At 45.5% G+C, this 59,638-nt stretch overlaps 2 protein-coding genes and 1 long non-coding RNA gene across 3 annotated transcripts; 1 reads left to right on the forward strand and 2 right to left on the reverse strand.

The window, feature by feature from the left end:
- Positions 1–15,237: 15,237 nt before the first annotated feature.
- MEMO1 (mediator of cell motility 1) lies at positions 15,238–41,014 on the reverse strand. The gene is made up of 9 exons (XM_084513512.1): positions 40,660–41,014; positions 30,523–30,604; positions 28,476–28,544; positions 26,451–26,563; positions 25,001–25,112; positions 23,943–24,085; positions 22,682–22,758; positions 17,254–17,358; positions 15,238–15,942 (listed from the first exon to the last, which is right to left on the reverse strand). The coding sequence occupies exons 1-9, from the start codon at positions 40,718–40,720 to the stop codon at positions 15,811–15,813; spliced, it is 894 nt and encodes a 297-aa protein (XP_084369638.1). The 5' UTR covers positions 40,721–41,014; the 3' UTR covers positions 15,238–15,810.
- A 547-nt stretch (positions 41,015–41,561) lies between these two features.
- On the forward strand, positions 41,562–49,395 carry LOC311433865. Its single transcript, XR_014691008.1, has 3 exons — positions 41,562–42,946; positions 43,670–43,756; positions 47,588–49,395. It is a non-coding gene; the product is annotated as an uncharacterized lncRNA (long non-coding RNA).
- DPY30 (dpy-30 histone methyltransferase complex regulatory subunit) lies at positions 47,245–51,098 on the reverse strand. The gene is made up of 4 exons (XM_084513529.1): positions 50,930–51,098; positions 50,785–50,832; positions 49,552–49,694; positions 47,245–47,536 (listed from the first exon to the last, which is right to left on the reverse strand). Exons 1-4 carry the CDS (start codon positions 50,963–50,965, stop codon positions 47,464–47,466), a joined length of 300 nt encoding a protein of 99 aa, XP_084369655.1. The 5' UTR covers positions 50,966–51,098; the 3' UTR covers positions 47,245–47,463.
- Positions 51,099–59,638: the final 8,540 nt, after the last annotated feature.

The raw sequence follows: 59,638 nt of genomic DNA on the forward strand, positions 1-59,638 counted from the left end.
ATTTATTCACTCGAGCTGTAGGAAGCTCCTTGCCCTAAAGAAAGGACAACACAGTGCACACGGAAAATTGACTGCTAACTTCGTTGCTGTGGCCTTTTGCCTGTCTTGCTTGCTCCTTTTACTGCTTGATATCACACCAGCCAGGGGAGATGGTCTGGGCTGCCTCTGGAGAGGGGGCACAGCATGACACGGAGCAGTGCCCGTGCCGTGCTGTGTGACGCTGGCCCAGCCACCCGCCAGCTGAGGCTGTTGGCTCCAGGAGGGCCCCAGACACCCGAGGCCCTGGCCCAGCTCCCTTTTGGGCCCAGCTGGGGCTGGGAGTGCTGCTGACAACAAGACTTTAAAGCCAGGACCGGGGCTCGGCCCCAGCTGGGGTTCCCGGCATAGCGGGTGCCACGTCCTTCGGCCTGCCACTTGTGCCCGTGACCGGCACACAGCGAGGCAGGGCAGGTTTGTGGGGACGGGGCTCGGCACCCAGCGGGGAGCAGCCTCTTGCACACTTCTGCAGTTCCCAGAGAAAGGCTTTGGTCTCTGCAGCTGGTAATTTTATTGCAAAGATAGAAAACATCACACTTACCGGCTTTGCCAAAAGAACTTGAAAACAACTTCAAAGGAGGACATGGATCCCCGCCCCACGCTCAGAGGGCAAAACTTCCCTTTACAGGGAGTTAAACCAGACCTATTGCATTGGGGGGGGCACATCTTCTCAGACATTTGTTGCTCAGACAAACTCCTCCGTAACACTTTAGATATTAAATGTGACTTTGTGCTGACAACGGCTGCGCTTGTGTTCAAGCCTCAGAGTTGGTTTCTGTGGCTGAAAGCTTGAGCTTTATGCTGTTAGTCACAGCGTAAGACACTTCCAGTTCAATTTCACACAGATGTAGCAGCAAACAGCAAGGTACAAGACCTACCTTCCTGTTTAAAGCACTCCTCGTGGTAGAGTGAGCTTTGCTTACCAGAGAATTGGTTGTTCTCTCATTCTTTGTCGTGAATTGAGCATCAAGCCCTGTGTTGCCAGCCTGGCAGAGCTTGCTGCCCCTGGGAAAGCATCTCTTTCCATAGGGACACCACAGGGAACGCCAGGTGCTGCAGCACAAATACTAATGTGTGGCAGCATCTCCACAGCAGGTCCAATGCAGCCACACCTGGGGGGTTCAATGCAAAATGGACCTCAGGGTCTTAATTTCTAAAATGTTCAGATGGTGAGGCACACACTAACTGATAGCACGCACAGATCTTGTTCCAGAGCAGTCCTGTTCACAGCATTGCCAACTGCACACGTCCAAAAATCACAAATCAGGCTCTCCCTTTATACAAAGGGACTGGTTTTATAGTAACGGGATTAAGAAAGAAAATAACAGTGACCTTTTGCATTGCTTGAACCCTTTAATCAAAACCAAGTTACAATTTCCAACTTCTCGCTAGCTCCTGACAGCTAGAAATTGAACTATTGCTTTTAATCAAGCCTGGGGTTGCCCTGTGCTCCCTAGGCTGTGGGCGCCGGGGCTCTCGGAGCCCTCTGGTACCATGATAGCTGCAGAGAAGCTCCTCGTGTCCACAGAGCACACCTGCGGCACCAGAATAGCAGCTCTGTGTATGGATTTCATTCTCAGTAGCTATGGGATGAGCTTGTCTTCTCTTTGCAGCCCTTTAGAGCTGATATTTCCAGCGGTAAGAACTGTAAGCCAGCTTCTATATCAGTGTGTGGTGATCAAACACAACCAGCTGCGTATTTACATGGAGATGCTGAGCTCAGCACAGCTGCCTCGGTGAGGCAAAGTGCCTGTAGTTTTTACCATAAAGGCGGCAGATGAAGGCACAATAAAGGCTGTGATACATAAATACACGTGGCCAGCCTTCATGCTCACTCCTGAAGCCACGGGGCCTTGTCTGCGCCTGGTTTCTATCAGGGCAGTTTTATTCCACGGCAGCGGCTCACAGCATGTGCCTCAGGGCCAGGAGGCACCTCCCTGGGGCAGAGGCCAAGTGCAGCTCTGCAAAGCACAAAAAGGCCAGGTAGGAGGATGCGAGACTCAGAAGGCCGTTGAGGTTCTGGTCTGTGTTCCCGAATTTATTTTCACTTTTTAGCCAAAGACTCGCGTGCGATGCATAAGCAGACCTGCCCTCCGTGCCCCAAGGACAGCCGCTCATCCCTCAGCCACACAGCCAGGCTCTTTCTTGCTGATTCTCTCTGATGTGGGTTTGAACATCCTCCAGCTGAGAAAGGCTTAAAACCCTTGTGTCTCATTTCCTGAGCACATGTTCGAACCACTAACTTAAAATTGAGCCATTAACCCCGATGGCAGCCTAACTCTGCTGTGCCAAGCATACAGCACCCAGCTGCGAGTCCCAAACTCCACCTCAGTAGCCTTGCGACTGCAAGCTGAGCAGCAGCCTCGTGGCCCTGCAACTCACCAAGGGCTTCAGAGAAAATCGTGCAGGCAGGGACTGGTGGGACAGTGACCTGACGGCTTTCCCTCAACGCCCGCCGCACAGGGAGGCTTCACGCTGAGTGTGGTAGCCCCCAGCTATTACCTCAGTCTGGTAGAAAATAGACTTAGAGCGCTTAAAATGAAATAAAATGTGTTCTCCAGACTTTAAAACAGCCCTGTGAATTTCAACAGAGACTGTGCTTCTGCTGTCAGGTGCTCCATGATTAAAGTGCCACCAGAAAACACACTTAATAAAATTATCCCCTTTAAAATAATCCTATCACATAGCAAGAGCCTGATTAGTTTCCTTTTTAATAAAGTACCTAAGACTTCTCCATATGGATTTAAGAGGCTAACCCAACTTGGAAGTGTCCAAAAAGAAAACACTTTTTATGTGAAGCTGTCTTGTCCAAGAATTTAATTTTAGCCCCGTGTTTTTGTAGAAGATTTACCATTGCTGAGAAAACCTTGTGCATTGTCACTATAAATATAGATCTGCATGCTGCAGGAATACCGAATAGCCTGTTCTGATCTTCAGGACAAAATAATATTTTTACTTCAGCACGAAACAGTGCTCAATCTTCATCCCCTTTGTGGTTCCAGATAAGACAGTCTGGCCCACTGCAGACAGAAAAAGCTTTTTCTGAACTGACATGGAACAATGTTTTCTTATTCCAGTACAAATTTAAAAACCATATTCCTTTTCAGGGTGAGTGTTTTATCATGCCGAAAGAGGAAAAAATAACAGATAAACATTTATTTTGTCATAGACAAGGAGTTGCTTAGAGCTGTCCTTAATTTTCTAGACATGAGATCACTTCCAAACGAGACTTCAGGTCCCCAAAGTGATGCAGCAGCCCAGCCAAGTACCCCAAAATCCGAGGGGATTCATCACATCATCCCACAAGCCAGCGTGGGACTGGGATCCTCATGCTGGTGCCCAGCTCAGCTTCCCTCACTGCTACCCCAGGTGATGCCCTTGGCACCCCAAGCTGCTGGGGGGCTGGCAAGAGCTTCAGCCCCTTACATCAGGCTGGATGAACGTAAAACTGTGTGTCTGGGCAGGTATCAGTGGTGGAGGTCCCCGCTGACCCCTCAGGTGTTGTGCTAGGAGCCCTCCCACCAGGGATGCCCGTCCTCCTGCCCGCCACCGAGGCTGATGCCCTCCGTCAGCACGAGCCCAGCCTCTGCCATCTGCCCGTGAGGGATTCTGTGCTTTGTTCATTTTTTTTTTCATTTTTTCCCTCTTTTTTTTTTTTTTTTTTTATTTGTTTCCCATAGAAATATTTCACAACTATGGATGGAGGAAAATGGCTCAGGCCGGCAGCTCTGTCTGCAAGCTCTCTCCCACTTCTTGGCAGAGGAATTTATTGGTGGTGCTCTGGCACCATCGTGCACTCCCAGGCTGAAAAGATTAGTTGTTTTAGTTGTTTCTAATTAATATAGAATTTTAAATAAGTTTTCCACATAAATTAGACTCTTGAACTCTTCAGTAGTGCCAGATGGACAGAGTCATCTGTCAGAGATTAACAGTCATTAAAGGACCACTTAGTATTAAAACGAAATAACAGTTCTGTAGAATTCCAAGAAAATTTTTGCTTTGTACATGGGCTGAACTAAACAATTGCATGGGAAACTGCTCTTGTTTTCAAAGATCAGCATTTATGACTGCTTGTATAATGCTTTGCTGCTCTCGAAACAAGGGGTGGTTGCATGATTAACCCATTTTTACCGCTCAGGGACATTTCTGAGGGCCGCTCGTCTGGGATGACGCTGCAAATGCTGCACTAAATGTGGAGAGTGAGAGACAGCACAGCTGGCACGCATCCATGGCAAGTGACAAGCAAATTGGGATTGTTGCAGGAACGGGTTAAGCCCTGCATAAAGTGCCTTTCCCTCTGACTTCAGAAGACAGCCCTGTATAGGGTCAGCAATGGCATTGCTCAGCTGATTGCTCAGCCTGCTTACCTGCAGGCTCCCCCCAGAGCCATCAGCACACAAGAAACCCCCAATAGCACAGGAATACAAAATGTAAGCTCCCAGCTCTCCAGAGGCTCAGCCTGCCCTTTGGGTACCGGCAGCACAGGGTGGGAGCCTCACAGCAGGAGCTCGCTGGGGCATGAGGCGCAGAGATTCGTGCAGTTTCGGGGCTCGGGTTGTACCTGACAGCCACTGGAGATGGGGCTTGCTGGGCCAGGGGGCCCTTCGCCTTCCCGTGTTTCTGTCACTTAAATCACTTAAAGATGCCACCAAGGACAGTGCTTAATAGATTCTTTTCTGTTTCCACTGGAAGAGTCAGGTGTGGCCAGACAGGTGACAGGACTGCCACCAAAAGATGTTAGGGTGCTAGAAAGAAGAGGAAGTTATCTCAGTTTACCTGAAGGGACCATCTATGTAAACCAAAAGTTTCAAACTGGTTGTGCTAAGCACAGGTCACTGTAGGTATTTCCACCACTGACAGAGGCCAGCTCAGAGCAGGCTGAGGCTGAGAATTTGGGAAGGGCGACCAAGGTCGCGCAGCACTGAGCGGGGCAGATGTAGTGCCTGGCTTTATGAAGGGGGGACAGATGAGCAAGACAACCAGAGATCAGTTGGCTTAGCTTCAGCACACAGAAAAGCACTGGAAGAACAAACCTGATGACAAGAAAGATGCCAAGCTGATGAGTGATGGCAAACACAGATTAATGAGGAACAAAATGAAACCCATTTCAGGTTTCTCCTGCCAGAGGATAAAAGTGGAAGCTGTCATTCGACATGAGCAACAGATGTGCTCTGACTGCAGGAAAGCTCTGGTATTTCCTCACATGGCGTGCCTGCAAGGGGAAGTGACTGAACCGAGGGGACACTGCTGTAAGGTGCGTTCAGAGCCAGTCAGAAAGCTAGTCCAAATAGCCAGGAAACCTGTGGTCAGACTGGCAGTGTGCATCAAGCACAGATCTCACTGTCTTCATTAATGCTTTCGACACTGAGAGTCAACACTGGGGTACGATAATTAATTTTGCAGGTGATGACTAGGGTGGAAGGACTAGCTGTCCCAGGGGACAGCTGAGGCTTTCAAAACAACCTTACCAAACTGGAGAAACTATCTAAAAACAGCAGGTGGTTTGACAAGGACAGGAGAAAGTGCAAGTCTGTCAAGGGCTTCTGGATGAACAGACACTTGACAAGGCAACACCTGGCTGCACAGCTTTTCTGCTGAACACGGGTGTTAACCTGTGCCACAGCACCTCGATACTGTGGGGAGGGCAAGCATCACGCGGGGTGGCACCACGCAGCGGTGAGATGTGCGAGACCACGAGGTGATGCTCCCCCCTTTCGCACCAGTCTGGCCTCAGCAGAAATACCACGCCACTGGGGATGCTGCGCTTCAGGGAAGCACTGGCAGCCTGGAGGAACGCAGCAAGCGCAACAAGTCACAGTGCAGGAAAGGAGGGAGAGAATTAGGGCTGCTCCTGGAAGGAAAAGGAAACTGAGTAGAGGTACAATAAAGGGTTTTGTATTAAAAAAGGGTCAGTGCAAAGGAGGTAAGTGTCTTGAACCAGCCTGCTGGGTCAGGAAGACAATACACAGGATTAAGTTGCAGAGTGGAGATCCCAACTCAGTTCCCTTCCAGGAAGGGCAGAAAAGCCCCGACAGGACCATGCCAGGGACTGCAAATCACCGTGCCAGAGGCTTTCTGTGGACACATGAGAGAAAGGTCTGCCAAGGGTAATTCAAGTGTGCGCACTCTGAACCAGAGGTGGCATGGAGGACGTCCTGACTGTCACACTGTGTGACACTGCCATCTCTCCAAATGCCTGCAAGCCAAAAAAAAAAAAGACCTTGGTAGCTGTGGTGTAGCTCACTGATGTTTCTGTGTTGCTCGACTTCTAAGGGAAGTCGAGTACCACTGCTTTTAATGAGGAAACTGAGGCACGCATCCCTGCTTGGGTGAAAGCTTGGTGTTCGACCAAGCACAGAAGTGGGCAAGAAGGCCGGTGTGCTCTCCTCCAGACTGTGCACCCCCACCAACAGGGATCTGGGGGAGCAGACACCCAGCTGGAATCTGCTTTTTGATGAAATCAAGATTAGTCTCGGATTTGTATCTATGTTATGTTGCTCAGGGAAATCATTAGGAAAAACATTGTGTTTCATTTATATCACAGTTTAGAAGAATTTTAATCCCTTCTGTGAACCATATGTGTAAGAGAAACCTGAAGGTTTCATTACACTTCATTTATCTGTTAAATCCATGCACATCCTCCCATCTCCGAGGGGGTCCTTTCTCCCCTGTAAATTTCTTTTTAGAGTCACACGCTGCAGGAGGTGATGTATTTGTCTGTTAGGCCGAAAGGAAAAGGGCAGTTGAAACAATAGACTTAATCCTTCTGATCTGATGGGAGAGCTGAAGAAGCTTCAACCTCTTTTGAAAAATCCCAGGAGGGCAGGGGCTGAGAGCTGTTCCTAAACCATCCTTACAAAGCATTGCGAAATCCCTTGGTGAAAAATACCCCAGAGCAGTGACTACGTAACTACCCAGCTGTGCTGTACCAGCAGTGGTGCAGCCAGCAGATGAAGGGCTGCAGTTATTCCTCATCTCACCTGGGCCCTGTGTCCCCTTTTTATCCCCCACATTCAAGAGGGACACTAAAAAACTGGGGCACACCAAGATGGTGATGGGGTTGGAGACCTTGTCATGTGAAGAAAGGCTGAAGGAACCAGGGTCAGGCCAGTCTTTCGGTATTTGAAATGTGTTGGTGGAGATGAAGATGGCACTTCCTTCACAGTGGGACGGGTGAGGTTGTGTCAGCCCAAATTTTGTTACTGGCTAGAAGAAAAAGTTCTCCACCGTGACACCAACCAAAGATTTGGATATGTTGCCCAAAGACACAGCAGAATTTCCCTTGGTGGAAATCTGCCAGGTGTGGTGTGACGAGGTCTCGGATGGCCAAGCGTCCAGCCCCGCTGCCAGGACACGCTGACCCAGCTGCTCTCTCTCGCCCTGACCAGCCTGGGCTTTGCCCCAGATTTTGCTTTTCTCAGCACAATCCCAATTTGCTGGAGACCTTTGCCAGGCTGGCTGTTGCCCCATGTCACCTCTGCTCCTACAGAGATGCAGCCGTGTGATAGCACCAACAGGGCCTGAGCCTCCCTCCGCCTGGAGGCAGGGCGGCGCCCGGGGCCAGGCGGCAGCGGTGTGCGTGTGGAAAGGGCCAGGGAGGGCACAAGGCACCAGGTCTGGGGGGGGCGGCCTCTCACCAGCAAAAAGAGCAACTCGGCCACGGAAAGGGAAGAACAGGGATTTCGAAACGTCTTCACTGACCCAATGCTGCTCCAGCTGAAGTCAGCTGGAAAAAACGCGGACACGGTCTTTCTTTCTTCTCTTCCAGGCCTAGTTTTTAGTCCCTCACCTTCTGACTTCATTTTGGAGCACTGCTTGGTTATAAAATGAGCTGGATCCAGCCTGAGATCTCTCTCTCAGATAAGATGAGTTCAGCAGCTAAAAGAACCTCTAGTAATGGAAAAGCTCAAAGCTTATCTGTCAAGAAAATGGAACCTAGCAATGTGATTAAAAAAAAAAAAAAAAAAAAAAAAAAGGCAACAACAACAAAATAATAATCTTGTAAAATCTACTGGCAGATGGGATAAATGAAACTCCTGCCTGGGGTCAGATGGCATGGACATTTGTCTCCAGCCACAGTCAGAGCACCTCATCCCTGTCCCCAGCTCTGTGCAGCTGGGTGGAGCTGTCAGCAGCCCACCCACACGATCTGCGACTGGCACAGTTCAGGGCTTGGGCTCAGACTGATGAAACCCATCACACCTCTGCCACTGCCTCGTGCGGTGACAAGATGGCTTCCCTAACCACTTGCCCATACCGCCTCTTGCGCTGGAGCTCACAGGAAGCCTCTGTGTTTCCTCATCAAACCCATAGGGTGAGGGCTGCTCCAACCTTTAGCAAACTCCCACCTGGCCCCTAACTGAAGAGCAGTCTTCTGAAACACCAGACAAACCACAGCAGTTGTGCATGACTCCCTAAACGCACGAGGGGCCATGGCCAGACACCCAGCCAGAGGTGCACCATCGCTACACTTTGTACGATTATTTATGAGCTTTGTCAATTAAAATATTTGTATGTCATGGATGCAGCTGCCATATGTTTAGTGTGGATTGGGACAGAGGTAACTCAGTAGGTAAAGATCTCAAATGGCATTTTATTCCCTCTTATTTATTATTATTTTTTTCAATACAGCATTGTAAAAGGACAGCTTGAAGATGGGCTTTTAGATGTAGCCAGAAAGTTCAGGATAAACTAGAAAATGAAACACTGATATTTTACAAATAATAAACTGCTACTGACTAGCAAGGACAAAAAATACTGCAAACTTCTGTCAGGACATATATTGCACATTTCTCCACCAAAAGCCTCTACTCTTCCCCAGACAGACGGAAGCCCAGAGAAGCACGACACTGACACCTAGTGTTAGCCAGTGCCCCCTCCCCCAAGTAAAATTTAATGCAATTTAGTATTTGTTAACTGTCTTCCAAGAAAGGTGCAGGGCACTCAACCTTCCCTTTGTGGTCAGCATCAGTTAGATCACTGAAGTGCTCAACCATAGGCCAAGAGCTATTATTTTTTTGCTATTATTTTTTTGAGATTTCTCCCACACTCTTGCATTAAACAAACAGCAGAAGTAAGGCTGTTATTCTGCTTGTCAAAACGGACTGCTTCCTTCCAGCTGGGTCTCTGCGAGGTGATGGCGGGGCAATTTCTTGCATGCACCTGGAACTGCCAATTCCTATAACACTCCTCAGAGGTAGAAATGGTGCCATGAGCATTTCCTTACGCTGAGCCACCGCAGGCACAGGGCAGTGCCTCGGGCACAGCCCACCAGGAGGCATGGGGGCAGGCAGTCCACAGGCCAGAGGGGCGGTGGGGGCCAGGAGAGGCCATGGCAGCAGCAACCTCCCATGTTGTGCCCAAGGGCTGTGCTGTGATGGGAGCAGCCCTGGGCCCCGTAGGGCTTTAACAAGACGCTGCCTGCAGAACAGGCTTTGGTTAAGACTTGTGCTGAAGGTCACACAGCGAGCAACGGCAGGATTTTGAAAGCCTTGCTGACACCTTCACTTAGCAGAGAAGGCCTGGGCCTGGCCAGTGGAGCACCCGCCCACGTCCCATGCTCCTGGGGCACGGCCTCCCCCCCAGCCTTGTCTAGGCCCTCCTCAGGAGGCGAGCACGGTTGGAGTCATGCCTACCCACAGCAGAAAACTGCTTACGTGTCTTTTTGATTTACATGTATACATACACACATTCTCTAAGTGAACACAAAAATACCCTTTAAGTTTCCATAAAGTACATTTGTGTCTGCTGCAATCCATGTTATCCACTTTACTGGAATAATTTTTCTATACAACCCCAGCATTTTGGACAGCGGCTTGGCAATGCATGAGACACACACAGGTGGTGTGGTGTGTTGCTCTGTCCCCGCTGTAACTTTCCTGATGGACAAATGTTAAACACTGCCAGCACTAGGTGCTCATATGCAATAACCAAGGTCATTTATTCCAGGACGGGGTGAAAGCAGTACTGTCAGCTCTCAGCCCCACAAACCAAGAAGTTTTTTTCCAGTGCAGAAAGCATCATTTCTCCTTGAATGTATCGTGATACCAGCTGGCATTTCCCAGCCATCCATTCCCCAGCCATCCAATCCTTACTGACAGGATTGTCTCCTTCCATCATGATCATGAAGGGAAAAAAAAAAATAAGTGTAGCTTTAAAAAGGACACAGGAACTCAGCAATTCACCCCAGCTGAGCTTAGAGGCTCACTGTCCAAACCTTTGTAACAATTTCTGGAGATAAATGGAAAGTAATTGAGTCAGCAGTTGAGCATCAGCCAACACATCCCAGGGCCTGCCCCCAGGGATGTGCCCCACAGATCAGCAGGAAAAAAAAAAAAAAAAAATCTGAACTTTTTACCCAAGCAGAGACTTGATGCAAGAGCACTGTTTTGTCATTGCTTTACAATTTGCCACAGAGAAGATCTGAAAAGTTAAAATAGGAACTCTCCCACCCTTAATATTAACACTGTTATATTTCTCTTTTCATTTGGGTCTTTGCCATATGCAGAGCAGATACTGTACCAGCAAAGTCTGAAGTTGCAGTGCTGGCATTGCTGACGGATTTGTGACCCTGGGTTGTTTTTGCAGGGGGACTTAAATACAGAAAGTGAGATTGGGATATTAATTTGTTTGAAAAGAGTAATTATGCAATTTTGCTTTCACAAGCTTTGGAAAGCATATATGGAACTGTTTGTTGGGAGTACGTATTTACCACCAATGGCAATGGCTGAAACGGTTATTTTCATCTCAAATCTACCACACACAGCCACCATCAACTTAGAAACTTGGGTGTTGCGGGGTGATGCCCATCAGTCACCTTTGCACAAAGGCCCAGGCACCTTTACCTACCTGTAATTTGAAGGTATCCATGTAAGATTCTCACCTTTGAGCTTCAATTTGTTGAATCCAATGCTGCCTCACTTCGAAGCAGCAGTGACAGACTGCCCACCACTGCAGCAGTGGGGACAATCTTGTAGCACGCCAGCTGCTGCACAGGACAGTGAACCAGCTGACATTAATAACAAGCTGCAACCATTTTCTTCCCACCAAAGCCTGTTCTCCTCATCTTTCTCTGCTCTCCTCAAAAAGATCAAAGTCTCTAAAAAAAGCAAGCAAGCTAGCTGATAATTGCATCTAAATTTAGCAGTATCACCACCGTATCATTTTCATTCCTGAGGTAGAACTAACAGGAGAGGGATCTCAAACCTTGCATCAGGGAGCACTCAGACTGAACAGGCACCCAGAAATGACAGGAAGAAGCAAATACTAAGTTCACAGCTCATGCTTGAATAAGATAACCCCAAATGGCACCAGGCATCTGGAAGCTGTCTGCAGTATGCAAAGACAAATTGTTCCCAGAATTGGATAAAATCAAATAAGGAAAAAAAAAATAAAAATAAAAAAGACACCAAAACCCCACAACCTTGAAAGAAAAAAGTTCTAAAGAGTTAGAATACAGGTAACAGATTTTGCATGACACTTTGCAGTACAAAAAGACTACAGCCAGCTCATCACTGCAGACCAATTCAAAGCCACAAGGTTTTGCAACCATCTATTGACCAGTGCCGGGTCCTGCACCTGGGGTGCAACAACCTCAAGCAGAACTACAGGCTGGGAGATGAGTGGTTGGAGAGCTGCCAGGCAGAGAAGGACCTGGGAGTGATGGTGGATAGTCGGCTGAATATGAGCCAGCAGTGTGCTCAGGTGGCCAAGAAGACCAACGGCATCCTGGCTTGTATCAGGAACAGTGTGACCAGCAGGGCTAGGGAGGTGATCGTCCCCCTGTACTCGGCTCTGGTGAGGCCACACCTCGAGTACTGTGTTCGGTTTTGGGCCCCTCGCTACAAGAAGGACATCGAGGTGCTTGAGTGAGTCCAGAGAAGGGCAACAAAGCTGGTGAGGGGTCTGGAGAACAAGTCCTACGAGGAGCGGCTGAGGGAGCTGGGCTTGTTCAGCCTGGAGAAGAGGAGGCTCAGGGGCAACCTTATCGCTCTCTACAGGTACCTCAAGGGAGGCTGTAGCGAGGTGGGGGTTGGTCTGTTCTCCCGCGTGCCTGGTGACAGGACGAGGGGGAATGGGCTGAAGTTGCGCCAGGGGAGTTTTAGGTTGGATGTTAGGAAGAACTTCTTCACTGAAAGGGTTGTGAGGCATTGGAACAGGCTGCCCAGGGAAGCGGTTCAGTCACCATCCCTGGATGTCTTTAAAATACATTTATATGTAGAGCTTAGGGATATGGTTTAGTGGGCATTGTTAGCGTTAGGTCAGAGGTTGGACTCGGTGATCTTGGAGGTCTCTTCCAACCTAGACATGTGACTATCTGGCTGCACTGCACACCCAAACCCAAAAGACCTCCCCTCTTTGAGGTGCACTGAACTGGTCACTGAAATTCAGTGTTTCATCACAAAGGAGATCGTCTCATCAGCTAGATTCAGGTTCAACTTCAAAAAGTTTCTCACAGAGGTAGGAAGGCAAAAGGTCACTAGACAAGCAACTTCAGCTATTTCACCATGAACATATTAGTTTAGGCAATTTTTTGAAAGCAGATCAGATGCTGGTTAGCACACTGAATTCAGCCCAGGCAACTAACACCTGCAAATTATAACGGGATGCCATTTGAAAGCACAGCTTCCTTTCACGCAGGGGAGGATTTTAATTCTTTCAGGGGGAGGGAACAAATCCATTAAATGGGGGGGGGGGGGGGGGAGAAACAGGGGAGGACAACCAACCTTGCACCAACTGCTGAAACCAAGTGCTGAAGTACCATGGGGCTGCATGTGCAAACATCAAATGAGTCCCCAATGCCTTTGCTGCCCACTGTGCTTATGCTGAGACTTCCTTGTGCTTCTGCTGAACTAAAACCTAGGCCAAGGAAAAAATACTGCTCCATTTAACTGCAACAACAGGAAGCTGAAGAATTTTTAAAAACACCTTTTATAAAAACAAAATTAAAAAAAAAACACACTCGAGGAAGCCCTTTTGTAAATAACATGAACACAGGAAAAAAAAAAAAAAAAACGTTTTGATCATCTTCACATACTGGAGATTTTTCTAAAATGTCAGAATTTGAAAATAATCACCCTCCTGGATGGGTTCATCACACCACAGCAGGAGGGTTAAATCCCAGTAATCCTATGAACAGAAAAAGCCTCCACAGCAGTGAACAGGACGGTGAAGGTTCGCTGATGTGTAAGGCAGATACTGTTTGTCCCAAAAAGCTGCATTCAAATGTGGATTTGAGTGAAAACAAAATCTGTAGTAAAGACAATAGTGGAAACTGGAGTCTTCAGTGAAGATCTTTTCAGGAGCTCCTTATTCTTTGTTGCTTTTCCTTCTGGCATTTTAAACTGAGACACCAGGAAACAGTGGTGAAGTCAACTCCCTCCAACCCCACCAAAGAATTAAGATCCCCACCACTGAGTTCTTTAAAACCAGATGTATTCTGCTCTGAGTTTTTACAAAAAAATAAAATAAAACGCTGAAGTTCGAGCAGACGTCACAACGCAAACTTTTGAGTGGGTTTCTGAACTGCCATTACTGGTATTATTAGTAGGCACAGAAATTTCCATTTTAATTAGAAACTTTATTTTGAAATACATTACACCGTTTACATGTGAAGTGCTTTCACTGTAAGGTATTTCATAACATGGCACTGAGTGAAATGGCTGACTGTTTTCCTTGAAGCTCTTGCAGTTATGTTTTGCTCTTATTAACAGGCTCTTAGAGAACTAAAATGCACCTTAGATATTTGTATTCAGAAGCTATTATTGCGTTTACCTTAGGGAGAAAGCATATATTTAACTCTTCCAATTAACTGTGTGCTTCAGTAACAAGGTTAAGCATTCAGCATTAAGACTGAAAGAAATCTGAGTCCTAATTAAGCTTGTATCCACCACAGATTAAAAAATTAACTCTCATCACCAAATCATTGTTAATAAGGCACAGTCAGATGAGTACTAATAAAGACTGACTACCAACTCAGCTCTACTTGCACAGCCTTCCTGCTGGTCTGTCAAAAACAATCTCAAAGTTGTTTTTCCTGTCTGCTCCTGGGAATTTTCAAGAACAAGACCGAGCAATGAGGCAAGTAAAAGAACGACCATGCAAGGAGGTTTGGCATTCGTGACAGATTCTGAACATCTGCAGAGGAGTTCATTCTGTAAGTGGTGTTCACCTCTCATTATTACATGGTGGCCAACTGGGATAGGGAAGACAGAAGTGGTATAAGCAGTGCCTGTTTGTAACAAAAGCTCCTGAAAGGATTGTTTTTGTTTTTAAACAGGAAATAAAAAAGGTGTTGGGTATGCTTTCAGGTGAAGACATTGCATGCAGCAATTCCCACAGTTTTCAAAGATAATCTAAATTGGATTCTGAAATTCCCCTCTGCTATCCAGAAAAGCTGAATGTAACAGGAGGTTGCTTGACAACAGGTCAAATATCAGGGAATGAAATCTCCATTTAGATAATGAGCCAGTACTGCCATCCTATTTAGCATTCCTTATTAGAATGAAAGGACGTTTTGGGAATGATAATAGCTCAGACAACCACACCACTATTTTGACAGGCAGAAAGTTCAAGAACTCTGAAGATGAGATGACGTTTGAAGAACATGAAACTATTCATACCACCAGCCAAAGAATTATAAAAACAAAAAAGCGTGGGGAGGGGAGGTTGGGGGACAGGGACAGGACACAGGAGAGAAGCCTTACCTTCCCCTCTCAATTAAATCTTTAAGAACTAATTGCTTGAGCATAGCACTGTATGGCTTCTGTGGGCTACAGATGCGTCACAGATACTCTTAAGAATCATCACTTCAAGCTGTTTGTTTTCTGTTTTAAGTCACTTTGAACAAAAATACTGCATCCATTCCCCTTCAATAACCAAACTGAGCGTAAGAATCATTGAGAGTATTTCTGATACAGAAGTGTATCACATACTAAAAGATAATATTTTATAGATAATACTGTAAACCAAAATTAAAATATACAAAAGAATTTTAAAAACCTTTTGCACAGCTGAACTCATAGTGCAGGTTTAAGATAAGAAATCTTTAAATGAAGTAGTCGTACCACATGTTGAATATCAAATACATTCTAAAGCACTTTACGGAATGGCTGAGTTATCAAGCCTAAGAACTGAGGATAAAGGATGTTAATGACAAGCAGCCACATACAGAACACAAAGCAATAAGTTTAAATCAGACTATTTTGGTTTGTGTAGCCCTTTATTAGCAACTAAAATAGAAGATATCTGTTGTACATCACGGGTAGTAACTGACTATACTGGAGTTTTATTATATTCTAATACAGGATCATTTATAAATGCATTGTTTTCCTTTTTTCTTTTATTAAAAAGCTTCCACCCCTTTTTCCATTTACAACTTGCAAAACTATTCTGAAAGCTGAGTACATGTGCACAGGTCTGCAAAGAGTGCAAATTTAGGATATGGTAAATGCTTTACATGTTGCATTTTTAAGGACTGTCTGCCGCCATACCTTCAGAGCCATTACCTTTTTTTTTTTTTAAAAAAAAAAAAAAAAAAAAAAAAGGAACAACCCACAATGTTTTGATACCAGCCTTCCTTCCATTGTCCTAAACAAGAAAGCATTTTTAAATGAGTTGAAACTAAGGAAGGACTACACCTACTAGAAAAGAAGAAAGTTCTATTAGTTTGAGGTTTCAGTATACCCAAAGACCAGGGACTGTATCTTTGTAAGGGCTAGGCTGGGACCCCGTATACAGAGTGTGTGCAGGTGCCATCCCTGAGCATTCAGAGGTTCAGTGGACCATAAGTGCTCCAGCTGCATAACTCACTGAGCTGTCTTGCCAGTTTCGACACTGGCTTGACTGAGCATAATTCAAAAATGAAAAGCTCATATTCATTCCATTCTTCTGGAGCTCGTTGATAGCCTGAGGAGAGTTAAAAAAAAAAAAAAAAAAAAAAAAAGGATCAGTGAAATATTTCATGACATTTTCTAGATCTCAGTCCTCCCACTACCCCCCTGGGAATTCCTTCACACTCCCTTAATAAAACAAGAACCTCTGAGTAACTTGTGGAACTAAACCATTTCTGTGCTGTTTCATCCACCGATGCTCCCCACACCACACTAGGTATATCCATGCAGCTATATTAAGCAATACCAAACAATTGTTCAAAACAGAACTAAAAGCATGGTTTCCAGAGGATCTATGGGGAATTTACACAGAAACAGGCATAACCAGAAAAAAACACCACCATTAACACTTCTTCGACAGCATTTTTTCCGTTAAGGAAAAAGAACGTATCAAGTATATTAACTGTGAAAACTGAAAGAAACCAACAGTTTAGCTGAGATTAATTGCATAACTAATCGTTATTTGAGGTTAAGAATTGGATATTTATGTAGAGTTAAGCCATAGTACTGAATTTTGGTACATGCATCCCCAATATTGGTATTGCTCATATAAACTTTTATAGGGCTCACTTTAAAAGATTCCTCTTGATGATGTTCATACATTTCCAGTGAATTAAGTTTTCCCCCATAAAAAGGTTAACATGCCTCTTGTTTTAGACTTAAATGACATTAAAAATATAGTGGAGATTCACTCAAGCAATATGATGAATCTGCAGCACTCCATAAGTAAAGCAACTGTGACCCAATTTAAACAACTAAGTTAAGCCAGGTTTATGCCTGCACTGCATCACCAGAGCAAAATATGGTAGCTAGAAAAGTACCACTTCACTCATAAATTTATGTCAATTAGTTCAGATTAACAGTGCACTGCACTCATACTTAGAGGCAATTTCTCATCATATTTGTAGAAACTCAAAAACACTGTCAGACATCACAAGGCACTCATGATAGCTAGCTAACAGCAATACTGGACAAGTATATACATCAAGTCTGTTTGTAAGTATTGGTTCATAGCAGTATGTACTACTTCATGGAGATGGATTTTGTTTTAAGTGCCAAGAGAAAGTGAATGACTATTGCACTGAAATTCAAAACGAACGCGGCACCTCATCTCCCTCAGGCAACTGAAAACCTTTGCCCTTGTAAGAGCGTTTGCCTATGTGCAAGACGAGGAAATTAGAAACCAAACTGAGAACACTTGGGAAAAATAAATTAATTCAATGCTTGCCACCTTAGGGCTAAGGAATACTCCAGCAATATTACATTTAAAACAAATGCAAATATTTTGCCATAAGTTGTACTTTGGAACAGATCAAAAATTACTTACATTTAATAATACGCCAATAGGATGTCTTCCACATATTGTATTATGGTATTTCTTCAAGTAATTGCTAAAAGATACAGGATCTAGTTGCTCTATAATGTTCATACCCTGAAAAAGAATTGATAGCCGTGATTACTTCACACATAAGCAGGTGTTCATGCATCACCTACTTATGACAACATAGAGCACTTGAGAAGTAAAAACCCTCTATGTTCTAACAAGGGTATCAAGGGAATCTCAGTATGTGAGAGTCTAGCTTGTAGTCTTCTTGTTGCCACCTCCTAACAAGCAAAAAGTGCAGGAGCTCTTCCAAAGCTGTCAATGATCCAAGGATCTGTGAAGCTATCCTTGTAGACCTCAATGAAGCTGATGTTAAAAAAGCTCCTCCCGCAGACTAGATGACCCCCACCTCCACAGATGCCCTGCTTTCATAGGTTTTGCACTCCAATAACAAGTTTACAAGAAGAGCAAAGCAGAAGGAAGCTTTCCTCCATCTCTTCTCCCTGTTAACAGGGATCATTACAGAGCACTTGCCTCAGACTTACAGATATCCAAACGCCCTTGACAAACCATCAATACACACGTACCCTGGGCACATCAAGCATTCAAGGCAGTTGACCTGTGCACAGGCTGGTCGTCTGCTCAGAGCATAAAAAGCAGATGCAGAACATCTCTAACCACAATGGTGCACAACAGAACCCTACGAGCCAGGAGACGATGCCCCCACATTCCATGAGGCCGTCACACCTAGACGGGCTTTTTTTTCCATCTTAGTGAGACCCATGATCCCTCAGTTAGTTATACTGTCGAAGCCAACACTTTGATACAAATAAAGCTTTCCACGCAGACAAACATTTGCATTCTCAAAAGGCAAAAAGAAACCTGCAACTGGCAGATACAGACTATTCTTGCTCTATCCCCATCTAGCAAAGCAAATACGATTAAAGTAGTTTAAAGCAGGCCTAACTTAATTATTGTCTGGGTTTCATCATGGCTTTGCTATTTTAGCTTTATTAGCCTCCATTCTCTGCTGTTTTTCCTCCCTCTGAAGATGATTAATCCCCTTCACCAGGTAAATGAGCCCCAGACACTTACTAATTCTGTACAACAGACAGCTATGCCTCTTGCATGTAGTTAAGAAACAGAGGTTTTCCTCAGAGACCATAAAAAATACACTTTGCATGGGAACAATAGGAAGTCTAATATTAGAAAGCAAGATCAGAGGGAATTTCTCCAAAGGCTTCTCTTTCTCTTATTGTCCCAACCCCTTCCCCGCCTTTAGGAAAGCGTAGGTGAGAAAAGGAGAAATCCTGAAGCAGTCAGTCTGTCTGAAGTCTCCACCTCAGGAGTGAAACCTCTCAAATACTCTGCAAGGGCGTCGGCTGATCTGGCAGAGACGCCAATTATTCAGGCTGGATCACAGCTTAGCACGGAGGAGCTAGAGCTTCCCCAGAGAGTCAGGGAGGAGTAGGTAACAGCAACCATAACCACCACCTCTGTGTAGCTTTAAATAAAAACAGACATCAGATGATTTCATACAGAGATTGATTTTATCGAAGAAATAAAACCGAGCTATGCTGACCAACTGCTGGCAAGAGTTCAGTTCTTCCAGGGTCGTGGACAGGGTGTTTGGGCCCCCAGCTGGTAACTACAGCTGTTACTCACTCCAGACCTACAGAACCTGAACGATTGCCAAAAAACACAGGTAGCTATTCTCTGACCAGCAGTGATTACACAGACATCATCACATTTGTAAGACGTGTAAGAAACACGTCTTTGAACCATTCACTTACTTGTAAACAGCACATGGCAATACACAGCTAGAGAAAGCAGACCCAAAATCTTATCTGTAGTCTCAAGTGGGAGCAAACATGCATAAGGCACTTTGTCAGATACTGAACAGCACGTAAGGACATATTTTATCCATTAGTAAACACTCCTGTGACTTTTTAAACAAAGAATGGCTGCTCAATTGAGGGGCATATATTATAGCCATAAGTCATCGGAACACACCGTGCATATGCATTTGAGTATTTGCCTCAAGTGAATGGACATGGATTTGTCAGAATGCCTTGTAAGCTTATTTCAGTGCACAGATCAGCACTGCAAAACATTTAGAGCTACAACACAGTTCATCCCAGCAAATATCATCCGAACTCCATGCACCACGGATTTAAGAAAAGCCATAGCAAAGTGGTATTACCCTGTCAGCATTCAGCTGTACTGAACTAACATATATTTAAAATTTTTGAATTCTGGCAAAGAAGCAAAGACTCCCCAGGTTGTTTCTCAGTTTAAAAATGATTTTGAGAATGGAACGAAGGGAATACTTCTGTCCGGTTGTGTTTTGTTTATTCTGGAAAGAAGTATGAAGCTAGTCAGAAATTACCAGCATTCAATGTAACTGTTCTGAATCACGTCCAGCTGTATTAAAATACATGACAAAAAAAATCACACAATAAAGATGCAAACTACCGCACAGCTCTGTAGCTTATCATATGGTTATTATGGCACCCCACAGCAATAGCACAGCTCAGTTACCCAGACGTTATAAATGGCATCTGCAATACCCTAGCGTACTGCATGTCATATCATTAAAAGCACTTACAGTCTACAAAATGATCCCTCCAGGACCAAGTATCTACCAGTTCACAAAAACTCTAGAGACACCCCCCGCAGGCTTATTTTACCCCATAAACCAGTCAAAGGTTGGTAGCAGTTCAAGTTTACAACCAGATACCTCAGCTGCTTCTTCCTACTTAAATACCAAAAAACTAGCAGTAGCACACCTATGGAACTGGGAACAACCTTAGGTTCAGCACCAGATAGTCCAACTCTCCTTGCATGTATGAATCACTGGGACCAGGAGATGAAAAAGCAAAAGGAAGCTCACTGGCTGGACACAATAAAGAACGGAAGGCACAAACTCACCGTCTTGGATTATGCCCAAGCTAAAATTTCCTCCTGGGCTGAAGCACCGTGGGAGGTGCTAACACACGGGAGCAGCACTGCAGAAACCTCCCGAGTTCAGCATTTCGTTGGAGCCACCTCAAAAGCCAGCGAGGCTGCGCAATGCTTCTGCACATCTCTTTGCATTATCCTCCCCCATGTCCCTTCCCCTCTCAGTACTCAGGGAACGAAAAACCTCCCATTGAATTGATCGAGGTGGAAGGTTTCACAACTAGATAGAAAATGAGCAACCTGGCAGAGCGGATTGAAGCACACAGTCTACATTTTCTGGCTAGCCATAATCAACGCATAATTACTCTTCAGTGATCTATTAGGGAATACTCCCCAGCTCTTCTGTAAGAAGTTGGCAGTATCAGGCTGTGATTTACAAAGAGTGTTGTGCACCAGCTGCCTCATTGCAGCTCTCCATTTGAGGATTGCTCCCCAAGGCCCCCCCGTTAATCAGGAGGACGCGTACCCTGGCTGTGGTCACGCTGCAGGGTGCACTGAGGCACCTCCAGGGCAACGGCGTGCTCGCAGTAGGAGTTGCCACAGAGAAGCTGATGCTTCCCCAGGAGTATTTACTACTCCGCATATTTTATGCTTGTGTCTAAGGGCTCTAAATAAAATAAAGTAAATGAAATTCCTCACGGTGGTAATAGATTACTAAATCTTCAGTGCCCAGAACATTTCGCGTTGCTTATGCACTAGCTAGGAAAATCTCACACACACTTAAGGTCTGGTCTAAGTAAGTAAGAGACTGTTGTCCCCTAATAAGGGGATTTACATTACTTTCTCTTTGGAGAAGCCTGGTGGTTATAACAATGAGTCTCTTTAGCACGCCAAATCACATCAGAAAAATTTAACATTCATCTAAGGAAAGAGGAGGTAGCTGAGCAAAACGCATAAAATTGAATGAACTCCTCTGGCAGAGCATTACAGGGAGATCTTCGTGGCATTGTGCCCGATGTCCCAATGATCACATAATACTGCTAGAAAGAAATTTCCAAAACTCACAAGCCTAACCTGCTCTGCACAGAGTTTGGATGTGGAATCATATATCCACATATGCATGGTATTAGACCACAGGGGAAAAAACAGCGTATTGCCATGCAGCATGTTTAGTTTTCAAATTAAACTTGAGACTGAAAAAAAAAAAGTACTTTTAGAGTTAGTAAACCACATACACTATGCATCATTTTCAGCAGTGTTACAAAAAGTGTCATTTCCTGTTGGCTGAGTAACTACAAAAGGTAAGATTTAGCACAAAGCAATGTATTCACCAAGAGTAATTAAATGCCAAAGTCCAGTCCTCTTACAAGCTTTCAGTGCAGAAATTAGCAAGAGAAAACCAATGTTTGCTAATGCACCTTAATCTGCTCTCCTACAAAACAAACAGAGCTGCAAATTCTGGGACTCCACAAAAACACTCGTCCTCATAACAGAGAGAAACCTCTCAACTGAGAACGGGAATTATTAGAATTGGCGGAAGTAGAACAAAGGCAAATTTTATTCTATTTCCATTCCAGCAATGAGTGGTAAAAACCAAAGATCTTAATATGGATACAGAAAGCAAAAAAAATCCAGAGATTTTTCCAACAGACTTATTATTTTACTCCTTCAAGACAAGTGGAGGGGAGAGGGGGGCACGAAGAGGAGGAGATAAAAAACATGCCCTAAATAACAACAGCTGTCTCTTCCAAGAGATTCACAAAAGTTACAGAAATTATCTGATATTTTTAGTTGAATTTTAAAGCCATTTGTTTCCAGGAGAATTGCTTCTCTTCCGTAGTTTAAATATAGTTTTGAAAATTAACAACTGTTTTTTCATTTAAAATGGCTCCTGTGATTGATTGTGAAGAAAATGCAACAAAATTGGCATCATGCTCTTTTGTGCACTCAGCATTCCCTCCAGCCCTCTGCCAAACCTGGAACAAAGTACAGCCTAGTACTTTTCCCCACCGCCTACTACAGAGTAGAAGGGGGGGGGTAAGACTACTCCCAAGGAAACAGGGACTTCCATTTTCCTAACGAGCACAATCCACTACAGACTGCCCTCTTCAAAATGAGCGATGCTGAAACCATTGACATAATGACAGCGCTCTTTCAATATGCAGTTATGACAGCTATCGAGTCTGAACTACCACAATACTCAATAATTTTCATTGCTTCCCATAAACATAAGAAGGTGTATGGACAGAAATTCAGTTACACTAGCGGATTTCAAGTAGGTGAACATGCATTTATTCTCAAGTGACGTTTACTAGATTGTACCCACAATAGACTGTGCACACTCAGTAAAACAGAAGATATTAGCTAAAAACAACAGCTAAGTTCTTTCTCTGGTAAGCAAAGGAAAAGTATACATTTCATGGAAATCACTAATCTGCAATACTTTATTAGAGAAATTTCTAAAGTGTTCAAAGTAATGTCAAGTACAGGAGAAATTTGTTAGTTAGTTCCACCAAATCTGAAAACTTACCATTTTATCTAGGTGCTCAATGGATCTATAAATTTCTCCTTGGGATTCATCATAGTAACTGTAACGGAACCTCTGACCTTGAAACAAAAATCATGTATAAAATAAAAAAGGGAAAAATTGTAGCTAAAACACTCCCTAGTACTTACAAAGTAATTGAAACTATAACATCTGTAAGTAGTAATCCTCATTTATTTCATACTTTTTAGCTCCACTGAGGAAATTCTAGGGCAATCATCCAAGTAGCAGCCCAGAACTGGAGTAAAAAAAAAACTACATGGGAAGGGCAGCTGTACTTGTAAAGAAAAACCTGCTATGTAGAAACGACACTGCAGTACCACTTATTAATTGCCTGTTAATGCCTTGGACTCCAATTCTATAAATTAACAAGTAAAGCAGCATTTTATTTGTTTTTTAAACTATCCCTCTTTAGGCAAAAGAAAACTCTGGAGTCAAGCTACTTGTGTTTGCACAAGAATACCCACTGTAAATAAAGGTTAAAGGAAGAAGTTCATGATAATTCAATTAACAGTTCTAGATGGTTCGTTAGCCACAACAGAGCACAGGTCATTCTTATATAGCTCCAGCTATTCCACAGTTCAAAGATGAGTAAAATATGAACTTAATTACGTAAGATGACCAAAGATGACCATGAAAAAAAGAGAAGAAGGTCTGTTGTGTAATATCAAACATATGTTTCTGAAGCAGTTCCTTTTCCAGTTATTGTCACACTTATAAGGAAAACAAAGCATTAAAGCAGAAGGACAGAAGTCAAGGCTTTTGGAAGTTCTGCCACCAAGATGAACTGGGGTAACTCTGGTGAACTGGCAGAAATACTCCATTTGCTATCTTACCCAGCAATAAAACATACAAAACTTATTTCCAGCAAAGGGGGATGTTGCCATGTCCAGTGACTTTTTACCTAGTTAGCTTTGCAAATTCCATTGAGATGCTTAAGGGTTAAAAAAAAAAAAAAAAAAAAAAGCAAGAAACTTCAGATACATTTTATTCCAACAGTGAAGAGATGCTTATAAACCATACACCTTCACCACTTCTTTCCTCCACTCTACTGAAAAGATGTTACATTATTATTTAATCTATTGTTCCAAATCTAAAAAGACTTTTTTTTTTTAAGCTTTATCAAGGTGCTTAAGTTTCAAAGCTACATTTACAAGGAATTAAAATACTTTTTACAAAAGACATTCTTTAAAAAGAAATACAAAATATTTATCGTACTACTATAATGAAAAGATGCGAAACTTACCCCAATGGCAAAAGTCAGAAGAAACCACAAAGAGGTTACTAGGATCAGCTAGGTATTTACTGAAGAGTTTTCCAAATTCCTGCTCTTTTGTCTCACTCAGTGCTCCGACCAACACAGGAATAATAGTAAACTCATCCTTATGGCTTACAAGCAAAAGAAAAAAAGGTTGTAATTTAACTGGCATCTTAAGGTTTTTTAGGGCTTGTTAACAAATGGCAGAATGACTTACAAGGACACTACTGAACTAAAAATAGAGTTAATTTGATAAAATCAGACTATGAAGTTGTTTTAAAGCCTCAAACTACTTCAATTTCACAAAACAACTCCCTCCCCAAAACAGCATCTATTTTTGCTGCAAGGTGAAAACACCAGGGCAACAAAAAAAGAAAAGACGCAGTGGAACTAATTAGTAAGGAATGAAATTCTCTCTGTAAGCACTGAACAAATGTTGGGTACTTTTCAAAGAGCTATGGAAATGCTCAAGATGGCAGCCAGATATATATTGATACTCCAGCAGAAATTTAAAATGCCATAGAGGAAAAGTAAAATAAGACAGGAAATGAAAAGATTGACAAAAAAAAACACTACTTTTAATAATCATATTTTTTTTCCTGAAGTCCTCATCTGAAATAGCAGTTGTAGACAGACCCCTGATGTCAATGATCCAAACAAATTTAAACTTGCACAGGGAACACCCATAAGCATTTAAAAATTTCAGAAATGCCTTGCAAAAAGGCAAAAAAAATCAGCTATTCAGGAAAAGTCCTGTAAGAAAGTCAAATACTAACTCTATTAAATCAATATAAATGTATAAACTCTTTAATAACGGGTGTTCCAATTTCATTATTCAGGAGTTTGTTCCACTCACAGTTTCTATTACTGCAACAAATCTTCATCTCCGAGCCTTCCTCCCCAATTTTTTTACTGGGAGATGAGGGACTGCAGTAAGAAAATCCCTATAAAGGGTATTAGTTCTTCCTACTGTACCTTCAATGTTTCAACTGCAGTTTAATGCGCCTAGTGCTCACTCTTGGACAAGTAGTAATTAGCCCTAGTACCTTTCCATGGCTTTAGCAGTATAAGGCAAATGCATTTCAATACTGTGTTCATCTTCATCTGTCTGTAGAGACATACGCTCAAACATTCCAGTCTTCCACAATTCTCCATAAACTGAAATGAATCAAAATAGTTATTTTTACCCCCAAACATGAAAGCAAAATACAGTGCATCATTATAAAAACCAAGTCCATTAAATCAAGTTACCTGCCTCCAAGAGTTGTCAACATAAACCACTTGTTTTTTTTTTAAATCAGTTTTGGATTAAAATTACATTAAAGTCAGAGACACAAACATAGCTTACTCAATTCACAAATAAGTGTGTTAAATCAGTGGCCTAGTTAGTATACAGAAAGATTTTCAGTTATGATACAAAATCTAACCAGCAGAATAAAACATTTGAAGATATGCATGCATGGGTCTAATCATTGAATTCTTATTTTCCCAAACTACATCATAATGTTTCAAAAAGAGTTGATTAGCTGAGTCATTGCTGGACATACTGCTCTTTAATCGAATTTACCATTAACTGAACTATGAGGTCTAGAGACAGCAAAAACTGACTAAGTAATCCACACCTATAGGTTATCTTTCCTCCTCTGAAGTACACTTGGTGAAATGCAAACAGAGTGATCTCTGCATTGGAGAACAGTCCGCTTCCTGAACAGTTTGATGTAGGGCTCTGCTTTGTTCTCCATTCCATGAAGAAGTTCTACAAAAACTGAAACATTTGTTACCTACGGTAATGTCTGCAGGCACTGTGCAGAAAGCCTGAACTAGCTTGATTCGTCACAGCCATAACGAAATAGCAACACAAATTTGGCTAATTAGCTCTTCTGAAAACGCTAGTGTATTATTTAAGTATGCCTTGAAATACATGAATATTAAAACATCAAGATCATCTTCACTGCAGTTTTAAGCTTAGTCTGAAAGATTGGTGTTTCATGGACTAAAGGTTTTAGTTCTCTAAGTACTTCACTACTTTGAAAGAGTCACGTGCAATAGTGCATCCAAGCACAGCTAGCTTGTTGTTCCATCATTAGAAATAAACTCGAACCAACTCAAGTGCTATCTTCTTTGCAGACAGAATACTGTACAGAACGGTTGAAGAGGCGTGTAGGGGGCTATTACTCAAATGTAACACTTTTTAATTGAGATCCCTTTTAAAGATCATTTGCCATCAGGCGCACACTCGTAACGGGAAAGATAAGCAGAGACTGAGAGTTCTTTACATGCAGGAGCAAAAGACACATTCAGATTTTAATATAGCGATGCCTGCAACCACCAGGATCTTCCAGAAGTTAGCTTTCATTGGAGTAAAAAGTTTTACATTTGTATGCCACAAAAAAGCCATGACGTGCCCAACAATGCGAGGGTCCTCAGCACTGCACTGCCACGGTTAGTACTAAAGCCTCAGCAGTCTACAACACGTAAGCTTTATTAGGCACTTACTCTTTTGGTCAATTCGGAGATCATACAGAGGTGTTCTATAAATGTCCACACTGGAAAGTGCACATCGGGAAAGGGGCACGTGATGGGAAGGCCCAAGAATGAAAATTTTTCGGCTACAACGATTAACAAAAAAGCCCAGAATTTAGACAACAGCAATTGCACAGAGACCTGGTTCAGAGCAACAAATTTCAGAAAAACGCTGACGTACAAAGTGATACTTTCAGCAGTTACCCGGTGGTTAATGGTAGAGTTTGTCTCTACTGTGCATGAGACCACGGATCAATCAATGACCCAGCCTTGCTCAGTATCTGAGAAATGATTCAATCAGTTCAATAATGTGTCATGTAGCCTTAAGCCTCTTACACAGGTTACATATCAGAGGGCACTAATCCATTAGCCATTGAGAAGACTCATTTGCAGGCTGAATTGTAGCCCCTTACAATAGATTTTTGGTTTCTTGTCATGGACCATCTCAACCTGCAGTTACACATCACTGTCAACAACTACAGGCATGTACCCCCAAACTGAGGATTATCGATTTAGCATCTTTATAGAGCCTTTCACTTATTTGATTGGCTTAAATTGGAATTTGGTAAAACTTGAAGTAAGGCTATTCCCAAAGGCTGTATTTACCCAGCTGTTGCCTTAACGACAGGGATTTGGACCCACACTTTCATAGCATTAGCTGATACTGGAAGCTTTCACCCATCATCATCATCGTCTCATTTCATCAAGTCATCAGTTCAAGGCTCTTGATTAGATGTTAGCGTTCTCCTGCCACAAGACTTGAGAAGATCTATAGGAAATTGAACTTATTCCAAATCAAGATCCTAAGATGATATTTCTGCACTCAGCTAAAGCAATGGGATGCATGGAAAGATATTTTTTTTCCCCTTGCATGTGGAATGTTATAGCAATCAATATTAAAATACTAAAGCTGTTGACAGTGCTCACACAAACAAAAAATTCAAGTGTTCAAAACTTTGGCTGAAAGATTAATTATACTCTGCCAAATTCTAAACATTCAAAGCAGTAAACCAGCAAACGATCCAGAAAGTTCAGTCAACTCACTGTGTCACTGAACCTGGGGAATGCAACTCGGTCTGAAAGCTTTAGAGAAACCAGTTCTCTGTCACAGTGTAAGTTATCTTCACTTCGTTTACAATAGCTTAGAATGTATACAAAACACTGTCTTTGGGGAGTACTACGTTTTCTCATAAACAACTGATAAACACAGCTTTTATGATAGCACTGCCAAACACACGCTCCAAGTAAATACTGGAGACGTTTTTAAAGAAATGTTGCAGTCCAAATATGTAAGAATTTTAATTCTTTCTAGAATAAATGACTTGGTATTTTCAGAGGCAGGCACAGACTACAGAGGGGTTTTGTTTTGTTTTAATTTGGAGATTTTTAAACTGTGGTGCTATTAGTAACAGAAGTCCATTTAAAATTATTACAACAAATAACTTTCACTGACTTCAAATATTATATACACACAATGGTCACTTTTTCTCCACAGCAGAAGAGAATCCTGGTAGCATTCAGCCCATAATCCTGCACTGAAAAACCAATGCAGAATTGTGATCAAATATTGTTATACTTAAAAACAAACAAACCTCCCACAAAAAACAAACAAACAAACCACAAAAGAGAAACAAAGACACCCTGCAACCAGTTAAATAAACAAGGCTCAGGCTTTTATAAAAGCATTGGAGCAAAGTAAATTGTGTGTTATTTGCTAGAAGAACACCTTTGGCCCCTCCCTTCCAAAGTAGTTGTCAACAATTCTGAAGAATTTTTGAAAATATCGCTTTACATTTTCTTCTTCAAAAATACTGCAAATTTTTTTCTTTTGTAAGATCCAATCAAACTGAGCATTTACAAGGTGGAAAAGGAGTAATAGATGTATAAAAGACTAAAAAGAATAAAAAAATCAGTACTTCAAGGTATAAAAACAAAGAACAAGAAGAATTGCATTAAGAATCATCTCAAGCTTTCTAAAGAAAAAAATTCAATACTTACGTAATATTAGGATCCACTTGTTTGTAAGCATGGGCTGCACAAGATCCACAATAGGTATATCCTGCATGGCTGCAAATCAGTATTTAATGCATTAACATTTTGTACAACATATATGATGTTTTAACTATTGTTAAATGTTAGTATCTTTATGTCCAAACAACTAAAAATAACAAGAATGATCGAAAAAGCAATTCATGGAAGAGCTGGAAAGCACTGGTACAGTCTTCTACATGGGATATATTAGTCAAATAACTGGCAGTGATTGGTATGTCAGCTTCCTGATCAAAGTACCTGTCCTTAATTGTAAAAGATACTAGCAGGCAGACTATCCAACCGCATACTACCAGAAACTCATGGGAACCCTAAAAGCACAACCATAAGACATGGTAACAGCAAGCTGTTGGAGAAAGCTCTCCTGACCACGCTCTGGTGACTGAATAAGGACAGAAGTGTCTGGCAAAAACAAACTACATGTTACAACAGGCAAATGGAGTACAGAAACGGTTTTGTCAACGAAGAGCACCTCAGCAACAGAATAAACAGGCACATGGGAAGGAGTGGAATGCAGCACTGCAGCTTCTACAGCAGAGAACAGGACATGCTCTTATCTCCTATCATTCTCACCTACAGATTTTGCCTCATGTTACAACTCTGCTCCAGAAACAACTGTAATTATTCTGACTACTTGTTTCGAACTCAACATCCAAAACTTAAGATATTTCTTAAGGCTGTTAAAAACAGGAAGAAAAAAAAAAATCCAGCTGAGCTGCTAAAAGCATTAATTCCAGAGAACATCCACTGTCCAAGGTCCCAGGCCAGGTGGTAGAAAACAGCTAATTATCGCTCAGCAGCACCTTGCAACAGCTCAACTTGAGCTTTCCAAACAATGTTTTTAGAGAATGACACTGAAAGTGATGTGTACCACAAGTCCTGGAACATGCAGGATGTTTGAAGATGCACACTCCCCATTGGCATTGCCGGAGGATTTTGTATTTGTATGTATGTGCACATTCACATACACGGATGATACCTGGAGCAAATCATCCTCAAAATTACTCCTGGATTTTACTCCAGAACAGTACTATTGTACACACTAGGTACAAAACCAGCAACTGAGATCAAGTGAATCAGCGAGGTAAATTATTTGACAATGCCAACAGAGTCTTCTGAAAGGCTCCCTCTGTTGCAAAATTTTTAAGTCTTTCACAAAACATTATTAGCTCTATCCCACTTCACAAGAAAGGCATGGGTGAATGAAGCACTGTGGCAAGACCATAGAAAGACATCCAGCAGTTCTGGAAAAAGAACCCAAGTTACCTAACCCACAGCTGAAAGGGCTCTTTACAGATATTCCTATGACAGACTAAGGCAGACTTGGGACAATGCCTTCCACAGATTTAATACTAGTATGGAATAGTTCTGCCATTATGTTAACACTGTGTTACAACAGGAAAAACAGGAAGTTAATTAAGGTACTTTTTCCAGCATTTCCTTCCTACTCATAATGAACTGGAATAACCAACGTACTTTTCCTATACATCTCTACTACTAGAATTAAATTTAATGACATCTAAATAATTCAGACTGGCCTTGTTTCTCCTGTGGACCAAAATAAACAAAAACTTAAAAAAAAACTCCAACACAAAAGCAAGCCATTTTGGATTGCTGAAAAATGTTTCACTACAGCTGATAAGCTTTGCAAAGTTGTCTTCTTTTTGTTGTTTTTTTTTGTTTTTTAACACGCATAGCAGTTCTGTACTACAAGTGCATTGAAAGAGCTGTCATCTAAGGCTGCCATTCCACCTGTCTTAGTGGGTCACTAGGGAAATAGTATGTCTTCCAAGCACCTGTAAGAGGAAGTTAATCATATACCAAAACGTGCATAGATTTATGCCACTTCCACTGCAAATTTGAAATATTTAGGAACCACACAACATTCTTTCCAGTTACAGGCAAGTCTTCACCCATTCTCAACCAACACTCTGAATAAGCAACTGTTTAACAACTCAACTCATACATATACACCAAAAATAAAGTTCAAACTTACGGTGCAATAATGGCTCTAGCAGGTCTCTTTGTGGACTGTACTTGAGAAAGCCAGCCTTCTAGTTGTGCATTCAGCTGGGGTCCTGTGAAGACACAAGGAAATACTGAAGCCATAAAAAAAAAAAAAAACTAAAATACCTCCAAAATTAACAAATACAGTCCAACAGATTTAAAGTCATCTTAAACTTCAAACCCCGTATTTAAACCTTAAAAATGAACAAAAAAAAAGGGTAAAAACCAACATGCACATAATGTTTAAGTTCATACTAGGAAAGCTTCAACCTCCTAGGCCTTGAAGATCATTTATTGCACATCCATAACAAACCCTCATTGTTTCATGCTGTCTGGATAGATGCACATCTAGAAAGGTTGCCTTCTGATCTCAAAAGGGAGGCTAACAGATGATTTATTCTTCTGGTAGTCATATTCCCCAAATTCAGAAGTAAAAAGTCGAAACAACATTTGCCAAGAGAAGCCAATATGGAAAGATGGCATACTTACATACTGTCACCTGGAAAACTGTAAATGCACAGCAGAAGTTAAAGTGAGGAAACACCATGCTAATACTAATTCCCTAACCACTTCTGATCACTCAACATATACTACAAGTACCTATATTCCTGGCAACATTAGCTTGGGTAATCAGTCAACCCAGCATTCAACATTTCGTTTCCTAAATTCTGTCCCTCAACAAACGGCAGTATCATTTGTCAGCTAATGGAACAGAGAATAAAAAGGCCTTCTAGAAATACATTACAAGGCACATTTTTAGTATTTTTCATTACAAAGAAAGCTTTGACATAAACTACTTCTGAAGAAGCAAGTCTGGTAAGTACAGCACAACTTTCTTTAATATGAAGAATACAAAAATCTCCAAGTAAAAAATCATTAACCTACTATTGTTACAGGCTATTATTAGCAAGGAGGGAAGAAAAATACACTTTTTTCAGTTCACTCTGTGCTTTTGGCAGAACTGGATGTCAGCAGAGCTTGTGTGTAATTTATGACACAGTAAGCTGCTTTTCCTCCACTGTGCACCACATGCATCTTCCCCATGCAGGTGTTAGGCCACCAACTGCCAGGAAAAAAAAAAATCAAATTAAATTCCTGAAACTATTTCGCAGCCATGTTCCAAACTGACCAGATCTCCAGTTGACAGCTGTCTAAACAGCTGCCCATAGCTGCACAGAACTTAGCAGAGATGGCAGCTTCTGCAGGAGCCAGCCAGTCACTCCTCAGGGATGAAGCTGAGGGATGGAGGGGAGGAAGAAATCAAAGCCACCATTTTTTTTTTCCTATCAAGTTTTCCCCATTTCATGGGGAAGGGTGGGACCCTCCTTTGTGGTTGCAAAGAATGAGGGTTTGATGTAGAATGATGAACATCGTTTATTGGCTCGGCCCTGGCCAGCGGCAGGTCCCTTTTGGAGCTGGCCCTTATCTAACAGGGGGCACCTGCTGGACTCTTCTCACAGAGGCCACCCCTACAGCCCTCTGCTACCAAAACTTTACCATATAAACCCAATACACAGGTCAAAAAAAAAAAACAGCATGGAGTAGCCATTGTCACTGCTGTGATGCAGTAACTTTGTGAAACAATGGAAATACAAAAAAAAAAAAAAAAAAAAAATTCAATTTTGTTCTACTGCTCCTGTTGCCTGGGGAAATTACAAGCAGCAGAGACACGCAATGGAGATAAGGACAGAGACAACTTAGAAAATGGAAGCTGTTGGGGAAGCTAATGAAAAATAAATAGATGTATTTCCATCTTCTTTCCAAGCTACTAGGAGACTAACAATGCAGTACTCTACTCCAGTCAGCACTGTTGTTATACATCTAACAGGGAAGACACTAATGACTTTGCAAAAAGCATGACTTTCTAATTCTCCCAAAATACATACTAGTACTTTCTGAAAAAAGCTCTTTGGGAGACAACTTTTCCAAATATCCATTAACCATAAACTTCAACTGCCCCATCTTCCCCCTTCTCCCTGAAAGAGGCCCAGTGGCAGCCCAAGAGCAGAACTGCCAGAACCTTTGGGACAGCCCCAGAGCGCCCCAGGACACTCCCTGAGCCAGGCAGGGTACGTGGCTTCCTCTGCTCCTTCTCGAGCAGCTATTTTTGATTAAGAAAGCTGTTAAGGCGATTTATCTTTAGGACGAATCAGGTAACTCTGTGAATAGTTTCAAGACCGAGTGCAGAATTTCTATAATTTTCTAAAATTGCACATGAGTGTTCCAAGCTTGTGATGCTACAGCAGAATAAGGCCATGTAGGAGAGCATGATGCCCAGGCTTGCTTAGTCTGTGAGCACAGACAGACTGACAAATTAACATTTTTTTCCTAGAGGCAATAAAATACCTAACCGATCTGTATAACCCAAGGGATGAAACTTCTGTCAGGATTTCCTTAAAGACCAGATAAATCTGCTTTCAGATTTCTTCCCCTTCACTGCAACTTTGTGGTGCCTTTTCAGATCCCTAATGCAAGTTTCCATATGAGCAGATACACTTTTTTTGTTCAGTGTTTTTTTATTAGTTCATTTTTTAGTTAGCAGAAATAAGAGATTTGATTACTTTCTCCAAAAGAGTAACCCAGAGGCAGAACATAGAGTACAACACATCTGTGTGACTTTTTAGCTAAACCCAACCCAGGAGCTCCCAGCCCCCCAGCCTACCTGCAGCTTCCTGTTCTTGCAAATACTTCATGAGGGACAGCCTAACACTGGCATTTTCTTGTTACCAAGTTACCTAAGGACAAAAAGCAACTGGTAGCATCAACTTCAAGTGTTTGGAGAGGCTTTTCTTCTAATTTATCAAACATGACAGTGCTTAAGGCATAAGTCAAAATACTTTAATTAAATTTATACAATATAAACAAACCCACATCACCACAGTAGGTATGCTCTGCCATATGGAATTACATTAAAGGAGATGAAGAGCTTCTTCAAGAAGAGCACTAAGTTTTGTTCACGTGCAGATTTAGGTTGAACTAGAATAAAGCCTTGACAAATAGTCCTTGAGACAAGTGAAGTAGTTAGCTCCTAAGCTGAGGAGCAGGGAGGGGGAATAGTGCTGCCTACTGAAGCTATGGCAGCGGTGGGACACAGGAGAGGTCCCTGCCTCTTCAGCAGTAGGTGGAAAGCCCAGCTTGAGGAAACCAGCAGACTGAGCACCACTTTTTTTTTTTGTTTGTTTGTTTTAAAGGCTAGTAGGACAGAAAGCTTTAAATGGATGCAACTTCCATGCTCAGTCAACTTTTAGGCACTGGCATTTATGCTACAGCTTCAGCATTAATGCAGTAATAGAAGATGTTCCATTGATGTACAATAGATGAGGCAACAAAACACAAGCTTCACTGAAACATAATATTGTGACCTGATTTCAATCTTATGACATCAGCTATAAATACAGGCTTGTAAACTATAGAATGCTGAGTTATCTGCGGATATTTCACATCCTGTTTTGTTTAGGAAGCTAGCAGAAGTTATGCCAAATCAAGAATTATTGCAAGTACAGACCAAGTTTTCACCAGACAGATTTATGGAGACAGCTACAGACAGATTCTGTACAAATCTCCTGGCAAAAAGACGTTGTTTTTACAATCAGCATCATCCACTACAGTAAGCAAGAAGGAATCCTTCCATGTTAAATACACGCCAATGTTATCCGATGAATCAGAGACACCTGGCAGTCAGGCAGTTCGGTTCATCACCTCAATTTACAGCTGTCAGAGTACAGGCTTTGTGGCTAAGCCAACCTAGCACATCTTCCCCACAGCCAAGCTCACCTTGTGGGATGAGACTGAAGCGCTCCTGTGCCACGTGGCAATGCAGTACGCTGGAAGCTCGGTAACGGTGGCTGCTGTGGCCAGAGCAATGCAAAACCTGTCCAGGCTGCTGGGCCAGATGCGGTGCTTGCTCTGAACCATCGTTCTCAGTGAACGCTGCTTTTGTCGGACGAGCATAAAGCTCAACCAAAATTCTGAGCAGCACCTGGGAAACCTGCTCAGAGTCTCTCAGTTGCACGTACACAGCACTTGCAGCAAGGCAAGCAGTGGTGAACACAACAATAGTAATGACTTTTTTTTTTTTTAAAGTGTTCTGTGTTTTGTTTTCAGAAAATGGCGAATAACGAAAACGCAGAGCCTGTCCCCAGCTTACACACTTCCAGCTGTTCCTCATCTAATTATCTGCTACTGTACAGGAACCAACAGTTTTTTCTGCACCTTAGTCCTTATATCTTTGCTTTACCTTTACCCATAGATGAGGAAGTCTACAGCTTAGAAGTATTTATAATAAATATCACAGCAGATATACTTGTTAAGTCTTTGGAATTGTGGGGTGTTAGAAAAAGCAAGGTAAGTAGTAGCAAAACCTTGCGGGGCGAGCACACATTACTTTCATCGCTGGAATTAAGGTAACTGCTGGCTCCTCAACTTTGAAGAAGAATACATAACATTTGATTGACTTGGCAGGCAAACTGCAATCTGAAACATGACAGAAGGCTAACAAGTTTATCATCATAGTTAAAACTGAAGAAAATACAATGGTAGTTTTAGAGAACACAGGCCCTACTTGAAAAAAAAGCACTTTTTTAAAAAAAAAAAAAAACTGTTGCAGTTTCTAAACTGCAACAAAGGCCAAATCCTTGAATAAAGAGCAAGCTTTGTATGTACAAAGACTAGGATTTGTCAGGAATAGAAAATGATTTTCAAAGATTCCTGTTGATGAGCACATTTTCTGCTGCTACCATATAGGCTCTTCCAATACTGAATGCTGATGAAACAGTGCTATCAGGCTAAAAGCAAAGCAGAAGCTTACTTACGCAAACTACAGAACTGAAAAAGAAAACATTAAGATACAAGCGAAGATTATACTCAGGCTACACAAACTCCTATTATACACACTGCAAGAAGAACATAAAACAGCAGGTAATGCTTGAATGAGGGAAAATCAAGCTGAAGCTGTAACAAAGCATTGAAACCTGCTTTGGTGGCAGTTCCCACTAGCCTGTCCCAGTTTTCCTGTATTCCACCAGCTCTTCAATTGCCTTTGCTGAAAGCTATTGGGAAATAAAGTCAAACACTACCTCCCATCCGCTATGAGCATCGGCCTACACGCACCTCCACAGCTTTATGAAATACCTTCCTTCCTTCCCAGTTAGGCCATTCTGAGATCCAAACCAATGCCCTTCTGCTTTGTAGCTCCATCAAAGCAATTTGGGCTCTAATGAGAAAATGCTTAGGTGCTAAATGTAATCTGAATTTGTCAAAGCAGTCGCTAGGTGATACTTGCAGGCCTAGTTTAACACCATTGGGAGCACGCCAAACGTGAAGCTCTTTTTCACTTTCAGCTGTACTGCAAAAATTGAATCCACATTCTTTACTTGCAGTGTCTTGCTTCCAAGTGTATTTAAGTGACTCATCCAGAAACAATAGCCCGGAAATTGTATTTTAAATTATTTTGGTATACTTTTGCAGTATACAATGTTGAATAATACAGTCTGCATATTAACGTTGTGTTTCTTGATCAATTTGTGAAAGATAAAGCAATGACGCACTTTCCACAGGATTTCTAAAAAAAATAAATAAATAAAAAAACAGAAGGACAAGTGGAGCCTATATGGAGCCGTAATGCTTATTAACCTTGCAAAGCAAATAATTTATATATTTGCAAGACAGTGCAGTTAGTTGTTGCAAGGTAAGAACACTTGTGCTTGGCTGCATTTGAAACGCTCCAGCTAATATCACAACATTACAATTTTGTTATCAGTGAATTAACAGCCTTGCTCCTGCACAAAGCTCCTTTCACTAGTTCTCACAACAGGTCACTGCTCCCTCTCATTTCAGTGACCCTCACGTGTATTTTGTATTTATTTTTCTGGATCCAATCTTTCGAGACCATTCACAAACACCACGGTGATGAATTACTCCTACATTACGTTTATGAATGAGCCTTGATGAGTTATTCCAATTTGTGGGAATGTGCCAGGGCTCCTGGCACACCAGAGGTAAGGACTTCCAAAAAACTTGCATGAAATAGTGTCCATCTTCCTCAACGCCCTTCCTACATCTGTGTAGACTCAGACCCAACACGCTACCAAGGAGCGCCTCTGTGCTGAGCTGAGGTAGGATGCCGCAACTCTGAGGGTCAGCAGAAGACATCCCAGCAGCAGCATTCCCCCTGAAATTGTGGGCAGCAAGCCTGGTGAGAGGACAGCGACTGTACCAGAGCAGAAGGTGTTATATACCTACTGTATATTGTGCATTCAGCTTCCTCTGGGGCACATATGCCAAGGCAGCAGTAATGACTACCGTGAGGTTTAACCTCTCTTCAAACATGATCTGTGTGGAGGCAGAACATTGGCTTGGCTCATCACACCAAACACTCTGGAAGACAGTAAATGCAATGGCCTTTCAAGCCAGTACAGCAATTACTCTGACAACTGACGTTTGCATTGATAAGCATATGGAAATTGACTTTCTCTGAGGTCAAAGGCTACCAGAAAGCACACCTCTGACCGCTAAGGCTTAGTCACGGAGATCGGAGAAATAAACCATACCTAACGCAATGACAAACTCGTTTTCCAGGACCAATTTCAGCTCGTGCAGTATTGCTATTCACACACACAGTTGGATTTTGCTTGTGTGATTTGCAAATGCTTGCTAAAACCCTTGGTGTTTGTTTGTATCAGCACGCCACTGACAGGGGAAAGGCTGAGACAGGGCTTCCCAAACACCATTAAGCAGCGCTACAGCACTTGGTCAGCGCCTCCAGGAGGCAGGCAAGGCAAGCCAGCTGCCTTGAGCACTTAACCGAGCACGTTAAGTGCCCTAACTGTGATACCTCACTTGTAATGGCATGCTGTGCACGGAGTAAGGAGAAAAGCTAGGTGGATACACACACGCTAATATTTGTTGTTGTTTCTTCAATGCGTGGATCGGTTCCACACAGAACTGGCTCAATGCTTACAGCACCTACTCGCAGGAAGGAGTAAGTTGAGAGAGAGCATCCACACCATCCTGCAAATAGCCCATATTCAGGACAGCATGCCATGCCTGTTACACTTTAGCTGCTCCTTTTGTATCTAGGAATGCATCTGTCCCGAATTTGAAGCCATGGGAAATTATACCATTTTTGTTTCGTGTTGTCCTTAATCTTCTCCTTCCCCCTGCTGGTCAAAATCAATTTCTCAAGAGGTCTGGATGATAGGTGGTTGAATTACCCCAGCAGGATTCTCTTCCAAAAATAAATCAGTGTAATATTTTTCACCACAGAGCGATGATATTTTCAGAAAAAAGTCTACGTGAGATCAGTGCAACAGGTTGATCATTTCCAGAGTATGCCTCTCTCTCATTTCTGCAAGTGTTTTCAGCAGCTGCCATACACCAGGTTGCTGTGCCAGAGAAGCAGTGGCCTGCCACATACCATTTTAAACCTTTTTTTTTAAAAGCAGACACATGGCTCAAAGCCTGCAAGTGAGAAAATAGGTTATTTAGACCAGTAGCCTACTATCGGCAACAGTCATATCACTATTTCAGTCTGTAAGCTTACCTGTAGAGCTTCCCATTCTCACCGCTGCTGCTGCGGAGGAGGAGGAGGAGCAGCACCTCTACCTGTCTGACCGAGCTGACCTCCGCAGGGCCACATCTGAAGCTCACTGACACGCTACACAGACTGCTGTGGCATCAACACGCACTTGCCCACACCAAGAATTCTTTCTACAAGAGAAGGTCTGAAAAATTCAGCCAAGACTGCCAACATCCTCAACTGCAGAACCTTCCAAAGCAAGTTCTCCTTTACAAGGCTTTCTGGATGAAGAACACGCAGGAAGCCAAGTGATACCACCACTGCAAAGCAACTCCAGCAACGAACACAAGTTGGGAGTGCTTTCTACCTGGGCCATCACTTTCCCTCATGTAACAAAAGTTGTTTACTTGCAGTAAGTCATGACATGCTAACATGCAGATGTGCCTGGGTGTGCATAATTACGCAGCCAGTCTCACTGGCTCCGAGAAGTTTATTAGCATCATGTAATTAGGTGATGTATTCTCACTAGAGCACAGCGCATCTTTATGTTTTCCAGTGCAGAACAGCTCGGCAGTGCCTATCCCATAGCTGGAGAAAATAGAAAGGGGAACGAGAGCCTCCTTTCAGCAGAAGCAATTGCTGCCCCACAAAAACGATCAGTCTCTAAAGACAAGGGACGGTATTTCTTGTAAACCCTTCTACAAGGAAACAACAAGAAAAAAAACACTCCAGGACTCCAACAAAACGTCCATGGTGATGCTTGAAGTTCCACCCTCAGGTACCAGGCACCTCCGGATGAGCTGCCATGTAACTGAGGTCATCCTCACACAGCCTCTTCAAAATGCTTTCAAATGTAATGATTTTGAACACGTGCTTCAGGAATCACATTTCTCATTGCCCTTCTGGGCAGGCAGAGAACACTAATACAGTCATCTTAGCTATGCAGCAGGATGAGGGTTTCCAGAGCATCTGCTTGCCCTGTGTAAGCAAGCTCAGCTCTATAGAAATAGAACAGTTTGCTGCAAATGGGAAGCTTAAATGCTAACTGGTTTATATATAAAACCCATAAATCACTTCTGGGCCTAGATGGTAAGCACAAAGAGAGTAGGTAGGAAGACTTGACAAGATAGTCCCTGGAGAATCACAGGAATGCACCCAAGAACTATTACAGCTCCAACTCGAATCCCCGCCTCAGCTGCATCCCTGGAGCTACGTAGGTTGAAACCACATGGCAGAATGCAGACTTTCCCCAGGCAGCAGAGTTGAGGAAACAAGCCCATGTTGGGCTAAAACACAGGATGCTACATCACGTCTATGGTGAACACATACCCTCTTGGTCCTCATTTGTTCCCTCTTCAGTTTTTATGGACCCTCCCTAAATGGCACTGAAAAACGAGTCCACCAGCAGCACACACCGGGCAGTCTCCTCGCTGAGCGGGGAGGGCTCCTGCTCTCACATACCCTGTGTAGATGGCACGTGATAGCTTTATGATGTCTCTTCCTGTAGAGCTGTTTTCTTGTTTAAGGAAAGCCCTACACAGGAAAATAACACCTCCCAAAGCTCCAGCCTATGCAACGTTAACCACCCACCCCAACCACACACACCCTACAGTTACCATTTACCTTGTTACAAGTACAGTCACCAGAACTTGTTACAACATGATTCAGTTTAATATCGTGTTTTGTTTTTTTTTTTTTCCTGTTTTCCTGCATTGGAGGTGCCTGGGCAGCCACCTCACACCTCCTTGACGAGCAGTAACCAGAAGGCAGCCCAAAAGCAACCAGAGCAACGTGCTTCTGGCTGCCCCATCACAGACAGGTCGTACTGGCCAAACAGGTCACGCACACTCTACCATGGGGCAGCCTCACAGAGCTGTGCACTGAATTGGTATGGGGGAGAAAAAAAAAAGAAAAAAAAAAAAAAAAGAAGAAAGCACAGTGCCTATGCTTTGTAAATGAATTATGAAGAAACTAAAGATCTTGTTTCATTTGCAGTATCTTGGTATGAAGTCCAGTAGCAGAAAAAATACAAAAGTGTATGTAAGATCATTCAGCTGTTCCACTGTGCAAGGCATTTTCCTGCCATATGAATAAACGAAGATACAAACAGCACAAAGGAGCTTGGAAGTTCTACCACAAAGCCTTCACGTTTTGATACACCCTTGCATACGTTTAAACACACCTTTGACACGGCTTTGTCTGCTTGCTCTAAGGAGCACTGCCTACCTTTCTGGACGGCTGCAAGCCCTGTAGCGACGCGGCCCCGGCGCCGGCTGTGCGGGGAGCAGCGCAGCTCCGCTCCCCCCGCCAGGCCCCGCAGGCCCCCTCCATTGTTGTCTCAGAGCCTGCAGAGCCTCCCCCGGCTCCCCAGCCGCTCACCTCGCGGCCCGCATCCCCCCGCGGCAGGACGAGCACTCCCCGGGGGTTCCTTTGCTGGCCTTTACCATTTATTTCCCGTTGTTTTATTTTCCTCCGCACCTCGTTCATCGCTGCGACTCCTGCAGCCGGGTAGCGACTCCTCACCCCGAGGCGTCCCTTCGGGCCCCGGCAGCGCTCAGCTCCACAGCCCTGCCCCTGCCCCGGCACCCCAACCCCCCCCGTCCCCGTTACCTGAGGCTGTGTACCAGCTGCCGGCGTGGCTGGCCTCCCGGCAGAGCACGCGGTTGGACATCTTGCTGCCGGAGCCGCCTATGGTGCTCGGGGGAGGCGCAGGGGGACGGGCCCGGCCGCGGCGGCGGCGGCAGCGGCGGCGGCGGCGCTGCTGCTCCCCGTCCTCCCCCGGAGCGGCCCGGGCCCGGCGGGCGGAGGAGGAGGCGCCCGGGGGCGGCGGGCGGAGGGCGAGGGGAGGGGAGGGAGGGGCGGAGCGGGGCCCGCGCGGGCCCGGGGGGGGGGGCGCGGGGACGAAGCCCGGGGCCGCCGCCGCCGCCGCCAACTCCGCGCCGGGCGGGTGGGGGACGCGCAGCGAAGGAGGCCGCGGCCGCCGCTGGGTTTGGCCCCGCTCGGCTGCCGTGCGCTAGGGGCCGCGCGGCCGCCGCGCCCCCATTGGGCGCCGCAGCTGAAGGAGCGCCCCCATTGGCTCGCCGCGCCGCGGAGGGCCCGCCCAGCGCCGTGACGGAGCCGGGATGGAGCGGCGGCGACGCGCGGGGGAGAGGGAGGGGCGGGGAAGGAGGCGGGGTCCGGAAGGGAGAGCCGCGCTCGGATTGGCTGGGCCCCTGGCCGCGCTTGCCGCTTCTGCCGCGCTGATTGGCCGGGCCGTGTCTCCGAGCGGCAGGGGAAGATTCCGGGCGGGGGTCAGCTGAGGGGAGGCCGGGCGGGGGCTGAGGGGAAGCCCCGCCCCCTGCCCCCCCACACACACCCCACCCCGCGCTGTGCACGCGCGGCGACCGTTACCGTTACCGTCACCGTCACCGTTACCGTTACCGTCACCGTTATGGCAGTGCCCCGCCCCTGCCCCCCCGTCCCCTTCACTCCCCTGTGTTTCCCATCACCGCAGCGGGAGCCAGCCCCCTGCCTTTGTTCGGCGCCCCGGAGCTCCCCGTGCCCGAGCTGCTGCGGCAGGCGGCGAGGGCTGCGGGGGTGCATCTGTGGAGATCTTTGCCTCTGACTGTCCCCTGCTTCATCCTTCCTGCCCCAGCCCCTCCATGTTGCGTTAGCCCGGTGAATGGAGCGCTGCCATGGAGACGCCAAGCTCAGCCCCAAATAGCTAACAAGGCGGAATTGGAGAGGGGAGCGTGGCCGGCTCCACAGGGGGAAGGGGAAAGGCGATTTTAGGCGACGCGTCCTCCCCCTCTGCCATCCCATGTGCCGCCGCATGGCCTCGGAAAGCCTTCCAGCCGAGGCCATACACGCGTGCGAAACGCAGAGCTGCTGTTGTCTTTCAGAAAGCGGAACAAAGGAAATGCGGGGACAAAGGCACCGTCCTGACAGCAGAACGGCTGGTGCTGCAGGGCAGCGCCTGGTGAGGCGTGAGGATCCAGCCGTGACACGGGCCTCCCAGCGCAACGGGGGGGCGATAACGACCGGTGTCCCACGAGCAGCGTGCGTGACGGGGTGTCGCGAGGAAACGGGGACTGAACAGCCCAGCAAACGCTGAACGGTTGCAGTGGCCTTCACTGCTCTGCCTGTCCTTTCATTACTCAGCTGTTATTTTAGAAATAGTGCTTTGAGAGAGGTTAATGTGAATTATAACCGCTGCCGAGACCAGCAGCATTATCCTGCCTTACTGATGTAACATAAAACTATTTTGGCAGTTAACATTCCCATTTTTATAAACGGGAGTTAATTCTCAAATCTTTTACACAAACTTCAGCACCGACAATATTTCCTGACCAGACTACTAAAACCTCAATAAACTAAAGTATAATCTTTACTCTGTGGGGGAAAAGTAAGAGTTGTGATTATATACCTACCAAAAAGGCCGTGCCGGGGTATAATTCAAGTTTTCGATGCACTGTTGTCCCACAGTCCCCCAAGAACAGCTTGAGGAGGCTGCTAGAAGGAATTCTATTTCAGAGGAATTAGAGGTTATTATTTTTTTAATTATCTGGTATTTCTTTCTACCATGTAGAGGAAGAGCTTCCACCTCCCTAAGCAATTCCTCTCCTTTAAAATTAAAAGATAAGAATTTCCAAGTGGTAATCTAGAGCGCGTAATGAGTAAAAACATTGCTATCAGATTACAATTTCTGTATAAGAAGAGGCAAGCACCAATGCCACATAATCAAGCGCCTTGTGTATTTCTAGACATTCAAATACACCCACATGCACTCTTGAGAGACACCATTAATGTAATCACAGCAAGCAAATTATTTGCCTTTTCTTTACTGTAGGTCATGGATCATCTATCAGAGCTCTGCTGCCGTTTTCTGTGCCATTTTTACAGTCATATTACAATTTTGGTAAGTAAACACCCTTCTCACAGCCTTCTGAGTTTGTTTTGGGTTACAAGCATACTAGTTTTTCGAAGTGACTTTTTTCTGGTTTTACTGCATTTCTTTATGTAGTGTTTTTTTGTTTTGTTTTGTCTGTTTTCTTCTTCAGCTTGCCTTTTTAAATAATTCTTGGTTTTATCGTTGTCCATCACCTTGGGATGGATTCCTCTTTATGCTTTCTTTTTAAGTTTCCTTCTCCCTTGCTTTTCTCATAAACCTTTACTTCCTTCAGTGTAGATGAGGTGTAGACTAGGATGAAATCTTTACATAACATGAACATAATATCATTGTGGATGCAGAGGAATAAGTGCAGCTCAGTGTTAGCAGGTCATAGAAAACAAAGGCTACTTTACTAATACTTTGCTTGTGGCACATGCCACAAACACTACAGTAGCCTGTTTTCTGGTGAATATTTGTCCTTTCTTACCAACTGGGGCTGTCCATTCAAAGCCCAGTGAAACTGGAGGACATCCTCCTCAATTTGTACTTTTGCCTGCCAAAGCTTGTCATCTGTAGCACCACAGGAGGAATTTCCAGTTTCCACTGGCAAGGCTGAAAGGAGGATTATTTTTTCCATCATTCCCTATCACAGGTGGGCATAAGCAGCATTCAGTGGTTAGTGTTCCGATTTGTTGTTTCTTCATAAGCTTTTAACGATCACGTCCTGATCATGAACTGTTTGTTTAACAGCTCGTAAAGAGGCAGAAACAGACAAGCAGGCAGCTCTTCAGGTAAAAAGAAGGCAGCGCTCGGCTTCCACCTGCTCAGGACTCAGAGGTATGGAAAATGTTCTAGCCACAGGCTGAGACACTGAAAACTCAGCTTTCAGGGAATGCTGTTGGAGCACGAGTTAGGTTGAGAGATACTCCTGCTTTGTCTGCAATTATTTTGAGCGCCGTTTGTAGGAGAGATAACAGAAGCACTTGCCTGTTAGATCAGTTTCAATCATTTTTCTCTGATGTGCAGGGCAGAGCAGACGCAGTGCACAGGAAGATCCCTCAGGTCAGCACACCCTTTGAGCACAGACAACCGCCTCACATGTATTTCTGTTGGCAACTTTTTCCTTACCTGGAAGAAAAGCCTGACGGCAGTTGCTGCAAGAACAGCTTACCATTTAGAGTGCCCTTAGCATGCAGGGTTTCCTGGAGTAGCATCCTGTGCTCAGCATGGGTGGCAGGCACAACAGGGTTTCAACTGGCCCAGCTTTCTGTGTCTGTTGCTGTCCTGTTCCTTGCTCTCATTGTCCCATTGCATACGCTTCATTTTGTGTTCTTTCCTGTCATGCTTTTCACAATGTTTACTTCCTGTCTCCCTTCTCAGGAACCTGTCATTGCTACTCTATTTTATTTTTCCTCTTTCCAAACTGTCATTTCCAGCTGTCATTCTCCACCCAAGGAACCTGCTGTTCCTAGCAGTCCTTCCTTCAGGTATTAAAAGCAGGCCCCCCAAACTTCATACCCCTTACAAGGGAAACATTACCATTTCCCATGTAAGCAATAGCATCTCAGCTCGTGTAAGAGGATAATATCCATCTTACAGATGCCTCTATGTACACCAGAGAAAAAGGAAGGCCACATGCTCTCCAGCAGAAACTTCACAACGATCCAATAGACTTTGAACATTTTAGGTTCCTCACAGAGACTGGTTTATCACACTCAATTGCAAAGCCAGCTCCAGGAAGAGAGACAAAAGCACATTGGGAAGAGGGGTTTGGCACATTCCAGGTCAACGTCACAGTGGTACTGCTGTAAGCTTCCCTCTAGCTACTCACGCACCATTTATATTTTAAGTCCTCACTTAAAACTTTAATTGAATAGCGAACAGTAGCAGACACTGTGCTGATGCTCTTTTCATCATAGTAAAATGCCTCTTGGTATAACGTCTGGCATTCTGTACTCCTGTGATCTAGGCTATGTAGTCACTCTTCAAATGAATCTTGACTACATTAAATTGAACGGGGAACACAAGCTAAGGCTTGGCTAGGAATAATTTGTTACATAATTAGCACAATGACATGAGTAAATCAGAACCTGTATTCTATCAAGTTTGTTACACGTAGGGATTGTTCTCGTGTTTCTTTTCCAACCTACCATTTTCAGTTGCTTGCAACTGTCAGAATTTTTCCGATTTTTCATTTGTTTGAAAGCAGTTCTTTATTTCTAGAAAGTCTGATGGGGAGAGAGCCTTGGATAGTCTTTTGATCAAACTGCATTCGCAATAGCTACACAACTTCAGAAAACTAAATAGATAGCTCTAAAAGCTGTACTGATTTTGGAGATGAAAAAGTATTTGGCAAGTCGAATTGCATTTTCCGGTGACAACATATTTCAGGATTCGAGAACAGAACCCTGCAATCAGTAAATCTTTTAACGTCATCACCTTTTTGATTCTCTTGAGCTAGCCTAGATGGGAAAACAACAGCAGGTGACAACCAGCGCACCAGACAACAGGTACACCAACAGCATGTGACAACAGCAGTGTACTCAACAGTGCTGGTGACAGCTGAATAGCTGGTGCACTGCTGTCAGGAACAGCTCACCTGAAGACTTGCACTAATGCTTAGGGATTTTAGGTCCATCCAAGAGCTGTACAGAAAGCCAGAGTGTTTTCAAGCTTTTGTGCAACTCCTAGAGGATATTAACGCAAGCTGAGAAATCTATTTGCGTTCTGAATTCAGGCAAGCCTGGATGTTCTAAGCAAATTGCTCTGTCTGCGGAAAACTAATGATTGAGCTCCTTCTTTTTGTAAGGCCTTGCATAAATTCTCAACATAGAAATTTGCGATCAGCATAGATTTTTTTTTTTCCAGATTTGACAAGTCTTACAGTCTTGAGATGTTGTTACCAACAGATCAAACTCTGGAATGCTGCTTTAGCAATAAAAATAGCAGTATCAAGCCTTTATGGTGTCTCCTCATCTTCACTTAAATGGTAGTATTCATTCCAGTAAGTCAAAACACTGTTAAAATCCTTTCTTTCAGTGTCTTTAAGTGTCAATGTTTGACAGAGACTGTGTTCACCATAACACGATAGAATTAGTAACCTCGTTCCAGAGTTTTTATGTGTTTTCCAAAATAGGAGTGGGTTTGGGTTTACAGTTCTTTCCGTTTTTTTTGTTTCCCAATTTTACTCCTCTTGGACTACACTAATTCTGCAACTAGTGCTGCAAATACAGTACATATCTGTAACTTGTCACAGGCCCAATGTGAGTTCTAAGCTTCTCTTTTGTCAATTTATGCATAGATTACTAAACAAATTATGCAGTCTTTAATCTTACACAGGAAAATCTCTAACTGTTGCAGCAGTAATTTAATTTACAAGGTTTTATGTTTGCTACATTAAATCAATTAAGTAAGAAACACTGAATGGTAAGATGTCAATGTTGAAGTTTATTTGAATAAAAATCAGGATTTTGATTAAATAAACAACTCACAGAAACCAAGTACCGTTCTGATGACCGTCAGACAAATTACAGTCATTGTGGTCTATGAAAAGCTGGCCTATACTAATCTATTTCTGGAGTCTAATACCAAATACTAATGAACATATGCTCCTTGTTACATATTTCAGAAAAGAGAACTAGGAATTCTGAGGGCTGTCTAGTCCCTGCACACATTGCCAACAACCTTGTGAGCCTGTTTGCCAGCTACAATATTCCTATTTTCATAGTTTTCAGGGTATTTTTCCCATTTTTTTTTCCAATCTCTTTAAGATCTCTACTTCTATCTCAGAAGATAAGTTAAGAATGGGAAACAAACAAAATCACATTAGTAAACCTAAAGAAAAAAAACAACCCAGGAGATTCAGTATTTTACTGGGTTAGATCAGGATTACATTTGACAAAGAAAGAATGCACCAACTCAGATCAGCAGTACAGATAATTGAATTACAGAACCAAATTACAGAATCTTAAGTCCCTTCAGACTTTTTTCTATATTAAACTGTTAAATCCAGCACACCACGCATGGGAGATCCGTGACAAATGCTGTACAGCAAACCTCATTAATAGAAGCATCTAAAATGATGGACACGGCAAGTGATCTGCAAGTTCCCTCCTCTCTACTTAATCAATCCATCCTCAAAATCACTTCTATTTTTAATTAGTTTGCATTCTCTTTAGGTACCTTGCACAGGAAGGGTGCTAAATAAAACCAAATTAAGTTATAGACAAGATCACCAGCATGATTCCCATAACCAATTGTTGCTTTCTGTTTCATGCATTCGGGTGATGTATGCCCCGGGAATTATTCAGACATTCATCCAATAGTGCAGTTTCAATACTTTATTTTCAAAGTCTTTTACCAGCTAGTTTAAAACAAGTGAACAAATGAAATGTAAAGTGTTCTTTATTAAATAACTCAGAAGGTAAAGCAAATTGTGCGATTAAAAAAGACATCATGTTTCTAAAGGATTTTTACAGCAGAAAATAAATTGCGACCAATAAGCATTTCAGTCTAGCAGCCACATTGTCCTCACTTTAGTGGAGTTAATTTCGGTCCTCAAATTGTGACTTGTTTTTTAAAAGATACGCTGCTAGAAATTCAATAGGATTTGGCGGTCTGTAAAGAAAAGTAAAGAAGTAATTATTTTTTTTTGTTATATGAAACTAGGTAGCTGAAGAACTAATTACCTTCTGTGAAAAGCAACGTTAACTCCTCTCCAACACTTGGAAGCACTGACTCAGGGATGGCCAACTACCTAGACAAACCCAGTAAGTTTCCAGTGTACATCTGGTCAGTAGGTTTTTAAGAAAGAACTGCTGGTTCCTTATGAAATTCTGTAAGTCCTCAACCTGAAGCAAAAAGTTATGTAGCTTAATTATGTGATCTGTGAAGAATCACCTCCTTTTGTTCATTTTGGATTTGCTACCTGGTAGCTTAATCTGATTACCATATAGAAGAGATTACATAACAGTAATAATCCACTGCAATCCATTGCCTCCATGCTATTCATGATTTAACAGATTCCTAATACATTGTCACTCAGAAATCTCTTTTCCAGGTTACAGCACTGTCTGTCCAGCCACTCTGTACACAGCTGGCATTCCATACTTCTCACCACCTTGTCACTCCTTTCTCTTACTTTTTCACACTGTACTAGAATACAGGAGACTTGCAATTAAACTTAATATTCAAAATTAAGAAAAATATATATTTAAATAGCAACATGCTTGTTTGTACCCATTCGATTTCTAAATCATAGCATTCAGAATTTGCTTTGACTAAGCAATGCACTGACATAAATAACAATTTAAAGATATTTTTCACAAGCGTAATGGTCACTTTATGAAGTTCACAGACAATTATTTACAAATTGATCAACTTCGAAGAAGAACAGAACAGCATGTTCTGTAAAAACTCCACCAGCATCATTAGCAAGTTTTGGCATCAGCCACTTTTTCAAATTTTTACAAATGATCCTTTCCATGACTATGGTGCTGAGCTTTGTTCACCATGGAAATGCATCGTTTACTTCTACCCTAGGTCTTGTATAGCACAGCGAGCTCCTCATCCATATAAAGGCTTTTTCTTTAGTCCCACAACAATTTACTCTCTTTAAAAGCCTTTCGTGACAGACTGTGCCAGAAGACTTTTGGAAATTTACATAGACTGTCATTTGAACTCCTGCTTACAGGTGCCTTTTCACTCCTTTAGTGAACACCAAGAGACTCATATAAGTGGTGCTGATGCCTCCCAAATGGCTTTCAGTCTGCAGGACAACTCCCACAGCTGGCAACTGAAGATGGGCATCCTGCCTCTGGGGCAGGGTGTACCTTCCTAAATGCTCTTTTGCCTATTTTGCAGCCTGCACAATTAGTTCAAATTCACAACTCCTTCTGAGGTTAAGACACTGCTGGTTGTTCTTCTGGCTATAGGTACAATGAGGTGGTTGTGGTCATCGCACCAGGTTTTGATGGTATTTCAGCAAAATGGAGAAATGGTTCATATGCCATGGGACTTACCAATAGTTCAGACAAGTTCATTTGGATAAGGTGAACACCTGTTTGTTACATTTGAAGAATTCACCTCTCCATTGACTGATGAGAAATATGGGGCACCTCACAGAAGAGCCTTTACTGAAAAGATTAATCATCAGTTTGCTTCTTATTGTGTTACAGACACAGTAGGGTCAACCTCATCCATCAAAAAGTGTTTTAAATCTTACTAAGATGCACGTCAGGCCACATTCGTCTTTGTTTCTTTCTTTTGAATGGCAAATTGAACTCTTTTTCATCAAACACTATTGAAATCTCGTTCACAACTAGAACAACTTCTTCCCTTATAAGGTGAATTACATGACAAGATAAATGAGAAATATTCTTCTCCCTCCAAAAACTTTGCAGTAGCACACCTCATTGGAAGATGAGAAATTCACTGAATAACTCTTCTGTTAAGTGAGAAGCACATCCTGCTGTGTTCGCCCACAGTATTTATGAACCTGTTGTAAATCATCTCTTACAACCACGATGCTAACAAGACCATATCTGGTGTATGAGATCAGAAAAAGTTACATACTGCTTAAGTCTGAGACCTACCTTCTTCCTAAGAACAGACGGAAGACTTCAGAATCTTACCTCTCTTTTGCAAGAACAGCAAGTCCCTGTAGCAAGATCGGTACAACCGTCTGATCCAAGTAGGCACGTGTGGGTAACGACTGGAGATCCACCTTCTGCTTTGATGTTTTTTCTGCGTTTATTTTTTCATTTTCTACTATCCTCTGGAGGAGTAAGAAGTAAATGAACATTGGTAACAGTGGCAAGATCTACTTTGAAGCACAAGTGCAAATAATACACATTTCTCTGCAAGTTCACTTAAGTTTTAAAAAAGATATAAAGAAATGATTTTAAGTGTGCAGTTTTCCTTGGACAAACCTAAACCAGAGGAGCCTTCTGCTTAATTCTTACATTTTGAGAAAGTGTTAGGAAGTCCTAAGTTTCCTATAAGCAGTCCCAGTCGAGTATTTCCTGCACACACGCACTTCCAACACAAATGCTAAAAGCATCAGAAATGTAGGTGTAGTCTGACCGAAGAGACCCCACTCTATTGAAGCACAGATGGATACTTTAAGATACACAAAATGCTTCCAAGTCTTTTGGTCAAAAGCCACTGAATTATCTTGAAACTGGTAACTGTAGCTCAAGAAAGGATACCGTACCACTGACAGTGAGCCAAATGTTTTCAACACAACAACCAATGCAACCAAGGGATAAGGTTACAATTCAGTAATGGAAACTGAGGTATCAAGGCAAACAGTTCTCAGGGAGATCAGTAAAAAGGATGTGTAAAAAGTTTCTGCATGATCTTAGCATACGGTATGAGGTTATAATGGAGAAAGACAGGAGGCATTTCCCTAGTGAGCAAGAAACAAACATCACAGAGTAAATAAACACCTAACCCACGCGGCTACCAGGAGCAGCCACACTGGATTGTGCCTACTCTCAGGGTAAGTAATTAAAGCTAGCCTGAACTATTCAGATCCAACATCCTCATTTACAGCAGGACTAAAGGAACTCCTCCCTTGGATAATTTCTTAGAAATGCCATCAACTCCTCCTGCTCCCCTCCCTGTCGTAAAAGCCTGTCGGGCTTTTTGTGGCATCACATGTTTACGGAACAGACAACCATCACAGGAGAGCTCCCACAGAAACCTCACGGTAAGGCTCAGGCACTACCTCGGCAGCATTTACCACGAAGGAACCTGCCGCCTCCTGGCGCAGCTTCCACCTCCCCCTGAGGGCCATGACGCTTTAAGTTTAGCTCCAGCAGCCTCACTGGCGATCAGGATTCCGCCTCCCGCTCCCCCCTTACCTCCACGTTTTCGGTCAGGCCGTACTCGGCGTGGGGGTTTTCCGGCACCTGTAAGACACGGCGGGGCACGGCGGGGCTCAGCGGGGCGCACAGGCCGGCCCCACCCGCCCCGCCCCGCCCCGCCCCGCCCCTCCCCGCGCAATACCTGCGGCTGCCCCTCCATCATCTGCTCCGCCTCCATGGCTGCAAACGCGGGCGCTGCTCGAAGCACGGGCACCCCGGGAGGCAGCACACGCGGCCAGGGGGCTCACACGGGGCCGCGGCCGCCCCAACCCAGCACGGCCCCGTCCCGCCCGGCCCCCGCCCGCCGCGGCTCCTTTCGGCCTCACGGAAACCTCCGCGCCGCCACCGCCGCGCGCATGCGCAAGGCTCAGCCCCGCCCACCCCCAGCGGGCGCTGCGAGGGGCGTGGCCTTGGGCGGGGTCTGCTCCCCTCACAGCCCCCCCGTGAGGGAGTTGCCCGCTGACCCTAACGGGCACCGCCAATGAGGGGAGCCACGCGCGCGCGGTCACTCGCGATCTAATGGTGCTTAATGGTGATGAATCACGGAATCACCTGGTTGGAAGAGACCTCCAAGATCACCCAGTCCAACCTCTGACCTAACACTAACCAGTCCCCACTAAACCGTATCACCGAGCTCTACATCTAAACGTCTTTTAAAGAGCTCCAGGGATGGTGACTCCACCACTTCCCTGGGCAGCCCCTTCCAATGCCTAGCAGCCCTCTCAGTAAAGAAGTTCTTCCTAATGTTATAAATGAGGTCTCAACTCAATCTGAATTTTGTAATATTTATAAAACAAATATTTATAAAAGGTATAAAACCTATAAAAGGTATAAAAGGCAAGTAAACAGTGCTGGATATGCAGGCAGTCTATGCTCCACCAACACGCACACACGAACATCAAACATTCTAAATATACAGAACGCTGCTTTACATACTAAACGCTAGTATGCCTATACACACATACAATCAGGAAAGGTAACAAACAATCCTCCAAGTTCCACGACTCAACAGTCTCCATTTTCGACTCGTTTTCTTGATTACATACAAGTCTCCATTTTCCATTCCCTTTGAACAACATGTCTTGCTTTAAGTTGTCAAGCAACTTGGTCTTCAGGCCTTATGTATCCCATTCTTCCCAGATCGAAGAAAAGCATATCCATCTCCTTGTGAAGGCCAGTAGGCCTGGGTCAAAAGGCACGTTCAGGTCACCAGGGGGCGGAACAGCAAAGGCCTGAGATGGCTGTAGCAGCAGAGGGGCCCATGGCGTAGCAGTCGGATCAGTAAAGGAGCCCGCAGCTCCCTCACTATCTGGCAAACCACATGCTTCTGACTGTGGCTACAGAGGGCTCTTTAATGCCTCAGAGATTGCTCACCAGGTGCCGAGCAATCCCACTGCAACCTTGCCATTTTTAGTTGCAGAGTCCCACACCTTGACCTCAGTTTGGTCCCGTATTTCAGGCTCATAAACTGTCTGATTGTTAATAAGGAGAATAAGCTGTAAGGTTACCAGGACAGCCTTTGTTCCTAAGGACGTATGATTCCCCATAATGTGCAACTGCTTACTAGCGAGGGGCAGTTGTGTGCACAGGTCCGCTTCTCTCAGCTTGAGCTTCTCTCCAGCTCCAGTGCACCTATTCCCAGCGACTTTCTGTACGAGCTTCTCTGAGCAGTTTGCTGAGTCTGGCCGAACCTATCTTCATGAGGCAATCAAAATGCCTGTTCCCGTCCTGGTCTCCATTCTGCCAGCCTGTTCCTCTTCACTTCCTTTTCCTGCTTCTTTATTGATGTAACTTCATCGTGTTGCCTTTTTTTAATCTTGAGGGCAGGCTCCGCTCTTATACCCTTCTCTCCACAGCAGTTCTTTTCAAAACAACTTTTCATTGCTCAAACAACTTGGAATGTAACAACAACTGCAAACACCCAGAAACATCCATGCCTTAACTGCTGGAGAACAAGAGAACCAGCTGGAGAACGAGAAACCGGAGACTGCATGGAGTCTCCTGAATCACCCTTCTTCGTTCCCTCTAAACTCTTTTATATTCCTGATGGCCTCGTCGTTAAGAGTCTAATGTTATCTCAGCCACGGGGCTTTCCAACCCCCATAGCCCCATTCCCAAATCTCCCCCTTCTTTATTAATATCAACCATTTTCTCGACTTGAATTACCACTCCATATATAACACTAATATCCAACCTAAACCTCCCCTGGCACAACTTTAGGCCATTTCTCCTCATCCTGTCACCAGGCACGTGGGAAAATAGACCAACACCCACCTCGCTACAGCTTCCTTTAAGGTACCTATAGAGAGCGATAAGGTCACCCCTGAGCCTCCTCTTCTCCAGGCTGAACAAGCCCAGCTCCCTCAGCCGCTCCTCGTAGGACTGGTTCTCCTGACCCCTCACCAGCTTGGTCGCCCTTCTCTGGACTCGCTCAAGCACCTCCATGTCCTTCTTGTAGCGAGGGGCCCAAAACTGAACACAGTACTCGAGGTGCGGCCTCACCAGAGCTGAGTACAGGGGGACGATCACCTCCCTAGCCCTGCTGGCCACACTGCTTCTTATGCGAGCCAGGATGCTGTTGGCCTTCTTGGCCACCTGAGAACCTGAGTGCGCTGGCTCATATTCAGCCGACTATCCACCAATACTCCCAGGTCCTTCTCTGCCAGGCAGCTTTCCAACCACTCATCTCCCAGTCTGTAGCTCTGCTTGGGGTTATTGCATCCCAGGTGCAGGACCCGGCACTTGGCCTTGTTGAACTTCATGCAGTTGACCTCAGCCCATCGGTCCAGCCTATCCAGATCCTCCTGCAGAGCCTTCCTACCCTCGAGCAGAACGACACATGCACCTAACTTGGTGTCATCTGCGAACTTACTGAGGGTGCACTCAATGCCCTCATCCAGATCATCGATGAAGATATTAAAGAGGACCGGCCCCAGCACTGAGCCCTGGGGGACGCCACTAGTGACTGGCCTCCAACTGGATTTCACTCCATTCACCATGACTCTTTGGGCCCGGCTATCCAGCCAGTTTCTAACCCAACGAAGCGTGCGCCAGTCCAAGCCAAGAGCAGCCAGTTTCTTGAGGAGAATGCTGTGGGAGACGGTGTCAAAAGCCTTGCTGAAGTCAAGGTAGACCACATCCACAGCCTTTCCCTCGTCCACCCAGCGCGTCACTTTGTCATAGAAGGAGATCAGGTTCATCAAGCAGGATCTGCCTTTCATAAACCCATGCTGACTGGGCCTGATCGCCTGCTTGCCCTGCAAGTGCTGCGTGATGACTCTCAGGAGGATCTGCTCCATGAGCTTCCCTGGCACTGAGGTCAAACTGACAGGCCTATAGTTCCTCGGGTCTGCCCTGTGGCCCGTCTTGTAGATGGGCATCACGTTTGCTAGCCGCCAGTCAACTGGGACCTTCCCCGATAGCCAGGACTGCTGATAAATGATGGACAGTGGCTTGGCCAGCTCCTCTGCCAGTTCACTCAGTACCCTTGGGTGGATCCCATCCGGCCCCATCGACTTGTGCACATCCAAGTGCCGTACCAGGTCACCAACCAGTTCTTTGTGGATAGTGAGGGCCACATCCTGCTTCCCATCCCCTTCCACCAGCTCAGGGTACCGGGTATCCAGAGAACAACCGGTATTGCCACTAAAGACTGAGGCAAAGAAGGCATTGAGCACCTCCGCCTTTTCCTCATCTCTTGTAACTAAGTTTCCCCCCACATCCAGTAAAGGATGGAGATTCTCCTTAGTCCTCCATTTTGCGCTGATGTATTTGTAAAAAGATTTTTGTTATCTTTAACGGCAGTAGCCAGATTGAGCTCCAGATGAGCTTTGGCCTTCCTAATTTTGTCCCTGCACAGTCTCACAACATCCTTATAGTCCTCCCTAGTGGCCTGCCCTCTTTTCCAAAGATTATAAACCCTCTTTTTTCTCCTAAGCCCAAGTCACAACTCTCTGTTCAGCCAGGCCGGTCTTCTTCCCTGCTGGCTCGTCTTTGGGCACGTGGGGACAGACCGTTCCTGCGCCATTAAGATTTCCTTCCTGAAGAGCGCCCAGCCTTCCTGGACCCCTCTGCCCTTCAGAACCGCCTCCCGAGGGACTCCACCAACCAGTGTCCTGAGCAGCTCAAAGTCAGCCCTCCGAAAGTCCAATAGAGTAGTTTTACTGGTCCCCTTCCTGCCCTCACCAGGAATAGAGAACTCCACCATTTCGTGGTCACTCTGCCCAAGACAGCTTCCAGCCACCACATCTCCCACCAGTCCTTCTCTGTTTGTGAAGAGAAGGTCTAGCGGGGCGCCACCCCTAGTAGGCTCACTAACCAGCTGCATCAGGAAGCTATCTTCCACACTCTCCAGAAACCTCCTAGACTGCTTTCTCAGGGCTGTGTTGTGCTTCCAGGATATGTCAGGGAAGTTGAAGTCCCCCACGAGTACAAGAGCTGATGATTTTGCAACCTCTGTCAGCTGCCTGTAGAATTCCTCATCCGTCTCCTCATCCTGGTTCGGCGGTCTATAGCAGACCCCGACCAGGACACTAGCCTTGTTGTCCCTGCTGATCCTAACCCAAAGGGACTCGACCTTGTCATTCCCAGCCTCGAGATCTACGACATCGAAAGACTCTCTAATATAGAGAGCCACACCACCACCCCTTCTGTGCTGCCTGTCCCTTCTGAAGAGCTTATAGCCAGGCATTGCAGCACTCCAGTCATGAGACTGGTCCCACCACGTCTCCGTGATGGCAACCAAGTCGTAGCCTGCCTGCTGCACGATGGCTTCCAGCTCCTCCTGTTTGTTACCCATGCTGCGTGCATTGGTGTAGATGCACTTCAGCCCCATTGCCTTATTCCCCGGCCTTGCCATTGTTCCCCCTGGCACAGTTTCAACAAGCCTTGAGCGAACGAACGGCTGTGTGGTGCGTAGCTGCTGGCTAGGGGAAACCATGATGACAGCAATGTAGTCATGTAACCAAATTGAAGCCAAAACTTTCAGCCCGGTCCTTGACCTGAATAGGGAGTGAGGATCCGGATCCTGGCATTTATACGTGATAGTTTATATGCAGCCAAAGAAAATACTGCAGTCGGAGGTCATGGCGCTAGATTTTGAAAAGTCCGGCATAAAGAAGATATCTCAGAAAAGCAAATTTAAGCAACATTAATGTCAAGCAAAGTCTTTCTGATTGCTATATTCTTTATCTGTCGTGATTAGACAGATGAAAATCTATGATGGCAATTTTGCCTTTTAGGTCATTTTATTTTTTCTTTTATTTAAGTTTATTGATCTTATTTTAACAGGCTCTGTACTAATTTTCCTCACAGAATGACTAGCAGAAATATGAGCCTTAGATGCCTTTTGTATTTAATTCATTACGTCAACTCTAACCACTAAGCCCCTTGTCAGGTTATTTCTATTAGCGATAAGGAGCAATTGAACCTTAAACATTGAAACCTAGGTTGATGAGCCTATTCCACAAGGTCTCATGACTCCACACATGTGAAGTGAAATCTGCCAGGTGGGGATCATTTGACCTTTGCTATAAAGGAAGCATGAGGAGTTACAAGAAGAATTGCCACTCCAGGGGAGTATGAGGTTCAAGTTACTTAGAGTACTTTTCTAAGTGCTTTTCTACTGTCCTGGTGAAATGGACTCAGTGTTCCTACGTAGGCTGCTTTTTCATCGCGTTTTCTACAATCTCTGTGAAATAGTTTTAGAAACTATGAGCTAGTAACATCGGTGGTGACTACTCAGAACGGGAAAACCATGGTGGTGCTACTTCCCTGTGAAGTTGTTCGGCAAAACCTGTGAGGTAAGTGCTCGGTCCCCAGTCCGTCCTGGTCCCCAGTCCGTCCTGGTCCCCAGTCCGTCCTGGTCCCCAGTCCGTCCTGGTCCCCAGTCCGTCCTGGTCCCCAGTCCGTCCTGGTCCCCAGTCCGTCCTGGTCCCCAGTCCGTCCTGGTCCCCAGTCCGTCCTGGTCCCCAGTCCGTCCTGGTCCCCAGTCCGTCCTGGTCCCCAGTCCGTCCTGGTCCCCAGTCCGTCCTGGTCCCCAGTCCGTCCTGGTCCCCAGTCCGTCCTGGTCCCCAGTCCGTCCTGGTCCCCAGTCCGTCCTGGTCCCCAGTCCGTCCTGGTCCCCAGTCCGTCCTGGTCCCCAGTCCGTCCTGGTCCCCAGTCCGTCCTGGTCCCCAGTCCGTCCTGGTCCCCAGTCCGTCCTGGTCCCCAGTCCGTCCTGGTCCCCAGTCCGTCCTGGTCCCCAGTCCGTCCTGGTCCCCAGTCCGTCCTGGTCCCCAGTCCGTCCTGGTCCCCAGTCCGTCCTGGTCCCCAGTCCGTCCTGGTCCCCAGTCCGTCCTGGTCCCCAGTCCGTCCTGGTCCCCAGTCCGTCCTGGTCCCCAGTCCGTCCTGGTCCCCAGTCCGTCCTGGTCCCCAGTCCGTCCTGGTCCCCAGTCCGTCCTGGTCCCCAGTCCGTCCTGGTCCCCAGTCCGTCCTGGTCCCCAGTCCGTCCTGGTCCCCAGTCCGTCCTGGTCCCCAGTCCGTCCTGGTCCCCAGTCCGTCCTGGTCCCCAGTCCGTCCTGGTCCCCAGTCCGTCCTGGTCCCCAGTCCGTCCTGGTCCCCAGTCCGTCCTGGTCCCCAGTCCGTCCTGGTCCCCAGTCCGTCCTGGTCCCCAGTCCGTCCTGGTCCCCAGTCCGTCCTGGTCCCCAGTCCGTCCTGGTCCCCAGTCCGTCCTGGTCCCCAGTCCGTCCTGGTCCCCAGTCCGTCCTGGTCCCCAGTCCGTCCTGGTCCCCAGTCCGTCCTGGTCCCCAGTCCGTCCTGGTCCCCAGTCCGTCCTGGTCCCCAGTCCGTCCTGGTCCCCAGTCCGTCCTGGTCCCCAGTCCGTCCTGGTCCCCAGTCCGTCCTGGTCCCCAGTCCGTCCTGGTCCCCAGTCCGTCCTGGTCCCCAGTCCGTCCTGGTCCCCAGTCCGTCCTGGTCCCCAGTCCGTCCTGGTCCCCAGTCCGTCCTGGTCCCCAGTCCGTCCTGGTCCCCAGTCCGTCCTGGTCCCCAGTCCGTCCTGGTCCCCAGTCCGTCCTGGTCCCCAGTCCGTCCTGGTCCCCAGTCCGTCCTGGTCCCCAGTCCGTCCTGGTCCCCAGTCCGTCCTGGTCCCCAGTCCGTCCTGGTCCCCAGTCCGTCCTGGTCCCCAGTCCGTCCTGGTCCCCAGTCCGTCCTGGTCCCCAGTCCGTCCTGGTCCCCAGTCCGTCCTGGTCCCCAGTCCGTCCTGGTCCCCAGTCCGTCCTGGTCCCCAGTCCGTCCTGGTCCCCAGTCCGTCCTGGTCCCCAGTCCGTCCTGGTCCCCAGTCCGTCCTGGTCCCCAGTCCGTCCTGGTCCCCAGTCCGTCCTGGTCCCCAGTCCGTCCTGGTCCCCAGTCCGTCCTGGTCCCCAGTCCGTCCTGGTCCCCAGTCCGTCCTGGTCCCCAGTCCGTCCTGGTCCCCAGTCCGTCCTGGTCCCCAGTCCGTCCTGGTCCCCAGTCCGTCCTGGTCCCCAGTCCGTCCTGGTCCCCAGTCCGTCCTGGTCCCCAGTCCGTCCTGGTCCCCAGTCCGTCCTGGTCCCCAGTCCGTCCTGGTCCCCAGTCCGTCCTGGTCCCCAGTCCGTCCTGGTCCCCAGTCCGTCCTGGTCCCCAGTCCGTCCTGGTCCCCAGTCCGTCCTGGTCCCCAGTCCGTCCTGGTCCCCAGTCCGTCCTGGTCCCCAGTCCGTCCTGGTCCCCAGTCCGTCCTGGTCCCCAGTCCGTCCTGGTCCCCAGTCCGTCCTGGTCCCCAGTCCGTCCTGGTCCCCAGTCCGTCCTGGTCCCCAGTCCGTCCTGGTCCCCAGTCCGTCCTGGTCCCCAGTCCGTCCTGGTCCCCAGTCCGTCCTGGTCCCCAGTCCGTCCTGGTCCCCAGTCCGTCCTGGTCCCCAGTCCGTCCTGGTCCCCAGTCCGTCCTGGTCCCCAGTCCGTCCTGGTCCCCAGTCCGTCCTGGTCCCCAGTCCGTCCTGGTCCCCAGTCCGTCCTGGTCCCCAGTCCGTCCTGGTCCCCAGTCCGTCCTGGTCCCCAGTCCGTCCTGGTCCCCAGTCCGTCCTGGTCCCCAGTCCGTCCTGGTCCCCAGTCCGTCCTGGTCCCCAGTCCGTCCTGGTCCCCAGTCCGTCCTGGTCCCCAGTCCGTCCTGGTCCCCAGTCCGTCCTGGTCCCCAGTCCGTCCTGGTCCCCAGTCCGTCCTGGTCCCCAGTCCGTCCTGGTCCCCAGTCCGTCCTGGTCCCCAGTCCGTCCTGGTCCCCAGTCCGTCCTGGTCCCCAGTCCGTCCTGGTCCCCAGTCCGTCCTGGTCCCCAGTCCGTCCTGGTCCCCAGTCCGTCCTGGTCCCCAGTCCGTCCTGGTCCCCAGTCCGTCCTGGTCCCCAGTCCGTCCTGGTCCCCAGTCCGTCCTGGTCCCCAGTCCGTCCTGGTCCCCAGTCCGTCCTGGTCCCCAGTCCGTCCTGGTCCCCAGTCCGTCCTGGTCCCCAGTCCGTCCTGGTCCCCAGTCCGTCCTGGTCCCCAGTCCGTCCTGGTCCCCAGTCCGTCCTGGTCCCCAGTCCGTCCTGGTCCCCAGTCCGTCCTGGTCCCCAGTCCGTCCTGGTCCCCAGTCCGTCCTGGTCCCCAGTCCGTCCTGGTCCCCAGTCCGTCCTGGTCCCCAGTCCGTCCTGGTCCCCAGTCCGTCCTGGTCCCCAGTCCGTCCTGGTCCCCAGTCCGTCCTGGTCCCCAGTCCGTCCTGGTCCCCAGTCCGTCCTGGTCCCCAGTCCGTCCTGGTCCCCAGTCCGTCCTGGTCCCCAGTCCGTCCTGGTCCCCAGTCCGTCCTGGTCCCCAGTCCGTCCTGGTCCCCAGTCCGT

This window comes from Aythya ferina (assembly GCF_964211825.1).
Source record: "Aythya ferina genome assembly, chromosome: 3".
Lineage (NCBI taxonomy): Eukaryota > Metazoa > Chordata > Aves > Anseriformes > Anatidae > Aythya > Aythya ferina.

Coding starts and splice junctions, on each gene's coding strand:
- DPY30 (XM_084513529.1), bottom strand. CDS start 50,965: ATGGAGGCGGAGCAGATGATGGAGGGGCAGCCGCAG. Junction 49,695..50,784: donor GCCTGACCGAAAACGTGGAG/GTAAGGGGGGAG, acceptor TTACTCCTCCAG/AGGATAGTAGAAAATGAAAA. Junction 47,537..49,551: donor GCTGTTCTTGCAAAAGAGAG/GTAAGATTCTGA, acceptor TTTTCTTTACAG/ACCGCCAAATCCTATTGAAT.
- MEMO1 (XM_084513512.1), bottom strand. CDS start 40,720: ATGTCCAACCGCGTGCTCTGCCGGGAGGCCAGCCACGCCGGCAGCTGG. Junction 25,113..26,450: donor TCTCCGAATTGACCAAAAGA/GTAAGTGCCTAA, acceptor GATTCATTTCAG/TTTATGGAGAATTGTGGAAG. Junction 22,759..23,942: donor TTCTGACTTTTGCCATTGGG/GTAAGTTTCGCA, acceptor TTTTGTTTCAAG/GTCAGAGGTTCCGTTACAGT.